Source organism: Phaseolus vulgaris, chromosome 9 (assembly GCF_051622355.1).
Source record: "Phaseolus vulgaris cultivar YP4 chromosome 9, ASM5162235v1, whole genome shotgun sequence".
NCBI lineage: Eukaryota > Viridiplantae > Streptophyta > Magnoliopsida > Fabales > Fabaceae > Phaseolus > Phaseolus vulgaris.
This window is the reverse complement of record NC_143506.1, coordinates 35,543,060-35,615,148: the sequence shown is the minus strand read 5'-3', so window position 1 is coordinate 35,615,148 and position 72,089 is coordinate 35,543,060. Positions and strand designations below refer to the sequence as shown.

General features: G+C 31.2%; 6 protein-coding genes and 1 pseudogene across 7 annotated transcripts; 1 reads left to right on the top strand and 6 right to left on the bottom strand.

Annotated features, from left to right (window-relative positions):
* The first annotated feature begins 1,930 nt into the window (after positions 1–1,930).
* LOC137821723 (putative pectinesterase/pectinesterase inhibitor 12) lies at positions 1,931–3,626 on the top strand. Its single transcript, XM_068626458.2, has 2 exons — positions 1,931–2,852; positions 2,933–3,626. The coding sequence occupies exons 1-2, from the start codon at positions 1,931–1,933 to the stop codon at positions 3,610–3,612; spliced, it is 1,602 nt and encodes a 533-aa protein (XP_068482559.1). The 3' UTR covers positions 3,613–3,626.
* Positions 3,627–7,761: 4,135 nt separating this feature from the next.
* LOC137822565 (putative pectinesterase/pectinesterase inhibitor 12) lies at positions 7,762–10,136 on the bottom strand. Its single transcript, XM_068627478.2, has 2 exons — positions 9,067–10,136; positions 7,762–8,576 (listed from the first exon to the last, which is right to left on the bottom strand). Exons 1-2 carry the CDS (start codon positions 9,995–9,997, stop codon positions 7,888–7,890), a joined length of 1,620 nt encoding a protein of 539 aa, XP_068483579.2. The 5' UTR covers positions 9,998–10,136; the 3' UTR covers positions 7,762–7,887.
* Positions 10,137–29,591: 19,455 nt separating this feature from the next.
* Positions 29,592–31,566, bottom strand: LOC137823009 (pectinesterase/pectinesterase inhibitor PPE8B). Its single transcript, XM_068628078.2, has 3 exons — positions 31,140–31,566; positions 30,513–31,013; positions 29,592–30,405 (listed from the first exon to the last, which is right to left on the bottom strand). The coding sequence occupies exons 1-3, from the start codon at positions 31,459–31,461 to the stop codon at positions 29,708–29,710; spliced, it is 1,521 nt and encodes a 506-aa protein (XP_068484179.2). The 5' UTR covers positions 31,462–31,566; the 3' UTR covers positions 29,592–29,707.
* A 4,925-nt stretch (positions 31,567–36,491) lies between these two features.
* On the bottom strand, positions 36,492–41,093 carry LOC150025295 (uncharacterized). Of its 2 annotated transcripts, XM_090294711.1 has the most exons (3): positions 40,452–41,093; positions 40,169–40,345; positions 36,492–40,042 (listed from the first exon to the last, which is right to left on the bottom strand). In XM_090294711.1, exon 3 carries the CDS (start codon positions 38,612–38,614, stop codon positions 36,797–36,799), a length of 1,818 nt encoding a protein of 605 aa, XP_090150837.1. In that variant the 5' UTR covers positions 38,615–40,042; positions 40,169–40,345; positions 40,452–41,093; the 3' UTR covers positions 36,492–36,796. The 2 variants fall into 2 exon arrangements, with proteins under 2 accessions (XP_090150837.1, XP_090150836.1); XM_090294710.1 differs by having other exon boundaries at positions 36,492–40,345.
* On the bottom strand, positions 39,026–39,511 carry LOC137822424 (acetolactate synthase, chloroplastic). The gene has a single exon (XM_068627311.2). The coding sequence runs from the start codon at positions 39,509–39,511 to the stop codon at positions 39,026–39,028; it is 486 nt and encodes a 161-aa protein (XP_068483412.2).
* Positions 41,094–52,988: 11,895 nt separating the features above from the next.
* On the bottom strand, positions 52,989–59,413 carry LOC137822423 (acetolactate synthase 3, chloroplastic-like; annotated as a pseudogene).
* A 3,399-nt stretch (positions 59,414–62,812) lies between these two features.
* LOC137821384 (pectinesterase/pectinesterase inhibitor PPE8B) lies at positions 62,813–67,317 on the bottom strand. The gene is made up of 3 exons (XM_068625949.2): positions 66,574–67,317; positions 65,573–66,103; positions 62,813–63,871 (listed from the first exon to the last, which is right to left on the bottom strand). Exons 1-3 carry the CDS (start codon positions 66,917–66,919, stop codon positions 63,174–63,176), a joined length of 1,575 nt encoding a protein of 524 aa, XP_068482050.1. The 5' UTR covers positions 66,920–67,317; the 3' UTR covers positions 62,813–63,173.
* Between the last annotated feature and the right edge of the window lie 4,772 nt (positions 67,318–72,089).

The following is a 72,089-nucleotide window of genomic DNA, read 5'->3' as shown; positions in this document are numbered from 1 at the left end:
TTAATATTATTATAAATATTATTAATATTATTATAAATATTATTAATATTATTATAAATATTATTATAAATATTATTAATATTATATTTATGTTATTAATATTATATTCATATTATTAATACTGTTAATATTTTTAATATTGTTAATATTGTTAATATTTTTAATATTTTTAATATTTTTAATATTTTTAATATTTTTAATATTTTTAATATTTTTAATATTTTTAATATTTTTAATATTATTAATAATAGTAATATAATAAAAATCATAATAATACTAAAGAATTTGTTTGGTGTAGTGGTTAAATTTTTTCTGGTTATTTTAATTCCTGCTTCATGGTACCAAAAATTATATACGGATATAATAAGTATATACGGAAAAATTCATATGCAATACCTGTTTACATACGAATTTTAATCCGTATGTAAAAATCCGTATATAATGTTAATTTTACATCTCACTTTTCTTTTATACACAATAACAATAAATAATTTTCATTAAATTCTTAAGAATAAATTAAGTCTAATAGTATATATATGGACTAATTTTCATTAAATGCATACCCAATCAAATATGTCAACTGATTTTTATACAAAAAATAATATAATAATTTTTATCCATTAGAGTTCAATTTTTCTTTCTTTTTGTAGATGCAACCCAATGCTGGATTAAGATCTTCCTTCAATCAAAGCCTACACAAGACACATTTAGAACTTTACTAATATAAATTGTAGTTAATTATTCTCCACTTTCTTGGAATTGAAGTGTTATCCGTATATGGAAATTAAATTCAGTGGTAGTAGTAAGGAGTGTAATTAAGAAATATAGACTAGAGTTGAGTGATGAGCAAGGAAATCAATTAAGAAATATAAATTTGTCTAAAAATTTAAATATTTATCGAATGAACTATAATTCATTTTACTTTTTACTTAAAAATTTAAGATACCACCTTGCCTTCATCACTTGCTTAAACAAAAATTTTCCAACACCTCATGAGTAAGCTAGTCTAAGAGGAAGAGTTTAATTGCTCTCTTCACTCATTCTACACAAAAATTTTCCAACACCTCATGAGTAAGCTAGTCTAAGAGGAAGAGTTTAATTGCTCTCTTCACTCATTCTACACAACCTTTTTTTTGAAGCAGAGAAATGCTATTTTTTTTATCAGCAAATATATATATATATATATATATATATATTTTATGGGTGAATCAACCCTTATACAATAAATACATAATTCAACGTCTAACAGTATCCTCCAAACCAAACAGGCAAAAGCACAATCCACTCTAAGAACCTAAAAAACATCAAATAACCAAACATATACATTCCAAAGGTTCCAAACACTAACTGGAAAAGGAAACCAAAGCAGTGAGAGATTTTGCAGAAATCTAAGATCAAACATTTGCTTGCATCAGGGTACAATCTTAAGACGCGTCAGTCACACCCCTACTGAAAATAATAGAATTTCTGTGATTCCATATTTCCCCCACAACCCCACAAGAGAAATGATACTTTGACAACCATCAAAGTTTATACAATTTTTGATATAATAAATTTAGATATAAATATATATAATAGAAAATAAATTTATAATTAAATAATATAAAAAAATATTAAAAATAGGGTTGTAAACATATTATTACCTTTTAAGTGCATCAGGAGTCTATGTTAAAAGCATAACATTTTGTTTATAAGACACAAGTCTACATTTAGATATTTTTCGTAAAAGTGACTCATAATTAGATGAAATTGTTTTATTTCACTCATTTTTAAATGTGATGTAAACTTTGGAAAATTATTTAATATTAAAAGGGAGAGTGTGTAGAGAAAAGATTATTCTCCATATTTTAATAACCAGTATTTAAGGAGGTAAAATACTGAACATCTTCACCACTGCTTTCTTTCCATTACTTATACCCTTATTTTATTCATGGCTGATTCATCTCATAAACTCTTCTTCCTTCTGTCTGCAATCTTCTTCTCACATACTTGTGTCCAATCATCCAATGCTTCCGTAACAAATCAAGTTGATGTCTCTTTCATAAGATCTTTGTGCACAACGACCCCATTCCCAGACGATTGTTTAAGGTCATTGAATGTATCCATCTCAATAGGAACATCTCCAAATCCAAAGATAAACAACTGCCTCATTCACTCCCTCCAAACAGCAAGATCTGAAACCATAAAGCTCATAAATCTCTTCAACAATGTTGGACACCCAAGCATCATAGAGAAGCAAAGAGGAGCAGTTCGAGACTGCCAAGAACTCCATCAATCCTCATTGGCTTCTTTGGAAGGATCCATATCAGGGATCCGTTCCTACAACCTGGACATAACTGATGTAGCAATCTACCTCAGTGCAGCCCTCACCAACAAGAACACATGTCTAGAAGGCCTAGATTCTGCTACTGGCACCATGAAGCCAGTTCTGGTGAAATCTGTGGTCAACACTTACAAGCATGTCAGTAACTCTCTCGCAATTCTCTCTAACCCAGAGATGGGGACTCCTGAAAACAACCCTTTGAAGGGTGACCCAAAGTGGCTACCAAGCAGTGACCAAAGTTTCTTTCATTACTTATATGGGCTAGAATATGACCCAGATGAAGTGCTAGTAGTGGCTTCAGATGGAACAGGGTATTTTAGCAGCATCACTGAAGCCATCAACTTTGCTCCAAATAACAGCATGGGTAGGATAGTGATCTATGTGAAAGAAGGGACTTATGAGGAAAACGTGGAAATCCCAAGCTATAAGACCAACATTGTGATGATTGGCGATGGAAGCGATGTCACTGTCATAACTGGTAACAGAAGCGTAGGTGATGGCTACACCACTTTCGGATCTGCAACTCTTGGTGAAAACTTGGTACCCCTTCCTGATTTTTGTGAATTAATTATCTCTCATGCACTTACATAATGTTCTCTGTGTGTTCAGCGGTCTCTGGTAAAGGTTTTCTTGCACGTGATATTGCAATTGAGAACAGTGCAGGGCCAGAGAAGTACCAAGCAGTGGCTTTGAGGGTAAGTGCAGACTTAACTGCTTTTTACAGGTGTGCAATTTATGGTTACCAAGACACTTTATATGTTCACTCCTCTAGACAATTCTATAGAGAGTGTGACATTCATGGGACCATAGATTTCATATTTGGAAATGCAGTAGTTGTTCTACAAGAATGTAACATTATATCCAGAAAACCATTGCATGGCCAAGCCACTGTGATCACTGCACAGTCCAGAGATGACCCACTTGAGCCAACTGGCATCGTAATCCAACGATGCAACATCAAAGCTTCCTTCGATAACTGCAGTGTTAAGAGCTACCTTGGGAGGCCATGGAAGCCCTTTTCTCGCACAGTTTACCTTGACTCCTTCATTGATGACTTCATTGACCCAAAGGGTTGGACAGAGTGGAATAATGATAAGAAAGGATTGGACACCTTGTATTACGGAGAGTACGAGAATTATGGACCTGGTTCCAGCACAGACAATCGTGTAAAATGGTCTGGGTACCATGTAATGGACGATGATGATGCCTACAATTTCACACTTTCAAACTTCATTCATGATGTTTACTGGCTTGTGTCTACTTATTTTCCTTTTGATTTATGGATCTGATCACAAAATAGCTTTAGTTTGGTGATTGTTATGCTACTTGAAATTCTCACTCTCCTCTGGCTTAAGGTAGGTTCATATCAGACCTAATTATTCTTAAAATACCGTTGAATATATATGAAACACTTATCTTATAATGTTCCATGTTGAGTAACCAATTTCTTTTCTGAAACAGTCGTGTATTCATAATCAATATTACAATCACTACTTATTAGATTTTGTAACCGTATAACAACAATATTTTATAAAAGTATTACTGTAACATAATTTAAAAAAATATAATGATATTCTAAATAAGTCCACATAAATGCTCTGCACGGGTGAGTTTTATAATATAGTTTTTCTTGTATATAAATTTATAAGACTTTTCCAAAATCAATTAAAATAAGACTATCTTTATGTATAAGTATTTCTTTCTCAAAAACTTAGCAATATTACATAAGATTTGTCTAATTATGATATCGAACTTAGTATATGCTATTGTTTTTTTTTTTATCAGCAACCAATAGTATATGCTATTGTATTCTTAAATAAATTAAATGTCTATTCTATGATTATTTATGAGAGTAAGCATTTCAAATTTGCCATAATATAATTGATTATTACTTGAAATAATCGATTATTTGCCAGATTCATTTTAATTTACTCAAAATTGTCTCAAAAATTGATTAGTATTTAACATTTACCTTACATCTAACATTTATATCAAACTAAAAGTACAATGATAAACAAATGCAATTATATATATCACACCATGACAGTTAACATAAACATTTAAATTAAATTTTAATAACCATTATTTATAACCTTAAGTATTTTAAATACTTATATTTATTTTATATTAACCCTATTTAAAAATAATTACAAATTATAATCATTATTAATTGAGTTTTATATCATGTTTTAATATTACTTATAAATTCAAAAACGTTTTATAATATTAAAGATAATTCTAATATTTTTAAACTTCATATATTTTGTAATTATTAAAAATACATCAAATATCATTTTTAATAATATTTATATATTATTATATTATATTGATAAATTTTACTATTTAAAAAAAATTAATTAAACATATTTAATTTTCAAAATTTATATTTATTTTACTATATTAAATTTATTAAACAATAAAATAATTAAAAATATTTAATAGAAGTCGGCTCAGTAATGTTGTAAATAAATTGGAGGTGAGTTGATTGGAGAAGTTTAGTAACAATTTTGTTTTTAAATTTTGATTATGTTTATCCTAAATTCTTTATTTTTAATGGAGATTATATTTAATATTATTGGCAGTTTTAACCTCGTTAAGTACTTTATTTGCGGTTTATTTTTTTTCTGAAACATCCCATGTCGTTAATAATTACCGGCGGTTTTTACTAATCCCTGGAATGACAATTATTTCTTGGTGGTTTTGAAACCCCCTTTATTCTCGATGGTTTCGAAACCCCCGTTATTCCCGACAATTTAAAAAATCTCTGTTATTCTCGACGGTTTAAAAAAACCTCATTATTCGCGACGATTTCAAAACCTCTATTACTCCTAACAATTTTGAAACTCATTACTTCCTGTGATTTCTAAACCTTGTTACTTTTAGTTTAATTGCCCCATTAATTTTATTTGTTATTTTTTTAATTGGTTGTACTTTATACATAGAAACCTAGTTTAGGAAACAAAATCAATGAAATTATTTAAATTACACACTCATATAATAATATAATATATATTATAAATATTTTAAATCGTTTTTTTAAACAGTAACTATTTTTCTATTATATAGGATCGGTTACCTCATTAATCATCATCATTCGCGGAAAGTGAGAGTTACATGTTTTAATTAAATAGATAACTTATTTTAGTGAATTTAAAGCATATATAATTTTATCTCATGAGTGGATAGAAAGATTCTTAGGAATGTAAAAATTGTGGTGTAGAGGGATAGAAAATAGTTTGGAAGATTCTAAAGCGTTACAAAGAAAAGAAATTAAACAAGAAATCTCTTTTACAACTTTGACCTCACTGCAACATGTGAAAACCTAACAATTTCATACAACGCAGGGAGGAAAGGAACTCCACAAAATATATGCACAAGTTGTGATTTTGTAAAAAGTAGGCTCGACGATCCACCATAGTAACATATATAAATAATTAATAAAGACAATTTACAAGCCACATCATGCTCAAATGTCAAAACCGAGCATATTAAACTGAGTTGCAAAAGCTTCATCCCGTGCTCGGGCTCAACAACTATTACAAGAAAAATTGGAATTACATACAGTCAAAATCCGTATGTAAGACCCAAAATCCGTATATAAAACAGGTTTACATACAGATTTTCCGTATGTAATGTAAAAAGTTTATTTTTTAATTTTTTCATATAATTTGAAATAAATAATAGTGGATATGTTAAGTAGTGGGTAAGTCAAGAATATTGGAAGGTTAATACTTGGATTATGTAACATTCAATTAATGTTTGTTGCAGTATTAATCCTAATGTTTTTGTTTTTTGTGATAATTTTTTAAGAGAAAAAGAAAAAAAAATCATTCAATTTCTAAAACAAAAATACAAAATGAATGCGGGCTGACCCGCAAACCTGCGGGCTAGCCCTTATGCGGGGCGGGACAAAAAATCTAACTCGCATTCACTTTACAAGGCAGTCCAACCCAGTCCGCATTTTGCGGGCCAAGTGCGGGATGGACCTTTGCGGGACGGGCTGACCCGCTTTGCCATCCTAGTACTGGATCATATGATATAGTTTTTGTTAATTGTTACGGGTGTGGTTAGTAGTTGCAGGTAGTGTGCTTAGTAGTTGTTAGGATCTGATTAGTAGCTACTTGGTGTACTTACAATTAATAATATTATTTAAATTTAATATAAATTAATAGTAATTATATTTTATAAAATTATGAATATTCAACTTATTTAGTTGAATTTCACAATTAAAAATGTTTACTTGATAATTTTCCACCAAAAAAAGTGTTTACAGTTATGAAAAGTTCAAATTTTATTTTTAATGCAAACACACTTTTTTTTCTTCTGATAAATTCCTATTTTCTGACCAATTGACATAATTTGGATTTTGTTAAAGTGAATTCTAACACAATTTCAAAAATAATGTTTGATTATAAACAATTAAAATTCACAAATAAATAAATTATATTTTTTTTAAAATTATGTTTATATAAATATAATTTTGTGTATTATTTTTATGAAAGTTTTCAAAAATATTAATTCAATAGTATTAAAAATAATTTTGAAAATTTTAATTAACTCGAATATATACAAAAAAAAAAAAAATCTCTCATATTTTATTATTTATAAATTTTTATTTATAATAGTAAATTTGAAAATTTATATTTAAAACTTTTTAAGAAAATAAAAATTTCATTATAACATATCTCAATCCAAACACACTCACTCTCTTCACGCTTTCCTCTTAAATCCTCGTATATCCACTCTATACCCACACATCTCCTTCCCAATCCAAAAACCCTCAATCACTTCACGCTTTCCTCTTAAATCCTCGTATATCCACTCTATCCCCACACATCTCCTTCCCAATCCAAAAACCCTCAATCACCCTCAATCAGTATAATCAATATGAGACTCTTATATAAAGTGACCGGATAACTATGTGCTCAAAATCTTCAATGGTGTTAGTAATTATTTACAACACTGGCCTTAGCATTATCTTAAAATGTTAGACAAAATTGTTTTTCTCCCATATTTTTTAGCATTCATGAAAACATAATTAGTAGATAATGGGTCCTTTTCTTCCCATATTTTCAAAAGTTTGTTCAGTTTTTTTTTCTAAATGTGTTTACTAATTTCCAATTTGTAAAATAAACGCGTAATATTTTAAAAAATGATTAGTGCTTAATGAATAAATGTTGTCAGTTCCTCACAATCATCTCTCATTATTTTGTTATTTCTTTTGCATAAGCTTTGTCACATTCAATGTAATGGTATCCTGGTTAGAATAATTACATAATTATATTGGAACAAGACAAAAAAATTTGTAAAGAATGAAAATCATAAATAACCTTCTTACAATTATTCTCGAAATAACTTTTCCTTTTATCTCTGTATAATTTATTGTGTTAGACAAATAGTAAGGCTAAAGAAGAGTAGTTACATATAATGAGATTTGAACAAGATGAGTGAGAAGTTAAAGTATATAAGAATTTGACCAGTTTCCAACTCATCTTCTTCTAATGTGAGTTGTAAACTTTATACTTGAATTCATAGTTTAACAAATTAACACTATTTTAATTTGTTCAAATCCCATTATCATAAGGTACCGAAGTAGTATCAAGCCAACCATCTCCATTGATGAACTCCGAAACTGTGAAACGATATGCATCACCATAATCCATCAAATGGTAGCCCAACCATTGTACACGATTATCTATGCTGGAACCAGGTCCATAGTTGTCATATTCTCCATAATACAATGTGTCTAATGGTTGTTCAGTAGACCACTTTGTCCAACCCTTTGGATCAATGAAGTTATCAATGTAAGACTCGAGGTAAACAGTGCGAGAATAGACCCTCCATGGCCTCCCAAGGTAGCTCTTGAAACTACTGGAGTTGGAATACAGATCAAGGGTAGCTATGATGGAGCAGTTTTGGATTGAGATGCCAGTGTCCTCATCAGGGCTATCTCTGGATTGTGCAGTGATAACAGTGAATTGGCCAGGCAAAGGCTTTCTGGATATAATGTTGCAATCTTGTAGAATCGCTGCTGCATTTCCAAATATGAAATCTATGGTCCCAAAAATGTCACACTCTCTGTAGAATTGTCTAAAGGAGTGAACATATAAAGTGTCTTGGTAACCATAAATTGCACACCTGTAAAAAGCAGTTAAGTCTGCATTTACCCTCAAAGCCACTGCTTGGTGCTTTTCTGGCCCTGCACTGTTCTCAACTGCAATATCACGTGCAAGAAAACCATCACCAGATACCGCTGAAAAGCACACAGAACATTGTCATGTAATTGCCAGTTTGGTCGCATTAAACAAGGAAAAAACATTGTATGAATTTAATATTATATGGTTTCCACCAATCTCAAATACCCCTCAATTATTTGTCACATTTTTGTTTTATCTAATCTTGTAATAATTTCTCCTAAATTAACTTTCAAAGACAGATTCATTAATTTTTTTTTTTGTTCTGTTACTTCTCTGCTCCGTGCCAAGTGGTAACCAGTGCATGAGAAATAAGTAATGGAAAATGATAGTGTGACAACTCTTTTGAGTTATAGGTTTATAGGTTTAGAAATAAATATATATAGTAAATGGTAAATTTATAATGGTAAATTTATAATTAAATGATATAAAAAAATATTAAAATAATAGTATTTAGAGTTGTAATGTGGTTGTATGAAAAAATGTAGTTGTCCATAATTACTCATAAGTAATTGCAGAAAAAATCAGAAAGGGGCAGAAAGGCTTCACCTAGAGTTGCAGATCTGAAAGTGGTCCAGCCATCACCAACGCTTCTGTTACCAGTTATGACAGTGACATCGCTTCCATCGCCAAGCATCACAATGTTGGTCTTATAGCTTGGAATTTCCACGTTTTCCTCATAAATCCCTTCTTTCACATAGATCACTATCCTACCCATGCTGTTATTTGGAGCAAAGTTGATTGCTTCAGTGATGGAGCTAAAGTTCCCAGTTCCATCTGCTGCCACAACTAGAACTTCATTTGGGTCATATTCTCCCCTATCTGAGTCTTGAAAGAGACCTTGCTTTCGGGTTGATAACTTTGGAGCATTCATCAAAGGCTGGTTATTCTTTTGACCCTTGGGAGTTCCCGTCCCAGGCTTCGGTAGCACAGAAAGAGAGTTACTGACATGCTTGTAAGTGTTGATCACAGATTTCACCAGAGCTGGCTTCATGGTGCCAGAAGCAGAATCTAGGCCTTCCAGGCATGTGTTCTTGTTGGTGAGAGCTGCACTGAGGTAGGCTCTTGCATCAACTATGTTCATGGAGTTGGAGGAACGGATCCCTGATAGTGATCTTTTCAAAGAAGCCAATGTGGATTGGTGGAGTTCCCGGCAGTCCTGAACTGCTCCTCTTTGCTTCTCTATGATGGTTGAGTGTCCAACATTGTGGAAGATATTGGAGAGCTTTGTGGTTTCAGATATTGCTACTTGGAGGGACTGAAGGAGGTAGCTGATAATATTTGGACTGATGTTTATTGAGATGGATAGCTTCAATGAATCGAAACAAACTTGTGGATATGGGGTGGCTGTGCAGAAAGATCTCAAGGAAGAGAGATTAGAATGAAGTGTTGTGGAAGCATTGTTGGAGTTGACAGCAGAAGTGTGAGAGTAGAAGATTGCAAAGAGAAGAAAGAGAAGTTTATGAGATGAACAAGCCATGAAAATAAGGAAAAAAGTGATGGAAAGATGAAGGTGTTGAAAATTTTGAGTGAGTTAAATAAGAGACTTGGTGATGGAAAATAGTGATGGGGGAAACTCATTAGACTCAAAAGTAACACAGGCTTTGAAGTAATGCATTATTGGAAGTATGCCTGCCACTATATTTATTATCAACTTGGGGCAGTGGGAAAACTTTTTTGTCTTTATTGGAAAACTTCTTTTTATTAGAATTTAGTGAAATGAACATTAAATAAAAAAAGTTAGAAACAATAGTTTTGGGTGAGTAGAGTATAGGAAGTTGTTGTTGGAAGATAATGCAAAAGCAAATGTTGTTTGTATGGAAGAGGGTATTTTGAGTCTGAGACAAGAAGACATTGACTGCATGTTAGAGGTGGAAGTGAAAATAATGCAAGGCATGGTGTGCCATAGCTTCTGAGAATAATATTCTCAATCCATTGACTTCTTTGTCATACCATAGAAAAGTCTAGCAAGTTAATAGCATTTTTTAGAAGCTGTATTTTTTTCACTAACTAGTCTAAACATATATAAGACATTATAGATATAGATCAGAAAAAAATTGAATTAGTTTTGTGATTACATTTAAAATTATTTGACTTATAAAACTTATTTTGAATTTCTTTAATTTTAGAAAATAATCTGAAAACATTTTAGATTTTTGGAGACCAAATTATTATAATGTTTTAGTTGGGGTGACGGTGAGTGATGGAATAATATGGCAACCCGTGAAGGTGCTTCGAAGACTGAATCACAAGCTATATGAGTTTGTACTGAGAACAGATAGCTACGTTGAACGTGATGCTCATCATTTCCTTCTATTCTAATGAAAATCCTTAATACTTTTTTAATTTTTTCTCTTCTCACTATTTTTAATATTTTAAATATGGTTTTTCTTTCTTCTAGATCATAATATTAAATCTTGTTACATGGATTATATGGATTATATTTAAAGTCATAAATTTGATCTTTGAGTTTTACAATTCTTCCTGTCGAATTATGAATACAAAATTAATTAAAATATAAATTTTATAAAACTACATGAAAGTCTAAAACATTACATGGAACTTTCAAACCTATGTAAAATAAAATAAAACCGATATATCTCTTATTGGAATGAAAATAAGCTAAACAGATAAATCTTTATTACTATTCATATAATAGTTAATTAATGGTTTGAATAAACAACCTTCAGACAACTTTGACTTTATCTCGTGAAATCATAAGTTAGAATGCTCACGTGTGGAGATTCTTTCTGCTATAAACAAATAATTACTTTCTTCATTTTTATAATTTATGTATTTATTTTATTTAATATTATTCTGCTATTATGCTATTGATAAAAAGTAAACAAAATTATTTAATAAAATAAAATAAAAAAAATAGGAAAATATATAATTAAGCCTATTTATTTATGTTTATAACAAAAGAAAAAAAGAGTATGTATTTAGCCCTAAGCACATTATTGTGTCTTTCAGTTCACACTTCACGTGAAAAACTAGTGAAAAAGTGATGGAACCCACCCAAAAAGAAAAGGAGGAGTTTTCCATTATCCCTTCTCATTATCAGAATTTGGGAACTGATTATTTTGTTAAAAGATGCAAACTGCAACTACTTTTCTTACTTATTCATATTATTGTAGAAGTTGAACCATTTAATCAAATAATTGAACTTGTAATATGATCTTGCTCTGCTACTTTTTGTAAAAATTATTTAGTGTATTTCTTTTTGTTCTATATTTTTTTTTCAAATTATATATATATATATGTGTGATTTTTTTTATATATTTTATTTTATTGTGAATTTTATCTCACAAGATATTAATTTATTATATATATATATATAGAATAGCTATTGGAGCAACTTTTTTTGTGTTTAGAGAATTAGTGGAAGAGAAAAAAAGAGAGTAGCACTAAAAATGAAAAGGATCAAAGAAAAAGATTTTTGTTAAAATAATTTAATTTTTAAAAATAAGCTAGATGTTACGCACAATAATTGAAATTTTCTACTTTTTTGAAAAGTAAGTTAATTTATGAGTTTAAATAAAATTATTTAAAAATACTGATTTTCATTATAATCCATTATTAAAATAATCTAATTTTCAATCGTTTCAAACACGTCCGTACATATATATATAAGTCACTACATAATTTATTTAAGTCTCCAGGTAATATCTCCAAAATAAAATTTATATTTGCGATGTTACTAAATTAAATGATATACCTTGTTTCAATAACTTTTTATGTATTTATTATAAAATAAAATTAACAATAAAACAAAAAATTTGGTCTAAAAACATATTGTGAGACTCTTTTATGTCAGAATGTTTATCTTTAATAAATAATATATTGAGGAAAATAGAAAATAAAGGGATTCACATATGCTACTTTTATGAATAAAACTCACAAAAATTAGAAAAAAAATATAAAATAAAATACTCATATACACTTAAAATAAGTTTAAAAGTTTTTAATAACATAAAAATATAACTAAACTTCAAAATAAAACTATTAAAAACTAAAATAAATAATTTTGTATCTCTATATCACATCTAATATAGATCACCACATTGAATAAAAATAATAGAAACTAAAGTTTCATCATTCACAATATTCATCAAAATTATGTTCAATCTAGTTAAAAAAAACAAATACTAAAAGAGCGAAAAATATATTTCACATATATTATAGACATGTATAAGAATTAAGAATGTAGAAGTAGAACTAACCAAGTTCAATGCAAGAAAATCATTAAAAATGATTAAATAATAATAAAATTTAGAGACTAAAAATATTTAATCAATATATTAACTAAAATAGATACTAATTTAGAAACTAAAAAATTATTCATATCTAAAGTGGTTTCTATTATTAGTAAAAATTTATAAAATGGTTTCTAAATTTGTATTTAAATTAGCTATCTAAGTTTTAGAGACTAATATTTTAGATTCTAAAAGACTAATAGAGACTAATTTAGTATATAAAGTAGTAAGTAGTTAAAACTTTGATAGGTAATGATTAGATACAATTTACAAACTACTTTATAAATTTTTATTAATAATAGAAACTACTTTAGATACCAATAGTTTTTTTAGTTTATAAGATGGTCTCTAATTTAATCAAATAGTAACTAATTATTTTGGTCTCTAAAATTAATTTCTATTTAATGATTTTCTTCTAGTGATAACTCAATCTCAAACTTACTCAATTGACTCAAATTCATTAGTTGTTAAGGAAAAGATGAGTTGAACTAGTATAACTAGTATAAGATAAAAGTCTTAAATATAGTAAATTTTGATTTTGGATACTTAAGTTTTGATGATATCAATCAAAACTATTAGTTTTGATGATATCAAACAAAATAGTTTTGATGGGTCTAACCTACTCATCAAATATGCAATAAGCTTAAACAAAATGCTCAAAGTAATGGTTAATCATGACCAAGAACTTTGTCTAGATATATAAGTCATGATTAAGTACAAAAAGTAAGAACATATAAAGTTATATTGGACGACATCACCTAATAAGAAGATGAATACTACAAGAACTAATGAAACTTTCCAAAAGTATTAGACGTTACTACAAGAGTGGCAAGATAACATCAGACAATGATGTTATCTACTTGAACAATTATTTATAATAGAATAATTCAAATGATGTTATAACGTCCAAATTGTTATAACTAACTCACAACAACTATCTCAGGCAAATGTTGACATAAGAACTAATCATAATTGTGTGAAAGCTCTTTTTTATTTTTTCAGTGACATAAAATCAATCATAAAGATAAAAAAAAATGTGTTTCAATCACTTCAAACTATAACATGCCAGATAATGTCACAAGAATCCTTTAACAAAAGCTTTGACAAACAACAATTTCAAAAGCATGTATCTTCAATAGTCATTTTTGTTAGAGTTAAGCAGTGTCTAAGATCAAGAGGGGAGGGGTGAATTGAGCTTATCAAATTTTCGCAAACAATCTAATTTACTATGTAACAGAGGTGAAAAGAACAGATTGATATTAAAAGGAACAAATTATTTTTACAGATGAATCTGGCACAATTAAAACAAGATCAGCACAGTTTAGATCAACGAGCAGCAATACCAAAACCAAATTGATTAACCTACACTGTTTATAAAGTTGCAGTTTAAGGTACAAAATTAATCAATTTTTACTTAACATAAGCCATCTAGAGTAATAAACCAAATGTCACAGTTTAGTTAAAGGAACCAATTTACCCTTCTTATCTTATTACAGATTCACACAGCAGTTTGATTTATGATTGAAGGGTTGATTAACAAGTTATAACAGCAGATCTTAACCAGGTCCAGAATTAACAGATTTAGTTTGAATATAACATATTCCTTTCTTGACAGATTATGTGAAATTACAGAATTAAGTGCAGAGATGAGAGAAGAACCACACAAGAATTTTTATACTGGTTCACTCATCAAGAGCTACGTCCAGTTCACCTCACTCTGAGGTGTAATCCACTAAAAACTGATACAATCAATTACAAACACACAGTAGTTCTTGAACCCTTCAAGAACCTCAACTATCAAGGCTGAAAAACACTATTTCAGCATACCTTGCACTCCAAGAAACCCTATCTAGAGTGACTAACGCTCAAAACCAATACAAGAATGAATAAGGAAAAGATTACACCTGAAACAAAGTTGCAAGAACATAAACCAATTGTTCTATTTGCTCCAAGACAGTACCAACACCTTCATCCATCACAAGGTTCTTCAAGAACAAGCTCACATGTATTTCACTTTTGAAAAACCTTTGCAAAACCTTTTCAATTCACTTTCTCACCCACAGAATGTTGTATCTCTGTTAAAACTGTGATTGTTCAGCATACCTTTACGTGAGAAGGGCATTTTCTTTTATAGAGAACAGTTTCTAACCACTTTAAAAAAACAGTTATAGAGCAGTTAGCAAAACAATAGATTGATTCTGAAAAACAACAGGTTAAAAGATGATAAAGTTGTCAGCTCAGCTTAACTGAAATAACAGACTGAGTTGTACCTTTGGTGCCCTAACAGAATTTCGAAAAGCCTTTAACAGAGAAGAAATAAACCGATTGCTTCTCCATAAAATAGATTTATTTTTGTAATGAATCAAACCATTTAAGAAAACTTTCAAAAGCTTTTCCAAAATCGTTTAACCACATCATGAGTTTGACCTTACTACCTTGATTTGGTATCTAGGATGGGTCATGCAGCAAAAGGCAACCTTGAATTACACACAACCCTAAAGAATGAGATCATATAAGACATATAGCAACCTACAAAGCAACCTAGCTAACATCTACATCAAACACACTAAGACTAGGTAGAGATGAGCTATCCATCTTCAACAATTTTTGACATCTATATACCATTATGAATTAGATCAACCCTCACAATCCACTCTTAAACTAAAATAAAATCTAATAAAAGTTAGTCACAATGGTATATTTGACCATGGTTACTCCTTATCACACTCATAGACGAGAGGTTCCCTATTAGATAATCCCTCGGACCAAGGTAGAAGCCATATAAACCTTCTTGTATAGACTCACATCCACCAATAGAGACAATATATTTAGAGCATCCCATAAAATAAAAATAACAACAACCTAAGTTTTTTCATCCATAATCCTTTTCCTGGTCATCGATAATGTTGTTAAACCCAAATAAAAAAACCCAAACAACACAAACAAAAAGTGGGAAATATGCCTCACATGTATAAACACCTATAAGAATGTTAGGGATAGAAACAAACATGCACAAATGTCACTAATGTTCTAATCTTTAAATGCATGTTGCACCATCACATTAACTTTCTTCACACTTTCTTCTCAAATCTTCACACGTCCACTCTCCCACATCCTTAACTTTCCACTCTCAATTAGGGTGAGTTTGAGTTAGGAAGGGTATGTGTGGGGATTTGAGGGAGTGAATGTGTGAGGATTTGAAAGGAAAGTGTGAAAAAAGTGGGTGTGTTTGAATTATAGTATGTTAGAGTGGATGCACTACAAGAAAATATGGAATTACATACAGCCAAAATTCGTATGTAAGACCATAAATTCGTATGTGAATCATAGTTACGTACAAATTACATATGGGCAAAAATTCGTATGTAAAACTGTCGTAGATAAGTGCTACATATGGATTATGGATCCTATGTAATATCCGTATGTAACAATTTTTATTTTCTAAAATTAAATTTGTAATGCACTAGAAAGTTACATACGAAAAAATGCAAAATATTTTATTTTTAATTTTTCCATTATTATTTTTATCTTTTTTTATTATATTCGATTATTATTTATGTCTAATTTTATTATTATTAATCACAATTATTATATATGTTATCATAATGTGTGATGAAAGTTTATTGAAAGTTGTGAGTGATGTGATGCTTGTGAGGAAATTTTGATGTAAGACCTTACATACGGATTACATACAGACAAAAATCCGTATGAAAATTGTCGTAGGTAAGTGCTACATACGAATTATGGATCTTATGTAATATTCGTATGTAATTACATACGGATATATCCATATGTAACAATTTTTATTTTTAAAATTAAATTTGTAATGCACTAGAAAGTTACATACGGATTTTTTCGTATGTAATGCAAAATATTTTATTTTTAATTTTTTCATTATTATTTTAATTTTTTTATTATATCATATTATTATTTATGCCTATTTTATTATTATTAATCACAATTATTATATATGTTATCATAATGTCGGAGGAAAGTTTAATGAAATTTGTGAGTGATGTGATTCTTATGAGGAAATTTTGATTTTTTTAAAAGTGTAAAATGTAAGTTTACAAATTTATCCATGTCTTTAAAAATATTTGAATAATGAAATATGAAATATTTTGTGAAAAATTAAATTAATTAAAATTTTGTAATAGTTTCCAATATCATCGAATAATTATTTTTTTAAAAAAAAACACGATTTTCATAAAAATAATAAATTTGTGAGTGATTGAAGAGTGTGATTGAAATTTTAATTAATAAAAGATCAAGCTTACAATTTTTTTTATATTTAAAAAATTAATTAATTAATTTATATATTTATTTTGATATAATTAATTAATATTATGATTTAATAACTTTATTTAATTTATATGTATTATCATTATTTTAAAAATTTATTTTAATAATAATATCATTAAATATTTGTGTTAGTTGAATTTATGTAATAATTAATATCTATATTTTGATAATTTTAATATTATTTTATTTGTATTATATTATGTTATATATATTAAATATACAATAAAAAACAATAATCTGTCACTTTCATGCAAAGACAAAAATGAGGCAGGCTAAAATGGGATAAACACACCTGCTTACGACTTTCCGCAAGGTTTTTCGCAATTTAAGAGGAAGTATGGAAAACACTTTTCCCGTTGATCCTCCCTTCCTCTTCTGCGCACATCAGTGAATCCAAACAAGAGATATCATTGCACTTCCATCCACGTAAACAATACTTCCCTTGAAGCAAACAGACCTTTTTTTTTATTGGTAAGAAAAATTAAATTAATATGAATCACTTTAGGGGTGACTCAACCCTTATGCATAATCATAATATAACAGGTCATCAAAACCCTTTCTAACCTACCTAATCCTTATAAACTTAAAACAACAAACACCTCAGCCAAATAAATAAACCTTGCAAAAAGATCCTAACAACTAAGAACTTCAAGATTTTTCCTTAAGTTAAAAACCTATTGAATGTAAAGATATTCGTAGCTTCATCTTTAGTTGTTCATTAACTAAAGTTAAATCTCCATTTATACACTTCTCTTAGGAAAAATAACATAATATGAAGTGGTTTTTCTTACCATAAAACACATAATTATGAGATATTGAGATCACTGCTTGATTATCAACAAAAAATTCTTTGTGTTTTGCGCTCCAACCACAAATCTTCTAGAATATATAATTCTTAACCATATAGTTTGATTTAAAACAACTATCACTAAAAAAAAATCATCAAATAGAAACCAATTTTTAGAGACTAAAATAATTAGTTGCAATAGTAACTAAATTAGAAACCATTTTAGAAACTAAAAAAAAAATAGTTTCTAAATTAGTTTCTATTATTGTTAAATAGTTTCTAAATTGGTATCTAATTAGCAATCAAGGTTTTAACCACCAATTATTTAGTTTCTAAATTTGGTAGCAAAAACTTTGGTTGCTAATTAGATACCAATTTAGAATCTATTTAACAATAATAGAAACTAATTTAGAAACCAAAATTTTTTTAGTTTCTAAGATGTTCTCTATTTTAGTTACTATTACAACTAATTATTTTGGTATCCAAAAATTGGTTTCCATTTCATGATTTTCTTGTAGTGTATTGCAGCAATGATGTTTGCTTATGTTATGAATTGAGTTGCATCATCTTACTTCTTAAAACACTAAGAAAAAACACTTAAATTCCTATCACTGTAACACGTACACCAAAATGCATGTGTAAGTTTGATTAAGAACAAATTATGCGTGATATTAATTTCATGATATGGTGATGGCGGAGAATAAAGGCATCAAATTTTTCATATACCTTCTCTTCTTGGCACAATAATCCAATAGGCATGCGTTTTCTTTCTGTAAAATATGTTCTATTTGTGCCCGTGACACCCAATCTATATCATAACTTAAGCATTATTTTGGTGCTGATGTTATGTCTGTCTGTACCTACGTCCTTTGTAAAAATCAATTTATTCTCTGCGGAAGGTATGTAATCTTATGGCTGAAAATGTTTTTTCTTTTCTGCTATAATGAATTACTTTTTTGGCTTTGATGTGGACATAAAATAGAAAAAGCTTTTAGATAATGAAACAAAACTCTTTCCAGCGTTTTGGTGGAGATCTTTGTCAAAGTATAGTTTAGGGTGTATTAGTCTTTGCATGATCCCCTTCTACGATATATAATGTTTTGTTTAGATAAACCCTAAACATTCATTACAGATATTTAATATCAACCTAAAGCTAAGGCTAAAAATAGACACTAGTTAATAAATAGAGTCAAATTTATGTCCAATTTGTGTGTGATTCTAAAACTTATTAATACTGATTTATTAGTGTCGATATTTAAAGATGAATTTGTGTGCGATTCTGAAACTTATTAATACTGATTTATTAGTGTCGATATAATTTATTATTAGTTTTTAAATTATTTTTTTAATTAAAGTAATTTAAGATTGATTAAATCAACGTTAATGTTAATTTAGTATCGACTTACATCAGTTTGATTAATGTTAATGACAATAATTTTTTTTTAAAAAAAATTATTGTATAACGCCTTTATATTCAAGAAAATAAAATATAAACAAAAAATTAAAAAAAAAATTGTAGTGGATGAAGGAGATGAATGTTTATGAAGTATATTGTGGATGAAGGATATATGTATGGATGAAGAATATAAATGTATGTGAATGAGTTGTGTGTGGATGAAGGATATATGCATGGATGAAGAATATAAATGTGGATGAATGAAATGTGTGTGGATGAAAGGAATCAATGTGGATGAAAGAGATGAGTGTGAGACAATTTATGAGTGTAATAAAAAAGATGTGTGAGAATATTTATATAGAAAGTAAGAGAGAGAAAAAAAATTGTGAATGAAGAGATTTATCTTCTTTAAAATTTGCCTTTAGATTCAAAATAATTTAGACTCCCTATTCTTGTTACAAAAGCGCATAGATTCATAATATATAAAATTTAGAAATGACTAAATCGACACTAATTTTTATATATATTAAAAATAAATAAAATTAGTATCTTTTAACCTTATTTATTTTAGTTAGTGTCCATTTAGCTAATGCTAGTCTTCCATTAATATAAATAATTTTACTCATTAGAGAAAGTTACAAATAATTAACTTTTTTTACCAATGTTAAAAAAATTAGTATTATAGTAGAGTTAGCTAAACTGACTCTAATAATGTTTAACAATAAACAACTTTATTAGTGTCAGCTAAATCAATGTTATAATCTGACACTAACATAAATATTTGTTTATTAAATTTGTTTTTTTTTAATATTTTACGTTATATTAAAGTTTATATAGTCGATTCTATTAGTATTCAAGATTAAATTAACTCTATTAATATCGATTAAATCAACTAATTCTACTAAATCAATGCTAATATGACAACAACACAAATATTATTTATTTATTTTTATAATTTTTAGGTTTTCTTGAAAAAGTAATCGTTGTATTATATCAGACCAACATTACCATTTGATCGATATTACTATTTAATAATTAATTTGATATTTTATTATTGTAGAGATTTTAAGAGAAAGTAGAAGTGAAAACTACTTCGTGAAAAATAGTATATTGTGTTTAAGAAAATGCTTTTCAACTTGCGGAATTTATCCAAATCGGTCACAGGCGTGAGTATTACGAAGGATAACAGATAATAAGGTAAATCTTGTTGAAGCTGTGATCCTGAGGCACTGAAGGTCTTGCAAATTCAGATATTGTCTCTGCATGCGTGAACAAAGAAGTTGATATTAGGTAATAATTTGACTAGTACTTTTCTTTCACGTGCTTTTGCGTAGACAAAGAAACATGTCACCTGAATAGTGGGAGAAAGAAGAGAATGTGATATTAGGACTTCTACAAAATGAGACTTTTATAACCTTTTTTTATGATGATTATATAAAAATTATAGTTTAAAAAAGATATTGCGACTCTTTTCTAATTAAAATAATAATAATAACACTTCCTACGTAAGAACTATGACAATCATCAAATGAAGATGAACGATTATTAATAGGAAGTCTCATTATATCTCTTTTAATTTTGCTGCAAAATGTGTCACTTCACCGGTGGTTACCATGTATCTTATTCATACTCAAAAATAACTTATTCACATTTTTTTTGAACTTAGGTAGTACATTTTGTTAATCTAATTAGTTATCTAGATATTAATATATGGTTAAATATAATCTCATAGAGTATCTTTTACTAGTGATTATTTTTCTTACTTTCTACTCAATTATCTGTCGAGTTGCTTGGTTAATTTGGAATCTTTGTTATGATTGGTTAGGAGTAAGATCTGTCGATTTTATGGATCCTATGTCTCATTTTAAACATTTCAAGATTCTGGATGCAGCCACTTCAGTTAATCTTATTATGGGCAACGTGTGGATTGCGTTGATTAGTGAAATTTGGAGGCATAGGAACAACTGTTTATTTAAAGGTGGAGTGGTTGACCACATTGAGGTGTTCTCTTTGGCACAAATTAAGGCTTGGTCCTGGATCTCTTCAAAGGTACCGTCAGCTAATTTCTCATTCTCTGATTGGTGTCTTGAACCTTTGGTTTGTATGCATTCAATTTAGTTTTGATATGAGGATTGATCCTTGTTATTCTTTGTTATTTTGATAGAGATGGGTTTGACTGTAGAAGGTTTTGTTGGCTGATTTGTAGTTAGAAAGGTAATTTCTGAACATCATTTTACTGTATAAGGTTGGATCACCCCTGAAGTGATACCTTTTAATTTCATTGCTTTTTGCTGATAAAAAAAAACTCAATTATCTTATATCCCTAATTGACTTGAGTGTTAGAGAATTTCTTCCAGTTGGATTACTGTTCGATTTTCAATCATAAAACTCGGCAACTCTTCTAGAAGAAGTCAATTTATTCACACAATTTAGACATCCACCTCAGACGACTCCAACTCATCCTTGATAAGAAGAGTTGTAAGATAAGTTTTACAAATATTTGAAATACAATATTTATGATTATTTAAGTTATGAGAATATGAATAATAAACTATATATCAATACAAAATAAATGAGAAAAAAATAACGTCAATATTTATACGGATTCACTCGCAAGAGTTACATCTAGTTGTCTAATCACTCTAATTAAATCAATCCATTATATTTTCAAATTTTATATAAATTCCTCAAGAAAATAAGAAAATTAACTCCAATAAATATTTTTCTAGCTTGTAGAACTTATCTCAATATTTAGAAATTATTAAGAACTTTTTCAAAATTAATTTGATTTGATTAAAAGATTGATTAAAATAACTCTTATATAAAGTTATCAATTTTAATAGATTAAAATATGTTTTAATCCATTAAAATAGAAGTTAATGTCCAACTCCAAATATTTAATCCATTAAAATGAGTTTTTAACAAATTAAAATCAATTTTAAATTATTTTAATATATTAAAATGTCATTTTAATCAATTAAATTTTTTAATCAATTAAAACAATGAGACCATCAAATTATGAATTATTTAATAATTTTAATCGATTAATTCATAATTTTAATAATTTAAAATATCCTTACAAATCCAACAAATCTAAAAATATTTTAATATATCAAAATATATTTTTTAATCCATTAAAACATAACTTATCATTTCAAACAAACTAAAACACTTCTAATTACCTGGTTAACTAAAACAAAATCAAGGATAATTACCTAGTTAACTAAAACAAAACACTTCTAAATGAATTACCTAGTTAACTAAAACAAAATCAATGATAAAGAAACCACTTACAACACATTTAAATCATTAGTTACAACCTAAACAAAAGATAAAGCAGAATATCAACATTGTCACCACTTGCATTATCATCAACATGACATGTTGTGTTAGAAACATTACATATTTAAAATTCAAAATTTCTATATCAACAATTGATATATATATATATATATATATATATTTACATGTTACGGTTAATATATTTGATTAATCTTTAGAACTTTTATTTATAGTTTTATGTGTAGATATTTAGTTATCTTAAAAATTTAATTATGTTCGTAATTTTATTATTTAAAAAATTTAGATATATAATTTAGGTTATTAAACAAGTGCAAGCGAGTTGATAATAAAATTGCTATGAAAATCGATGAATTAGGAATAATGTTGTTGACTTTTGAAAGATAGAATATCATAGTGAAGCATTTATCATGGAATATCAAGTTTCACAAGTATTTCATGTTTAAGACTCATCATCCAAAAAATAGCTTTTTGTTTTTCATGAAAAAAAAATTGTTCATAAAAAGAGTTTAATTTAGATATTTGTGACATTTATTCATTTACAAAATGATTAGTGATGATGATGTGGATGATGTGCACACCACTTGGATAAACCATGATAGGGAATATATAAATAACCATTTTTTTCTTAATTTCATAATCTATGTATTGTTTTGTTTAATGTTGTTATAACATTTGCTATTTTTATTTATAAATAGGAATATGACTAATGATCAGACTCCATCTACTTCTGACACGATCTCCACAAAATTTGTAGAGGAGTTATAAGATTGAGATTTTTGACACTCACATGCGTAGGTGGATGAGAAGACACCACTTAACATTGACATTAATACTATAGTAGCCTTTGACCAAATGTTGAATCTTTTAGGACACTACAAAAAATATGTTTATTAGAATGAGCCAAAAACGGACGCTAACCATAAAAAACGGATGCAACAATGTAACAATTGTGGGCTTAGCGTTAATGGAAATTTCGAAGCTAATGTGCTCAATGTAAAAATATTGGCGGGTGAGAGCGACTCATTGGTGTCTTTTTTGCGTAGGTCAAGCCTATAAGGAGGTGATGCAATTTTTAAACTAGCGTGGGTTTGACCTACGTGTTGTCCACACAAAATGATATTTATTTAAAGGAGCGTGGGCTTAGCCTTCGAGGTGTCCACACATTTTTAAAGAAGCATGGGCTAAGCCCACTTGAATGCCACACACTTTTAAAGAAGCGTGAGTGCCACACAATTTTTAAACTAGCGAGTGCTAAGCCTTCATGTTGACCACAAATTAGTGTGGGCTTAGCCTTCAAAAGATATTTATATTTATTAAAGTTTGTCACACAAAGAAGCGTGGGCTAAACCTACACTTTCATAAGCTCAAATAGCATGGATACTCAATCTTTTATATGTCCTTTATTTGTGTTTACAGTGTACTAATATCACAGACTGCATCAATCATTTTTCACACACACTCTCTCAAATCATTATCTTAATATACACATAACTTTTTATCTATATAATCTTACTATATTTTCTAAATTTTATATAGTTTGTGCTTACACATAGTACTTGCCATATGAGATTTCGCACAATCTAGGAGAATCACAAATTGACTAAAAAAGATGTTGAAATAAGGGTGTAAATACTGCATATTGATTGTACGGTCAATATAGAATGATTGGATAATAAATCTATATTTGTTTGTAAGAAATCCTAAAGTTAGGGAATTGGAATTAGGAATTTATTTTGTAAATTTGCTATAAATTTAAAATCTTTATTTGTGGAGATTTATTTCCTTTATTTGAGGACAGTTAATGCATATTTTTTTCATTAGGTATTAGAGTTCTAGCTCTTGTCTCTGTTTTGATCACTTATGACCTTCAAGAGGGTGCAACCTTAATTGATGCACTTATTGTAACAGTCTTTATTGTTGTTTTCTCTTCTTTGTAAAATCACCTATTACACAGTCAGTTGTTGATTTGCATCTCCATAATGTCTAATCCCAAAATCAACAGAGGTAGGATTCAATATTAAAAAGGCCGAAAAACCTACTGGGAACACTTTGAGAAACTCTAAAAAATATTTCCCTCACTTCAAGAAGATCCCAAATGGCCTCATTCATAGAATATTTGGGTTCATAACTTTTGTATATATCCAGAGTCCAAATAGAGACAAACTTCATCTAAAAAAGGTTGCTAGATTTCTTGGCTATTATTGCATGGTTCTACAACACTTTATGCAGCTACAAAAAAACATTTAAACACCAAAAAACTTCCCCTAACAAACAGCAGACCATGCACCCTTCATACCATTACACTGCATCAATGTTAGACCTACAGAATTGTTCAAAATATTCACATAAAAGTCCTTGCAATCGAACCAAAAAAGATCATCTTCTAGGCACACTTAAACCTTGAACGTGTGTCAAGACCTTCTAAAGGAAGGCATGTAAACCACCCATATGCGTTATAATAAGCCAATACTACACCAGGAGCTACACTAGATGCGGTAAAGCAAAACCAATAAATACCAAAAACATAAACCCCTAAGAATTGTTATAGTTGTAACTGATATGAGCAAGAATTTAGATACCACCTGTACTGGACCCAAAAAAGAGACATAGCACCTACTGGTTATCTACTTAACACCACCAATCAGCAAAAAAGTAATCAACTTGATGGTAAGCCAACTGGTCCACCACGCAAATGAACCTGATTTTCAGTTTTCCTTTGTATTATACCACCCGTAGCATGAATATAGGCTTCAGTCATATGTTATTCTTCAATCTTCTATGCCTCTTAACCAACCCCAATTCTGCACCAATCTAACCACCCAGCAAAAACCAGCACCTCCACCAATCTAACCTTTAACATAGGCCTTCAACAAGTTCCACCTATACCAACCCCTACAAGGTTCATAACTCCATAGTCCAAGTTCACAGCTCCAGCCAATGTTCTGTTCAACATTTTGGTCCATCCATAACCGTCCTACTCATTACCCATCGTAAGCAGCACCTGCACCAAGCTAGTTGTTGCCTTGGTAAACACTGCAGTATCCTTCCATCAACCATTTCAAGCCTTTTGATATCCCTCTGCCTGTATGGGAAAACGCCAAGGCTTCTTGGTTATTCAATAACTCATTCATAGAACCCTTTGTTTTTCCATATGCTCCAACTAAAGCCTCCAAGAATAAACTTACATTTAATATAATTAATGTTGGGACAAAATTAGAAATTGAAACTAATATGGCAACATATAAAAAACTTCACATATCCATCAAGTTGGCATCACAATCCTCTCATCAGAAAAACCAGCTTCATAAATACTACCCCTCCAATACCACCAGCCCCTACCTTGTCTTCTAAGCCCCTACAACTAAGCCCCTGCAGAATCACACTTTCTCAACCACAACATTCACTTTCTCCTTCAGTTGCCTAAGAAATAACAATTCTGCAGCAGCCGAAAGATTAGGAAGCCTTCTATTTAATTGTTGCAACGTGTCTAATTCACCAAAGCTCCATACTAGTTTCAAAGCCTTGCCACTGGTTTTGCTCCACCCAAAGAGTGGACCTCACAATGCACACCAAACCTCTTCCTATACAAAATCCTCCGTAGCCTCCAGAACCCAAAATTCTTGGTCCAAGGATTAAGCTGTTTCTACCATGGTGAATTACAAACCTAGGGTAAAACAAAATTACACAATATACACAAGAAGAATTAAATTAGGCAAAACCTAAAGTTGAGTCTGAAAAAGGAAGGAAATGTGAAACTCACGGTCACAGTTCCACGGTTTCACGATCGCACATTCCCACGGTCGCGTTCTCACGTTCGCACGCTATTGAGTACGAAGGTTCTCACACACTGCTCAAGCTCGCACCACGCACTGCTCAACGGCTATGCTGAAGCTTCGAAAAGTTTAAAAGTATTGTGGAGTACGAACGTTTTCCACACACCTTTTTTTCTCCACGCACCCTGAGCAGTTTTAAAATAAATAAAAATTAATTATTTGCGTAGGCTCAACCTTCACAATTTTATTATTATTTAAATTTAATTTTAAAATGGATAGCGTGGGCTTAACCTTCAAATTTTTATTATTATTTATATTTTAAGGAGTGACGGTTTGACCAACGCAACCCATTTTTTTTTAAGTTTACGTGAGTATAACCCACACTTTCTCTCGTTTTATATGATTTTTTTAATAGCGAAAGTTTGGTTGATGCTATTTAGTGTCCACATACGATCCTCACTATTGATGCCTTAACTAAAAAAAAAAAAGATTTCAATCTTTTACACGTTCTTGAGATCATATGTTAGTCAGTAAGAGAAGAAAATTATATGGTAGGATATTGGTAAAATTTTATAATTTTTTTAAAATATTAAATAGTTAAATTCAAAGAACTAGTTGATATTTTGTTTTTTTTTTTAGAATGAAGATGCACTATGATAATATGGGAATATTGAGATCAATTGGTTTTTCTTCAATGACAACAAAATTTCTTTAGTTTAAATTAAAACTTACCCTAACTTATGGATTCAGTGCAAGAAGATGTGAAAGTATTTGCATCAAATGGATCGACGAAGAAACTTAACAAAATACTCATTTCTTAAATATTTATTTTAGGTTTTATTAATAATCACGTAATTACTCTATACCTTGCATTTTCACTACAAAAAAAAATCAATATTATCTACGGACTTTTACCTACGAATCTGAATCCGTAGGTAAATTCAACATTATCTACGGATATTACCCACAAACAACATTATCTCCGGATATTACACACAAATTCTGAATCCGTAGGTAAATTCAGCATTACCTACCAACTATTATCCACGGATCTTATTACCTACCACCTTTTACTTACGGATATCTATTACCTTCTAACTATTACCCACGAATCTCTATTACCTACGAACTATCACTCACGGATATTTATTACCTACCAATTATTATCATAATAATTATATACATAATATTAAAAATATTATTATAATATGAATAATTATAAAACCATAATTAATATTCATAAATAATAATAATAATATTTAATAATAATAATATTTAATAATAATAATAATATTTAATAATATTAATAATATTAATAATATTTAATAATATTAATAATATTTCATAATATTAATAATATTATTAATATTGATGATCATACTAATAAGTATAATAATAATCATAACACACTACAAGAAAATCATCAAATAGAAACCAATTTTTAGAGACCAAAATAATTAGTTACAATAGTAACTAAATTAAAGATCATTTTAGAAACTAAAAAAAAAATGGTTTCTAAATTAGTTTCTATTATTGTTAAATAGTTTCTAAATTGGTATCTAATTAGCAACCAAAGTTTTAACTACCAATAATTTAGTTTCTAAATTTGGTAGCAAAAATCTTGATTGCTAATTAGATACCAATTTAGAAACTATTTAACAATAATAGAAACTAGTTTAGAAACCAATTTTTTTTAGTTTTTAAAATGGTCTCTATTTTAGTTACTATTGCAACTAATTATTTTGGTATCTAAAATTTGGTTTCTATTTCATAATTTTCTTGTAGTGACATGACAATAAAACTTGACTGGTGTAATGGTTAAAGCTTCTTTGGACATTCTTCAAGGGACTTAGCTTTGAGTTTCACCTGTTGCTGGAGTTTAGTTCTAACTTTAATTATAATAATTGAAAATAAATAAATAAAAGATTCAAATAATAATTAAAATTTAAAAAATAAAGTATTTTGAATTACTTACTCCTAGATTTTAGCTGTTACCTTACCTACGGAATTCTTGTAGTGTTTCTTGGATTGATTTGCCTTTGAATCTATAGCCACTTGTTCTTTCTTGTTTCCCTCCAAATTATATCTTCCATGCCCTTGTCATGATTATACTCATGACAAACTATGATGTCAACTTTACTTGGAAAATAGGAAAAAAAACTCGAGTAAGCCGAAGGGACAAAGTACTTAAAGAAACTGACTTTTGTTTCAAATTTCATTAATGTTCATATAGTAAAAATAAGTGAGGTTGATCCATAATAAACAAATTTATATTGGTTGTTATGTTATTAAGTAGAAAAAAATAATTATAAATTATAATTTTTATATGATGATAAATACTTGATCAAATAATTTTTATCGGTGTTATTAATTTTCAATAATGCAAATTAAAATACTTGCTCTTTTCTTTGCTAGAATTGATAACAAGAGGAAGAAGGGATATATAGCTTAAAGATTGCGTGGGACTTCAAGGGAGTGCACTAATTGGGTAATAGGACCAAAACTTACTTCATTTGTGTTGCCAACAAGTGACAGATTAAAGCAGATATGGATGCAACTTCAATGGTTTATCAATTATAACTGACCAAGACCCTTCACCCACCAATGGGGGCATTAGAGCCTGGTTCCAACAAGTCCTTGTCCATGGCAACTAAGCAACAAAACTTATCAATTGTCATAGCTGCACTGGTTATTTAGTTTGAAGCTTGTGATCATTCTTTGATCTTGACCTTTGCCTTTGTTTTTTTTCTCTTAAATTGCTTGACCTCTTAACAACACAAAATGACATATATGCTGTGTTTTTTTATCAATTAGTTTCACTCTTACTCCTACCTTTTGTCACTACCAATTATAAAGTGGCAATTAATTAATACCCTTCCATTTTATTACCTGTGCTTCTTACTTTCTCTTTTAAGTTGTATATTAGCTTAACATTGAAACATGATGACTAATGTGACAAAAAAAGGAAAGTATATGGAAGTACACCTCTTTGATGATGAGACAAAAACAAAAGCACAATATAATTCTCAAGTTAAATTTTTTTATCAGAAAAAATAATAAAAAATTGAGCATTTCACATATGTTTCAATCCTATTAAATAAGGTTCTAATTGAATTTCTAACACTAACTTACCTTCATAGTTAGTTTTGGTTTCTAAAAAAATATTACTTTATCAAATCTTCCTGTATTCTCTTCTAAAAAATGTGTATAAAAAAGTCATTCGTAGATAATATTTAGGAATTAGGCACCAACAGATAAAGTAAGACAAAGCTATAATTTCTGCAGTTATTTTATAATAATTATTGTTCATATCTTTAATCTACATAATCACTTTAGCAAGTTATGAACACAGGCAAAGTGTAGGAGTAGTGTTTCAGACTCCAAATCCAGGAGTGTATGTTACACCAGTTGAAGGTATCCAAAGATCCCCCAAAAGGAGATTGGCAACAGTGAAGTTATAAACCTGGCTAGAATCATTTATGACATGGTACCCTGGCCACTTCACTCTCTTATCAACCCTAGCTCCTGGTCCATAATTCTTGTACTCTCCAAAGTACAAAGTGTCCAAATACAATGATCCATTCCACTCGAGCCACCCTTCTGGCCTTAACACCTCACTCATGTAAGACTGCATGAAAACTGCTCTAGAATATTTCTTCCACGGCCTCCCAAGGTACGTTGAGGTGCTGTTAACTGAGGGCAGAAGGTCATAGTCTGCTGAAATGTTGGAGAATTGGATGGAGAAGCCAGATGACTGAGAAGGGCACGTTTCTCCTTGAGCTGTGATTGTGTTCTTCTGTCCTTGTAAGCCCTTTTTTACCAGTATTGTGCAGTTCTGGAACACTGCACTGGCATGTCCAAATATGAAATCCACAGTGCCACTTATTTTGCATTCTCTGTAAAATTGGCGCAAGGAGTGAGCATAGAGGGTGTCTTGGTAGCCAAAAATCCCACATCGGTGGAACACAGAGAGATCAGAATCTGATCTCAGTGCAACAGCTTGGTTTCTTTCGGGTCCTGCAGTGTTCTTGAAGGAAATGTCTGTTGCTATGAATCCTCTCCCATTCACAGCTTCACCATAAAAGAAGGTAAAAGAATTAGAATCAAACCCGAAATTTCAGCAAGTGAAGCAGACAAATTACTTTTTAGTTGTTAGTATTATCATGAAGTTTCCTTACCAAAGGTAGCTGTTCTGAATGTGGTTAAATTTTCAGTACGGCTGAGGTTACCGGAGATAACAGTAGCATCCATACCCTCTCCAATCATCACAAGGTTCCACTTGTTCTTTTTAATCTCAACTTTCTCAGTGTACAAACCCTTCTTTATGTGTATCACAAAGTGTCTCATGCTATACTCAGGAGCTGCATTCACAGCATCCATCACCCTAGTAAAATCACCACTCCCATCAGCAGCAACTACAGCATCCGCAGGCATCGTTTTTCTCTGCAGCAGTGGTTCAACCCATGAAGGAACTTTGTCCCTTCTGAAATAATCCCAAACAATCTGGTTCACCAGCTTTTGGAGATACCACGTCACTTCCTTAATTTCATTGGATATCAAATCCTTCACACTTTCACTTGTACCATCAAAACCTTCCATGCACGTGTCTGTGTTCGCAAGTACAGCACTTAGCCATGTGCTCAAATCAGAGCTCAGATTCCCAGTACTGTTATGCTTCCCTGCCATGCCACAAATATTATGTACATACGTATACCTTTTATTCTAAGTAACATAAATGAGATTATATATGAGAGACTCATGGAGAATTTGTTTGGTTTTATAGAACCTTGAGATAAAGATGATACCTTGGGGACTTTCAACTGCGGAAATGGACCAGCTGAGTTCATCAGCTGACAAGTCCAACAACTCCAGACATGCGAAAATGGCATCAGAAAGAGGAAACACACTCTTCACATTGTTGAACTCGGATTTGAGAGTGGAGGTAACGTTTTGCAAAACATCACCTACTTTTCTCACGGAGCCTAAGAATTCGGAAGGAGAAACTTTCAGGTTATGGAGTATCGCCAAATCACAGGGAGCAAAGAAGAAGAAGATGAAGATGAATGTAGCAGATGGAATAGGAGCTGGCTGTTTTGTCCAGAAAACAGCCATTGAAATGAATTGCATAAGACTTTTTAGTAGTTTATTCAAGTGTAACCTTGTGTTTTGGAGGCAGAATTTATAGACAGTGAAACACTGTAATATCTATAATCTCCAAAATTTATGAAACATGGTATGAAAATTTATATCATCACTGTTTAAGTTGATAATTATAATTTATATATTAAAAATCAGACTGTTATTCAAATATAACATTTTCAACATATTATTACCTACCATTTAACTCATGCCATGTTGAAGTGAAAGAAATATCTAATTTATTTAAAATATTTTATCTTTTTTTATAATCATCAATGAAAAGGATAACATCTACTTGAAGAACTTCATAATAAAGTTAACTAAAATCATCTCCGGCTGCCTCTCAGCTTTCTTATTTTTTCCACTTCTAAAAAACATCATTAATAATTCAACATGTCGAACACAATGACACTCGTTGAGAAACTGTTTATACTCTACATAATAATTTAGTGATAAAGAAAGAAATATAAAAAAGAATTTCTGTGCTTTCTAAGGTTGCAAAATTTTGCAAAGAATGAAGAATAATTGAACCGTAAAAAGAGTGTTATATGGAAAGTTATGTATTTAGGGAACTGATTCAGTAGGTACAGAAAGGAGGGCATATTTAGAATGTAATGAAGAGATTTTGCAACTATTGCAGAAAATCCAAATTGCATGGACACTGGCTAAAGCATTACAGATAGCAGCTGGTTTTCTGAATGAAGTGTAGCACCAATATAGCATTTATATAGAGGGGAATTTTAATTACTAGAGGGTAATAAAAGGAAGGGTAATATAAGATCAAAATCACAAGAATTCAATGTAATTTTAAATAATTATTAATAAATATATTTTTACTAATTGCATAAGTATGTGTGAAATTTAACTGTAAAAGAAAGAAGAAAAATTAGTATTCAAATAGTCTATAATTGCAAAAGTTTGGTTTTGGAATTTGGTCTTTGTGATTTTATTTAGTTTTTGTAAATATATTTCGTCCTTGTAAAATGTATTAGATAATTTAATTTTAATTTTTTGCAAAATATATTTAAAGAATTATAAAAACAAAATAATAATGATCATTATTTATTTTTCCAAAGCTAAAAGTTAAATGAAGTTTTACGAGAACAAAATATAACTATATTTTTAAGAACAAAAATATTTGAACATTTTTTAAATAATGTTTTTTTATTATTTATCTTATTTCAGTTATGCACTAGTCGAGATTCTATCTTATAGTTTATATTTGTTACAGTAATATGATATAGGTCATATAATCCATTAAAACATAATTCTTATTATATCGGAGGTTATTTTTTAAAAATATAATTTGACTTGTAGGATAAAATCTAAAAGCTTATATATTGATATACTCTATTACACCGAAATATAATTGAATCCAAACTTTCTTTTTTTATTCACTTACTATTTTATGGTTGAACGTTAATTACAGGTGAATTTTCTTTGTTGCTGTGCTCATTTCTATTTGTTTTCATTTTCTTGGTATCTTGGATCACAAAACTCTTTTGACTTTATTATCAGAAAAAGAATTCATAGAAATAGCAAATTTTTTTTTAAGGTAATTACTTATTACCAACCGTCCAAATTCATAGATAATCACGACAAATTTTCCAAAATTTTATTTGTGGGTAATATAATTTTAAGTTTTCTCACTCATACTCATTTGTAGGTAAATATCATTATTATTATTAGAAAAAGTTTTATTTAACATTACTTTTTTTTTCACAATCACTTGAAAAATATTTTATTATTATAATAAAAATAAAATAATAATTAATGAAATTTTAAGTTGAATGAAAGAGAAAAAATTGGAGTATCAAAAGTATCATTACTCATCTATATGGTTTTGTTGAAGAGAAGAGAGAGAGGAACATGCGAAAGAGAGTTGATGTGGGGTTGAGGCGAAGAGGGTGTGGATGAGGGGAGTGAGAACAGTGAAATGCGCGTGCAAAAAGTAAAGGTGAAGGAGAGAAGAGAGGCATGCGGACAGTGAAATAGGGGTGCGAAAAAAAAAGTTAGTGAGAGGAGAAAGCGGTGCGGACAGTGAAATGCGGGTGGAAAAGTAAAGATGAATAAGAAAAGTGAGGAGTGCGGACAGTGAAATGGCGCTGCGAAAAGTAAAAAGATATTTTTTGGTATCATTGTTTTAAATTTTTTTGTCTTGAGAGATAAAAATTTTCAGCGGAGTTAGATCGAGAAATATATTTAGTGATATATAATTATATTTTTATATTTATTATATTTTTTTACAACAAAAAGAAATAAGTAAAAAACTAAAACTAAAAGTAAACAATTTTTTTTAAAGTTCTTGAAACATAAAATTTTACTTTTCACGGATTTTTTTTTATCATCCTTCATTTTTATTTAAAATAATTATTTAACTTTCATTTAAAAAATATCAATTGGAAGGTCACCCATAAATCCTAAATGGATTCAAATCCCAATTTTCATAATGAAAACCTAAACTATGAGAAAATTAAATGTCTTAGACCTTGATTTTTCACAACATTTTGACTTTGACAGTAATACGATAACGCGATGGTGAATGGAGTTTTGGACAAAGGTGCTTTCAATTGAAGATTTGAGCACACTAAAGTACAAGCAGGGTGGGGTGGAGTGTGAAAAAGTAGTGGAGAGTGAAGTAGAAGAAGACGTACGTAGTATAAATGAACAATGGAGTGTGAATAAGGAGATATTGTGATATTGTAATTTATGAAGTTCGGACACTCCTCTTAAAAGGCGTGTCTGTGTTGGACACACGTATTGAACACCGACACTCGTAGAACATATATAATCGGATTCAATAATTTTCATATTAGGGTAATTTGCTTACATTAAGCAACCATTAAGTTTCTAAGTGTTCAATTTTCTCAATCATAAAAACTACACATTGGCACTTATCAAAATTCTAATTTTTATTTAAAAATATGATTAAAGGAACTTAGTTATGTGTTTTAATGAATTTTGAGATATATTTGGATTGTTTAGAAAGTTTAAAATATATTGTGATTTAAATGGTGTATTGATGTCTTAAATGAAGTGTGCAAGGATGCAAAAGTGTGATAAAAACATAGTATTTTCAGAAAAGGAAATACCGTGTTGAAACTGTTATTAGGGTGTATTGATCTGTCAGGTCCCGATCCAATGAGACGATCTTGATTTTAGTGATATAATGGAATCACATAGACGAAGTTATTCAATTGGTGAGAGTCGATGAAGGTTCATATGACTTTGTTTGCGGTTTGAAATATAAACAGGTATTTCAGGTCATATGAATTTACCTTGTCATACGAGATGATGAGATATTAAGATGTTTATGCACATGGTTGTGTGGATTCATAGCGAGTAGTATGACAGGTGAATGTCTCAGGATTCTAATTTCAATACACGAGTCTTCCAGAAGTAGAGTCAAGTGTCTATGTGTTGTGAGTCAGTAGAAGTCTGACATGAGAAAGATGAATTGTGAATTTTGATAGACACTTGATGGTTGTGTGAAATGCATGAGAATTGTTGCCTTTATGTGGATGTTTAAAGTTATATTTATATTATAAGTTTTAAAAATAGCTAGCTTACCATTTGTTTTATTTTGTTGTTGTTTTCTTTAATCTGTGATGATCATGTATTTACACGAGAGCAGATGATGTTACCGGTGATATAACTCCTCGGTGAGAGGAGCTGGATGATAAAAATATTTTATTTTATTTTGAATATTTGTTTTAATTTTATGTAAATATTTAAAGTCTTATGAAGAGAGATATGTTTTGAAACGTTATATGAAATAGTTGTAAACATATTTGTATTATGTTTATATATTTATTTTAATATTTCATACAGATTATGGTTACTAGAAAATATAGCGATGTTACAAGAAAGATTGTTGTTGTTTTCATTTTAATATTACATGCATCATATAATATATATATATATATATTTATATATATATTTATATATATATTAGGATGGAGTATTAAATAAAAAATTGCATATCCTTATTATAATAGAAATACACGATCCTTAAGTTTACCAAATGAAAAAAAAATTTGTTATATGAAAAATCGTCAACTTTTGCCAATTGATCATTCTTGAATAAATAATGCAAAAGGCTTCGATGGTACTAAAGAAAATCGTCTAACTCCTAGACAATTATCCGAAGATGATATATGATATAGTACAATAATATTTACAATTTGGCCAAATTAGTTTTCTTTTGTGTTTCTTAAAAATATTAATTCAAAATATTCTTATTTTTCTATTATATATAAATATATTTTTTTAATTTTAAATATTTTTTCTTAATTAAAAATATTTTTTAATCAAATAATTATTTTAAATTTAAGTTACACAATTAGATAATATAATTTATTTTAATAAATTAAATTAATTCAACAAACATGATATGTCTCGGCAATTAATTTTATCCTTTAAATATTGAGTTAAAGGTTCAAGTATGAGTATTACCATTTTTATCTTGTTTACTTAAATTTATTTTAAAATTAAACATTAATAGTAGATTATATATTTTTTAATATGAATCTAAACTAATTCTAGTAAAAGAAAAACATCATTTTTTTTCATTATATATATATGCTGTTTTTTTATCAATTAGTTTCACTCTTATTTTCCTACCATTTGACAAATCATTATTCCATTTTACATGTGCCTCTTACTTGTTCTAGAATTTTGGAGATTTTTGGTGTGCAGGAGTTGGCCAATCCAGAAGATGCAGGTCGAAAGTCTTATAGCACAGTTGGTGCAGCTTTTATGCATTTTATGCAGTAAACAGCTTTTATTTTGATTGCTTATGATTTGTTGCTAACATATGACACTAAAGTGGTCTCTGAATCATGTATAAGGGTTGGGATATTTTATTCTTTGATAAAAAAAAAACATAACATGTGCCTCTTACTTTCTCTTTTTCAGTTGTATGCTAACTTTAACATTGAAAGATGATAACTAATACGACAAAAAAAAAAAAAATATGGAAGTACAACGTTTTGAATTACAACCTTTTGGTGATTGTTGGTGTTGAGGGAATAAAACAGAGCAAGATATTTGTGAACAGAAAATATATATTTTATTTCACTGTTATTTTTCAAATAAGAATACAATCTCTCTAAATAGTCTTACAATAGACTTCTCAAATTCTACCTTCTCTCTCATAAAACCTATACTATAATTTACATTTAAATCATAGTATAAATGACTTTCAACACTAGAATTAAAGATAATAATTATTGTCTATTCAGATGCTAAAATAAAACTGATGACGGCTGAAGGCTTTGAGTTTAATGCTAACAAATTCCCCCTTAAACTCAAACCTTTCATATTATTCATTCAGATTGTTGCTTTTCTGATTGTCATCGCTCACACTGCCTCCAATATTTTCCTTCACTGCATCAATCCGTGCAGAATTTTGAATTGAATTACTTTTAATTTTCCAAACAAAATCTTCTCCACTTTCACCCTTTGAATTAAAAGGATTTAAGAAAGACTTTGACTTCAATGAGCTTCGAAGATAATGATTATACCATATTTCTCTTTCAGATGATGTCTCAACACCATTCCATTTATGGTCTTCTCCTAAGTCAAAACCATTATTTTCAAGTAAAACACATGAACCAAAAGGGGCTTTTAATTTGAATTGTAATTCATTCACCTTTTCTTTTTGTGTCAAAAGCAACAAATGGAGTTCTTCAACTTGATTGACTCTACTTTCCTTGTCTTTCTCCATATCAACATATTTTTCTTCCAATTTTGTAAATCTTTTTTCCAAGTTATCAAATTTTGCTTCAACACTCTCCAATAATTTTCCCATACTGAGAATATTATTCTTCAAGTCAGGTACATAAATTTCTGTGACATTTTCTTTGGATTTAAAGGCAATGTGCTCCTCCTCCATTGGATTGAGAGCCAAACTTTTTCCCTTCATTTCAACTTTAAACAAATCTCTGCCATCAACATCTTTGATTAAACAATGTTTATTTTCAAACATCGCCTTATAGCCTTTTTCCAACAATTGACCAACACTCAAAAGGTTTTGATCAATCTCTGGCACAAAAAGAACATCTGTAATGATTTTTATACTTTTATAGCTTGTGATAGCTATTGTGCCTTTTCCTTTTACTGCCAGGTGTTCACCATTTCCAATCCTCACCCTTTTAACATCAGTAGTTCTCAATTCCTTGAAGAGTTCCTTGTCATGTGTCATGTGGTTGGTGCAGCCACTGTCAATTAACCAAGATGCACTTGAAATATTGCTGCAAAAACCAGTTGCAACGAAAAGCACATCCTCCTCCTCATTTGCAATTTGAGCATCTACATCTTGTTGTTCACTTTGGTTTCTACAAATAATTGCTTCATGCCCAAGTTGATTGCACTTGTTGCACTTAGCATCAGGTCTTCTCCAACACTTAAACGGTGGATGACCTAACTTGTTGCAATGCTTACAAGGAGGATAATTTCTACCTTTGTTTCTCCAGCCACCTTCATGTTTGACTAGTAAGGCTCCTTCTATTGCTCCATCTTGTCTCATGGCTCTCCTTTGTTCTTGTGCTTGTAAAGCATTTAAGAGCTCTGCAAGAGAAATCTTTGATAGGTCCTTTGTGTTCTCCAGGGTTGTTATGGTGGCTTCAAACCTCTCTGGAACTGTTACAAACAGTTTTTCCACAATTCTTGAATCTTTAAACACAGATCCCAGCAACCTCACTTTGTTGGCAATGGTTAGAAGTCTGTCTGAGTACTCTTTTATGGATTCCGACTCCTTCATTTTCTGCAATTCAAACTCTCTGATTAGATTCAGGGCTTGCATTCCCCGAATCCTTTCATCACCTTCATATTCTGCCTTGAGGTAATCCCAGATTTCTTTTGCTGACTTCAAGGACATTATCCTTGTGAATACCATAGGAGATACAGCTGCAAATAGGCATGCTTTTGCCTTTGATCTCTTCATCTTTTTATCTTTCTGTGATTTTATTTGTGCCACCGTAGGGTTTTCTGGAAGGGACTGAATTTCATAGTCCTCTTCTACAGCTTCCCATAAATCCAATGCTTCTAGATAGGTCTCCATACGAACAGCCCACATTTGATAACTGTCTCCATCAAAGACAGGTGGTGCCATTGCTGAAAAATTTGATCCTCCTTCCATTGGTGCACTTTACTAACCTCACAGATCCCTCAAGAAAATAGCTCCGATACCAATTGTTGGTGTTGAGGGAATAAAACAGAGCAAGATATTTGTGAACAGAAAATATATATTTTATTTCACTGTTATTTTTCAAATAAGAATACAATCTCTCTAAATAGTCTTACAATAGACTTCTCAAATTCTACCTTCTCTCTCATAAAACCTATACTATAATTTACATTTAAATCATAGTATAAATGACTTTCAACACTAGAATTAAAGATAATAATTATTGTCTATTCAGATGCTAAAATAAAACTGATGACGGCTAAAGACTTTGAGTTTAATGCTAACAGTGATGAGATCAAAACAAAATGACCAAATTCTAAAGTGAATGATAAACTCTTAAATTATTTACGACATTCTCCACTCTTACAGGGCCAATTCCTGAACATTCATTATGAAACTCCCATCCCCATCAATGTCAACCACCACAGCACCAGGGTTGGCAACAGCAGCACCCATAGCAGCAGGCAATCCAAAACCCATGGCTCCAAAACCCCCTGACGTCAACCACTGTCTAGGCCTCTTGTACTTGTAGAATTGCGCAGCCCACATCTGATGCTGCCCTACCCCAGCGGTTATAATAGCATCCCCATTTGTCAACTCATCAAGAACCTCAATTGCGTACTGAGGAGAAATCTCATCATCAAACGTCTTATAACTCAAAGGAAACTTTTCTTTCTGCACATTAATCTCTTCTCTCCAAGCTCCAAGATCAAGCTTACCCTTCACCTCCATGTCCTCCAAAATCCTATTAATCCCCTGCAATGCCAACTTCAAATCTCCACAAACCGATACGTGTGGCTGCTTAATCTTCCCAAGCTCAGCGGAATCAATATCAATGTAAACAATCATCTTAGCATTGCAGGGAATTAATAGGATTTTGGAGGATATGGGGTGAAGGTTAAGCTTGATCTTGGAGCTTGGAGAAAAGAGATTAATGTGCAGAAAGAAAAGTTTCCTTTGAGCTATAAGACGTTTGATGATGGGATTTCTCCTCAGTACGCAATTGAGGTTCTTGATGAATGGAGAAATGGGGATGCTATTATTACTACTGGGGTAGGGCAGCATCAGATGTGGGCTGCGCAATTCTACAAGTACAAGAGGCCTAGACAGTGGTTGACGTCAAGGGGTTTTGGAGCCATGGGTTTTGGATTGCCTGCGGCTATGGGTGCTGCTGTTGCCAACCCTGGTGCTGTGGTGGTTGACAATTTGGTTCACCAGCTTTTGGAGCAACCATGTCGATTCCTTAATTTCATTGATATCAAATCCTTCACACTCTCACTTGTACCTTCTAAACCTTCCATGCACGTGTCTGTGTTCGCAAGTACAGCACTTAGCCATGTGCTCAAATCAGAGCTCAGATTCCCAGTCCTGTTATGCTTCCTTGCCATGCCACAAATATTATGTACATACGTATACCCTTTATTCTAAGTAACATAAATGATATTATATATGAGAGAATCATGGAGAATTTGTTTGGTTTTATAGAACCTTGAGATAAAATGATACCTTGGGGACTTTCAACTGCAGAAATGGACCAGCTGAGTTCATCAGCTGACAAGTCCAACAACTCGAGACATGCGAAAATGGCATCAGAAAGAGGAAACACACTCTTCACATTGTTGAGCTCGGATTTGAGAGTGGAGGTAACGTAAAACTAAATCCATCCTCACACATCTCTTTGGACTAGAAAACCTCAACCAAGTTCAAGAGCAAAAGTGTGTCAACCCATGTCAAATATTATTTATAATTTAGATGGTTCTTTCACTCTAAAACACACAAATATACTTACACAGATATATAGATGCAGCATATGATGGTTGTGGTTCCCTTTTTGAATGGAAGGCTTTAGTGGTATTGATGCATTAAATGGAAGCTTTGGTAGTCCCCACCCACCCAAACCGAAAGAAAAAGCTAAGCTGCTGAGGTGGGGGATGTTGCTGAGAAGTGGCAACTTCACGTCATGTACACGATACCGGGGCTAACTAGGAGAGGTTAGAGGATGGCAGTGAGTTGTAGTCGTGCTGATGAAGGGATACTATGGACAAGGGACCAAAATTTTGAGTAAAACAGAGGTTCTGCAGGGCAGGACAATACGCTTCAGCATATCTTTGAGGATACGAAGCGACAAAACTGGTGTTTGTTTTTTTTTTTTGCAGGGAATGAGGGGAAGCAAAGGATCTTATTATAAGGAGGTGTAATTTGCTAGTTTTTATCGGGGGTGGAGGGCTGGATGGGGGCATAAGTAGTAGGTGATGTCAGGAAAATCAAAGTGTTCCCTGTGGTGAGTATATGCAGACTTAAGGAAGCAGAATGGTAGGAAGAAATGACGAAGGTTCTAGTATAAGAGTTTTTGGAAGGAAGCAGTGCGGTTTTACTTGGTATACAGAGAAGTAAATGATATTCTGGAAGCAGCATAAGCATCATTTAAGAGAATAATAGATACTGGATATTCGTTTCTCTCTGTTCTTTTTCTGCTTTTCAAAAGATGTATCTGTGCTGGCTTCTTTTTTGTGAAGGCACGTGGTATTTCTCTAGGTTCCTATAGCATTATTCTACAGCGGTGAGTGGTCACTTTTCTTTCCTCTATAATAGGCTAAGAAGAATGAGTTTTAGGAGGTGATGGAAGTGGGGCCGCTGGGAGCTTACAAGAAAGAAAAGGGGTTTTTAAATTATGATGGTGTTTTTTTATTTAGAAACAAATTGCCATATTTGTATTGTGCTGCATGTTTCTTGTAATTGGGTTGCATGGAAGGTGGGGTTTGTACTTAAGCCAAAGCCATTGAGAACGGAAGCAAAATAGTGTGTTGTGTATGTATATTTGTGGTCCCCAAACCCAATGGTTGGCACCTCATGTGCTTGCTATCAACGACATTGCCACTTTCCTAATGTGGACCTCATCTTTGCCCTACAATTCTTCCTTCTCTCTATCTCTTTCTTCTTACAAAACCTAAACCTAAAGACCTATCTTCCTACGAGGAAACTATGACAATTATCAAATGAAGATGAACGATTATTAATAGGAACTCTCATTGTATCTCTTAATTTTGCTGCAAAATGTGTCACTCCTCCTCCAACTGTGTCATCATTTCGGTTCTATTCTTTCTGGGCTTGAAGTTGCTCTTCCCTTTTCATTCCCATTCTCTCTCTGCCATCGCCACCATTTTGTCCATGTCACTATGCACTACTCACGTGAAAAAAGGCACCTTTTCTTCTCTTCTTCAAATTATGTTTTTATTTTTTTTTATTTTGTTATTTACATTTATATATATTTAATTTTTTAAGGTTAGTATTACAACGTTCAGTTAGATTTTAGAATTGTAGTTCTTTAGTTATTTAGTTATCTGCATACTGTTGTTAGAAATATGGACTAAGTTGAAGGAAGAAGGTTAATTAAACAATCAAAATATTTCATAAAAGATTATTAAACTTTATTAAATCAAATTAATCAAGATTGTTGTAGTACCTAGTACCGAAAGGTATGGAACATTTATTGACCATGAAATCATAGATATTAATTATCTCAACGGTAGTTACTATATATCTCGTTCATACTGAAAAATAACTAATTCACATGAAAAAATTCATGTAGTACATTTTGCTAACTTCAGATATTTTATATGCTTAAATATAATCTTAGGGAGTATCTTTTACTAGTGATTATTATTTATTTATTTTTATTCAATTATTTTATAATTCTTACTAACTTGAGCATCAGAGAGTTTTTACATATGGATCACCATTCGATTTTGAATCATAAAACTTGACAACTCTTCTCGAAGAAGTCAATTTATTCACTTAGTTCTGACATTCACATTAGACGACTCCAACTCATCCTTGATAAGAAGAGTTGTAAGATAAGTTTTACAAATATTTGAAATACAATATTTATGATTATTTTACTTATGGAAATATAAATAGTAAACAATATATCAATACAAAATACATGATAAGAAAATAACGTCAATATTTATACTTGTTCACTCCCAAGAGTTACATCTAATTGTCTAATTACTCTAATTAAATAAATCAATTCATTATATTTTCAATTTTTACATAAATTCCTCAAGATCTTCTACTACCACTTGTGAAACCCTATTACAATCAACACCACTTTCAATGTTTAGAAATTATTAAGAAATTTTTACAAATTAATTTGATTTGATTAAAGATTGATTAAGATAACTCTTATATAAAGTTATCAATTTTAATATATTAAAAATATGTTTTAATCCATTAAAATAGAAGTTGATGCCTTACTCCAAATTTTTAATCCATTAAAATGAGTTTTTAACAAATTAAAATTAATTTTAAATTGTTTTAATATATTAAAATGTCATTTTAATTAATTAATTTTTTTGAATCAATTAAAACAATGAGATCATCAAATTGTGAATTATTTAAGTATTTTTAATCAATTAATGCGTATTTTTAATCAATTAAAATGTCCTTACAAATTCAACAAATCTAAAAATATTTTAATATATCACAACACATTTTTTAATCCATTAAAATATAACTTATCATTTCAAACAAACTCAAACACTTCTAAATGAATTACCTAGTTAACTAAAACAAAATCAAAGATAAAGAAACCACTCACAACACATTTAAAAACAGAAGCAATATCATAACAACATTAACCAAGACAGAAAAGATCAACAGGTAAAATGAAAAAATAAATATTAACAAGAAAGAGCCATCATCTAATATGCACAAGAACATAGTGAAATAAAATCATTTGAAAGATAAAGCTCATAGTAACTTTTAGTAAGGTAGTATGTGCTTCAGACTAACCTCTCTTAACTTTATTATAAATTCTAAAACAAACACTGATGCCAAGACCAATTTTTCAATCCACTAAGAGTAATAGTAATAAAATACCACCAGGTTGACAAGACTTAAAATAATCACATACAAATTCAACTTATCCCTAATTATTCCCAACCTAGAATTCACATTCAACTTCACAGGTAGTGGAATTGGGAAAGATTTGGACAATGCAAGCAACAATAATAAAGAAAATAATGCATCCTTACATGGAGAAACTTATCAACAGAGGTGGAGTAAAAATGTAGATATGAAAATTCTGCAACGCCTGTGATAAATCATCAGTTTCTCATGTGTTTCATTTCAAGAAAAAAAGAAGAATGATGCGAGAACTAAATGAGAAAAGTGGTATTACTTCGCATTACTTTCTTCCAAAATTAAGCTTAAGCCAAATTACTTGACAATTGTTTTTTATAATAAAATATTCTATTATAATAATAAAAATAAAAATATAAAAAATATATTATAAGAAAATAATAATTAATGAAATTGTAAGTTGAATGAAAGAGAAAAATATTGGAATATCAAAGTATCATTACTCATCTTATGTTCTTGTAGAAGAGAAGAGAGAGAGGAACATGTGAAAGAGAGAGTTAATGTGGGGTTGAGGGTCCTGAGAAGCGAAGAGGGTGTGGATTGGGGGAGTGAGGAGAGTGAAATGCGCGTACAAAAAGTAAAGATGAAGGAGAGAAGAGAGGGATGCGGACAAATGGGGGTGCGAAAAATAAAGTTAGTGAGAGGAGAGGGAAGTGCGGAAAGTGAAATGCGGGTGGAAAAGTAAAGAGAATAAGAAAAGAGAAGGGCGCAGACAGTGAAATGGCGCTACGAAAAGTAAAAACGTTTTTTTTGTTATCTTTGTTTTTTAAATTTTTTGTCTTGAGAGATAAAAAGTTTCAGCTCATGGATAGATCGAGAAACATATTTAGTGACATGTAATTATATTTTTTTACAACAAAAAGAAATAAGTAAGAAAACTAAAAGTAAAAGTAAACATAATTTTTTTTTAAATATCTTGAAACATAAAATTTTATTATTCACGGATTTCTGTTTTTCTCATCTTTCATTATTATTTAAAAAAAATAATTAACTTTCTTTTTTAATATAAATTTTATTTTATTCTTGGATGTTGACAATCTAAACTAGTCATAATCAACTACTTTCTCGACCATCCTCAAAATGCTACTCACATGTTATTAATCGCCATATAAATCAACCAAAATATTTCAAAATCAAATTCAAAAAATAAAAATCAGAAACAAAATTAATGAAAGATCAGCCCTAAATCCTAAATGAATTCAAATCTCAATTTTCATAATGAAAATCTAACCATGAGAAAAATGTACGAAGGAAGATATCTTAAACCTTGATTGAAGTTTTTGGCAAAGGTGCTTTGAGTTGAAGATTTGGGCACGTAAAGTAGGAGTGGGGAGGGGGTGTGAAATAATAGTGGGGAGTGAGGTAGAAGAAGGCATATATGATATGATAAATGAACAATGAAGTGTGAATGGGCCGGTATTGTGATGATATTGTAGTAGATGTCTTTAAGTAGTCAATTACAACATTTTCAAATATTTTTATAAGGAAAGATTGGAAAAATCTAACTATGAATATCTCATAAATGGAAAACTACTGTATTTTCAAGAAAACCAAATAAATACAAGTAAAAAATTATTTTATATTAAAAAAATAATTAATATAATAATAAATAGTTGTATTTTTTAATTATTTAATAAATTAAAAATTAAATTATAATTATATATTATTTTTTTAATAATAAAAATATATAATTTGATATAATGAAAAAAGGTAGAAGTGACACTTTATTCTTATTTTATTTAGAAATAGGTGTTGGTTATATATTAAATTAAATATGATTATATTTATATTTTATTATTTATTTATTTTAATATATTACCTATACATAATAAAAGTAATAATTATAATTAAATAATTGTATATTATGATGTTAATGACAATGTTTATTGTAGATTTTTTAAAATAAAATTGATAAACTTAATGTCGAAGAGAATAATTGTATTTTTTTTCTTATAATCAGATATCTAAATACTATATCTTTATTTGTAACTATGGGAAAAAATTAGAATTAATTCTTCCCTTTGGTGTAGTTACAAAATTGGTACATGCGGAAGCAATAAACAAAGAATAGAAAATAAAGCAAAATAAAATAATGACACAAAGAATTTTTAACCTGAGGAAACATTCTCAAATTGAGAAATAAAAACCCACGAAATCTAGTCCAGAAAATGTCTCTACTATTGATTACAATATTTGTTTCTCTTACTATGTGAGGATACCACTTAATCTCACTCAAGAATGATTGAATACAAAGTCTCTCTAGTATCTAACTAGGATTTATAATCTCACATTGGTGAATATCTATTCTCTCATTTCTCTCTATGTTGCTCTTTTCCCTTGCTTGCCTTTCTCTTCCTCACAAGTTATCTCTATATAGAGAATGAGAGGAAGACTTCTTCACAAGGAGATAACGGATAATTAATGCTTATAACATTTTCAAGATACCTTGAAAATACTATCTTCAACTTTAAAAGTTAGATTTCATAGTCTTCAAGAGAGAATAATTCCAATACTTTGGAATGACCATCATTGAGTATACTCAATGGATCAATTACTAGTATTCATTCGTCATGGTCTCCCACTAAATTAAGGATGGATTCTCAACAATTTGAGATATTGAAAGATGTTACTCGCTTTCAAGATATGTATATCTACAACTCGGATATCCATATATACATGATAACTAATTTGGTTATAAGTGACTAAATGATCGGTACTCAATAACAAACTTATCTTTGAATATTTAACCTAGATCCAAAAATTTATAAATACATATTGATTCTTTATAAACTACTCACTTAATCTTCTCATTTGATACTCATATAGTCACACTCTTACATTTTTATGGTTCCTACTGACTTTGAAGAATCTTCTCTAGATAAATTTCCAGTCAAGTCAAGTATTTCTCAACAGTTCGGTGACTATTATCCAGACGATCCAATTCAACTTTTCCAAAGCTCCACTTGTTTCACCTTAACTAATTAACGCTTCTTCTCGATAAAAAATATCCATTAATTTTATTTCAGTTGATTTTATTGATGATTTTTTTTATATAAGTGTTTAAACTAACTACATTTTGTTATTCTCTATACTTATGCATTTATGTATAATAATAAACTTTATACTTAATTAAATATGTTTTATAATTATATATGATCATATTATCTTGTTAATAATATTTTAAGAAATATAATCAGACAGTTATATACTATAATGTCAATAACAAAATTTATAACATTTTTTAAATAAATTTTAAATTTTAAATATATTAAAGATAAGGATAAACTTTATTTTTAGAAAGATGCATGCATCCTCAAATAAAATTATTGTTTAATGTTTATTTTCATAAAGAATTAGGTTCATCAAGAATTTCAATAATTTGTTGACTTAAAATAAGTCATAGCCACTATAGTAGCGCTACTAGAATTTTATTGTCAGGTTAATTTTTTCTATGATTGTTATTAATAAAAAACTATTTAATGTTTTTTTATGATAATAACTTTTCTAACAATTTTGTTTATATTTGTAATACATTTTGTTTTCAGAAAAAAAAAAGTTCCATACCAAGCTAAAATTGCCATGATTGAAAATAATTTACATTTATTTTATTAAAAGATATACTCCAGATTGGTGGTGAAGATATGTTTCTGAAGTTTATATATGCATTAAAAAAAACGTTATAAACAATTATAAACATTTATTTTTTAAAAAAATTATAAAAAATTAACAATATGTATTAATATTGTACAATAAAATCGAAATATTTATAATATATTACCAGAATCATATGTAAAGCTTCGCATTGCTACTATATTAAATAATATAAATTTTAAAAATGAATAGTAAATAATTTTATAATAGTAATAAGAGTTGAGGAGTTAAATAGTTATCTTTGAATTGCGAAATTATACCATTATTAATAATATAACTATTTTCATTAAATAAAAAATAAAGTTATATAATTAAAAATGAAAAAGAAAAGTTAAAAAAATCACATCCCTCATGTATTATGTATTTTTTTTCTCATTTACCAGCATTTGGACACTGTTTGGAGGAATCAGTCTTCCAACTCATTACCATCCAAACCAATGCATGCAAGTTAGTAAAATAAAGCCAACATGTAAACTACAATTAGACTACTATATTTTTTGGTATAAAATGACAGATAAAGTTCTCATAAGTTATTCATTTTTTTTTCGTTAAATTTGTTTTATATTTCATAGACTTATCAAAACAAGGTCATAGAGATTTTTTTTATCCCATAAAAAATAATAGTATTCTTATCCTCTAAATATGAAATTGTAAAATTTTAATTATTCTATGATTATATGAATTTTTATTATGTGTTTTCATTTTAACTTTAACACATTTAATTGTATAATTTCTCAAAAATTTAATATAATAATTTTCTTTAATAGGCATGTGTATCAGTGAGAGTCGTACGACCGAAACCATGTCTCGATCCCCATCAATGGGTCGACCGACACCATAAATCCAATTACACTCAAACAGAATTAATCAAGTTAATCAATGGTTAAGAGCTAGGTAATGTATTTCTAAACATGACCAAAGCCCTCTAATAGATATGTGTACCGGTGAGAGTTGTACAACTGAAACCATGTCTCGGTCCCCATCAATGGGCCGACCGACATCATAAATCCAATTAGCTCAAGCAGAATTAATCACAAGTTAATCAATGGTTAAGAGCTATGTAATGTATTTATAAACATGACCCAAACTCTCTAATCTAGCCCAATAAGGAAGGCCCACTAAGGTAATATAAATAGCACACATTCCAAGAACCAGGTACGTCATCACACAGTGCTTTGATTACTGAGTTCATATACTAAATCTGACTTGAGTGTCGGAGTGCCTTTTGCAGGTACCATCCGAGTTTGAGTTACAAGAAGACCGAGAGGTGAAACGAGTAGAGAGGAGGAAGGAGTTTGCTTGGAGAGTAAGTGAAGTGTTGTCTGACCAATCGACCAAGGAGGGAGAGGAACTCTTCCAATATTTCTCTGGGCCCCAACCCCCATTTGAGAAAAGTATGAGATTAGATAAAAGTTTGATGCAAATAATTGATAGAACATAATCTTTATGTGAGGAAGGAGTTATTGACTTTATTGAATTTGCGATTTTGAGAAAGGAAAATTAATACATACATTGACCATGAAAAAAGTACAACAATAATCTCTTTTAGTCTAAAAGAATAATTTGTGAGCACTTGATTACAATTGGGATAAAAAGAGACTATGTTATCTAGGATCGACATATGGCATCTTCATGGAGAAGTAGCGAAGGAAGAAGATGATGACAAGCAAAATTATAATGATGGGACTCCTACGATGTTACATGATATTGAGAGTGCTATTAATATTGAAGACAAATAAAGTAAGGAAACAAAGTATACAATAAGTCCAAAGTACAATACAATGAATGAAATACATGGAAGTTTTATAAACTACTAGAGAATGTTGAAGAAGCATTATAAACTTGTCCAAGTTATTATTTATCGTTCAATTATTGAATATCAAAGGTCTTTTATTTGAGTATAAAAGCGATCCATATGATACTTACTTTATTAACAAAAACATTTTTACAAGGAAATAAAGTTCTTGAATCATGCTTTAAGGCTAAAAAATTATTCATGAACTTGATCATGATTACACAAGAATAAACGCTTGTGCGAATGACTGTATTCTTTATCGAGGTGACTATTTGAAATCAACTTCTTGTCCAACCTGCAAATTTTTCCAATATAAAGAACCACATAAAAAGTTACCTCAGAAAGTTTTGCATTATTTTCCTTTAAGGTTACAACAATTGTATGTGACATATATTATGACTAAAGAAATAAGGTGGCACAAAGATAAGTTTTTTAATGAAGATGGAAAATGAGACATTCAATTGATTCTATTGCTTGGAAGAATTTTGACTCACAATATCCATCTTTTGCGACTACTTCACGTAATATTATATTTGGTCTAGTAAGTGAGGGTTTAAATCCATTTGAAAATGTGAGTAATTGATATATTGTGTGACCAATTGTTTTATTTCCTTACAATTTTCCACCTTAGATGTGAATGAAAGATCCTTATTTTATAATAACAATACTTATTTTAGGTACTAGAGCTCCTAGAGATGACATTAATGTATATTTATACCTTTGATTGATGAATTGAAAGAATTATGGGAGAACTGTAAGGACCGAAAAAAATAGTCTTAGAGTAGAAGTTGTACAATTAAAATGGCACCTCAATATTTTATTATTAAAGTTAAAAGAGTATATAAATATAAATTCAGTTATTTAGGTTTCATTTTAAAAGAACTATCATCTCTCTAAAAACTTCTTTTTCATTTTCTTTGCCTTCTCTCTAAGATTCTGATCTCCTCGCTCATCAGTTTGACGATCGGAGTCCGCCATCAGGCTCCTGGTAGTGATGAATACTACAAGACTGCCCGATCAAAATCTTTAATAGAGTAAGTTCATTTTTGTTCTTCTCATTGAGTCAAATTTTGAACTTGCTAGGTTGTCTCTGCATAGGCTTTGCATGTGACTCTTTTAGCTTCGGGGTTAATCTCTGTTAGCTCAGAGTCTTAGTTATATAGTTAGATTTTTTATCAGGACTCTATGGTGCAGGTTAGGCTACCCTTGAGCTTTTGGTAGGTTTGGAGCTTTTAGTGAGCATATGTTCAAGTTCAGATAAGGAAAACTAGTTTAAATTTTCAATAGAACCTTAGGCTAGAAGATCTGGATGTGAGGGTGACATGGTCACCAATTCCAAATTTGGTTTGCATGATTGATTGTTTATGAGTAATGTGGTATTATTTGAAATAAAATGTGAAAAATGTTGTTTTTGATACAGATGATTTATGGTAGAGGTTTTTGTTTGAATATGAAAGTTTAGTTGATTTGTATAGTTGATATAGTGCAAGTTACTCTTGAAGTGAATGAGTTGTTGAAATTGTTTTTGTTTGACTCTGAATGGTGAAATTAGGCAGAATTATGTAGATAATTCTCGCTCAAGCGAGAATAGAATGAAAAGATGAGAAGCTCTCGGGTTCATTCTCGCTCGAGCGAGAAAGAATCTCGCTCAAGCGAGACCTAAGATGAAATTCTGGATGCTCTCTGGTTCGATCTCGCTCGAGCGAGACCATTCTCGCTCAAGCAAGCAAATTTTCGCTCAAGCTAGATTCTCTATATATAAAAAAAAAACCTTAAAATTTTATTTTTGCTTTTGAAAGCCTATTTTATTATTGCATATTGTTTTTAAGTGAAAATTCTAAATTTTATTTCAAAATATGATTAAAGGAACTTAGTTATGCGTTTTAGTGAATTTTGAGATGTGTTTGAATTGTTTAGAAAGTTTAAAATATGTTGTGATTGAATGAGGTATTGATGTGTTAAATGAAGTGTGCAATGATGTGAAAGTGTGATCAAAACATAGTATTTTTCAGGAAAGGAAATACCGTGTTGAGAGTGTTATTAGGGTGTATTGATCTATCAGGTCCCGATCCAATGAGATGATCCTGACTCTACTAATATAATGGAATCACATAGATGAAGTTATTGAGTTAGTGAGACTCGATGGAGGTTTATATGACTTTGTTTGCGGTTTGAAATATAAACAGGTCTTTCAAGTCATATGAATTTACCTTGTCATACGAGATGATGAGATTATGAAATATTGAGATGTTTATGCACATGGCTGTGTGAATTCACAGGGAGCAGTATGACAGGTGAATGTCTCAGGATTCTAATTTCAATACATGATACTTCCAGAAGTAGAGTCAAGTGTCTATGTGTTGTGAGTCAGTAGAAGTCTAACATGAGAAAGATGAATTGTGAATTTTGATAGACACTTGATGGTTGTGTGAAATGCATGAGAATTGTTGCCTTTATGTGGATGTTTAAAGTTATATTTATAGTATAAGTTTAAAAAATAGCTAGCTTACTCTTTGCTTTGTTTTGTGGTTGTTTTCTTTAATATGTGATAATCATGTATTTACACGGGAGCAGATGATTTTACAAGTGATATAACTCCTCGGTGAGGAGCTGGATGATGAAAATATTTTATTTTATTTTGAATATTTGTTTTAATTTTATGTAAATATTTAAACTCTTATGAAAAGAGATATGTTTTGAAACGTTATATGAAAGAGTTGTAAACATATTTGTATTATGTTTATATATTTATTTTAATATTTCATACAGATTATGGTTATTAGATGTGGAAAAATATAGGATGTTACAAGAACGGTGTAGAGACATATGATGCGTCAATGAAAGAAACCTTTCAATTACATGCATCTATTTGTGTGGACTATTAATGATTTTTCCATATATAGAATATATATAAGGATGGGGTATTAAATAAAAAATTGCATATCCTTATTATAATTGAAATACACGGTCCTTAAGTTTACCAAATGGAAAAAAAATTGTTATATGAAAAATCGTCAATTTTTGCTAATTGATCATTCTTGAAGAAATAATGCAAAAATCTTCGATGGTACTAAAGAAAATCGTCTAACTCCTAGACAATTATCTGAAGATGATATAGCACAACAATATCTAAAAATTGACCAAATTAGTGTTCTTATGTATTTCTTAAAAATATTAATTCAAACTATTCTTATTTTTCTATTATATTTAAATATTTTTTTTTTTAATTTTAAATATTTTTTTCTTAATTAAAAATATAATTAAAATACTTTTTAATCAAATAATTATTTTAAATTTAAGTTACACAATTAGATAATATAATTTATTTTAATAAATTAAATTAATTCAACTGATATGTCTTGGTAATTAATTTTATCCTTTAAATATTGAGTTAAAGGTTCAAGTATAAGTATTACCATTCTTATCTTGTTTACTTAAATTTAAACATTAATAGTAGATTATATATTTTTTAATGTGAATCTAAACTAATTCTAGTAAAAGAAAAAACATCATTTTTTTAATATTATATATATATATATATATATATTACATATGTTTTCGTAGTATATATAATATTCATGCACTCATATAATTAGTAATTAAATTATTATTTATTTTTAATATTTTAATTTTATATTTTAGATGTATTAGCACTCATACACTCCTTTCACAACTACTTATATTTGTGACAAAGCATATTATCTTTAGTCTCATTACTACAACAAAACCCAGAGGTACAGTACATAGACCTAGGGACAGTCACCACTGCATATTATGACAAGTTAAATAGAACTAGGGATAGTCACCACTGCATATGACAAGTTAAATAAAAGGAAAAAAAAATACTCTTACTACCAAAAACAACAACTAGAAATTATGATGCTGCCAACCCTGCAACTAGGAAGACACTGATATATATTTTACAAAAGAAGCACCAGGAACACTTGGTGTTGCCAATCAGTACCTTGTTCTACCATCACCCTCAGTAATCACATCCTCAAAGGATCCATTAGTGGGAATCATGGGCAACACGTGTTCCGGATATGGAACTATGACATCAAGAAGATAAGGACCAGGGGTCTCCAACATTTTCTGAATTGCCGCTCTGAGCTCTTCCTTCTTCATCACACGCACAGCGGGTATCCCACAAGCATCTGCAAACTTTAGCATGTTTGGGAATATCTCATTCTCCCTAGAGGGATCTCCCAGATAGCTGTGACCTCTGTTGCCCTTGTAGAACCGATCCTCCCACTGAACCGCCATACCCAAGTGCTGATTATTCAACAACAATATCTTAACAGGGAGATTCTCCACTCTTACAGTGGCCAACTCCTGAACATTCATTAGGAAACTCCCATCCCCATCAATGTCAACCACCACAGCACCAGGGTTGGCAACAGCAGCACCCATAGCCGCAGGCAATCCAAAACCCATGGCTCCAAAACCCCCTGACGTCAACCACTGTCTAGGGCTCTTGTACTTGTAGAATTGTGCAGCCCACATCTGATGCTGCCCTACCCCAGTGGTTATAATAGCATCCCCATTTGTCAACTCATCAAGAACCTCAATTGCGTACTGAGGAGAAATCTCATCATCAAACGTTTTATAGCTCAAAGGAAACTTTTCTTTCTGCACATTAATTTCTTCTCTCCAAGCTCCAAGATCAAGCTTACCCTTCACCCCCATATCCTCCAAAATCCTATTAATCCCCTGCAATGCCAACTTCAAATCTCCACAAACCGATACGTGTGGCTGCTTAATCTTCCCAAGCTCATCGGAATCAATATCAATGTGAACAATCTTAGCCCTACTAGCAAAAGCCTCGATCTTCCCCGTGACACGGTCGTCAAACCTTACCCCAAATGCAAGCAACAAATCACTCTTATCAAGAGCATAGTTGGCATAAACAGTACCATGCATTATTACAGTAAATGAAGATGAATATTCCTTGTCTGATGTGATGCTTTAATGTAGCGTACGTAATCGCACGTAATCGTAATGAAGAAATAGAGGTTTTGATGAACCCTAATTGTAGAGAGAAAAATAAATAAATATAAAAGAAACTTTTATTCACTTGTATATTAGAGAGCAAAATACATGGTGTATATATAAGAAAAAGATTAAGACCTAGCTGAAACAGAAAAAGGAAAGTTGGGTCAAACAAACAAAGCCCAATAATTTAAAATAGAAAATTAAATATATTAACACGCCCTCAAGCTGGGGAGTAGATATTTGTCAGGCCCAGCTTGGATTTGAGAGTAGAGAATTGTGCGGAAGCAAGGGGCTTGGTGAATATGTCAGCAACTTGCATTGCAGAAGTAATGGGTAGTAGTTTGAGGAGACAAGAGTTAAGTTTTTCACGAACTAGGTGGCAATCAATTTCGATAGGCTTGGTTCGTTCATGAAAAACTTGATTGGAAGCTATTTGAAGGGCAGATTTGTTGTCACAGTACAGGGTTGCAGGCTGGGAGAGAGGAAGATGTAAATCCTGAAGGAGGTAAGACAACCATTGTAACTCACATGTGGTGGTGGCAAGGGCTCTATACTCGGCTTCAGAGGAGCTGTGGGAGATAGTTGACTGCTTCTTTGATTTCCATGATATTAGGGAGTCTCCTAAGTAGATGGAATATCCAGTGACAGATTTGCGTGTGGTAGGACATGTTGCCCAGTCAGAGTCACTAAAACCACAAAGGTGAAGTGAACTAGTGTGAGAAAAATATAGTCCTTCACCAGGGGTGCCCTTGAGGTAACGCAAAAGACGTGAGACAGCTTGCTGATGATGAGTTGTGGGTGCAGATATGAATTGGCTTAAATTGTGGACAGCGAAGGCGATGTCTGGTCGCGTGTTGGTTAAGTAAATTAGACGTCCAAGAAGTCTTCTGTATTGAGAAGTGGCATCAGCATCGAGAGGGGAGCCTTGGTCGGGAGAGAGACGGGAGGTGTGAGTCATAGGAGTGGCCACAGGTGCAGAGTCAAGCATGCCAGTTTCTTGAAGGAGATAAGAGTATACTTGCGTTAACTTAAATGAAGACTAGTACTGTTGCGAGCAATTTCCAGTCCCAAAAAGTAAGTGAGATTACCTAAATTTTTTATCTTGAAGTGATGGTGAAGGGATGCAGTAATTGTATTGATTTCCTCCGTGTCATCACCAGTTAAGAGCAAGTCATCAACATAAACAAGAATAACAGTGAGTTTATCATTATTATATTTAAGAGAAAAAGAGAGTGATCAGCAACAAAAATAGAGTAATTAGTTGATAAAAGAAAAGTAGAAAGTTTGGCATACCATTGGCGACCAGCTTGACGAAGGCCATACAAAGACCGTTGAAGCTTGCAAACATGCTGGGGAGAAGGAAGAGAGAGGCCAGGTGGGGGGGTCATGTATATCTCTTCATGGAGATCACCATGAAGAAATGCATTATTGACATCAAGTTGTTTTAAAATCCAATTTTTGGTAGTGGCAATAGCAAGCAGAAGGCGGAGGGTAGTGAGTTTAGCAACAGGTGCAAAAGTGTCTAAGAAATCAAGTCCTTCAAGTTGGGTAAACCCTTTGGCAACAACTCTAGCTTTGTGGCGCTCAACAGTGCCATCAGAATGGTATTTGATTTTATATACCCATTTACAACCAATAATTTTCTTTTCTGGAGGGAGAGGGGTAAGTTGCCAAGTATTGTTAGCAGCAAGAGCTTGAAGCTCATCTTGCATGGCAGATTGCCAAGAAGCATGTTTGGAGGCTTCGTTATATGTCCGAGGTTCAGGATGAGAATTGATAGAGGAAATAACATTTCTAAAATTGGAAGATAAGGAATTGTAAGACAAGTAATTATGAATAGGATATCTACTACTTACAGTGTTGGTTGCAGTGTGGAAATCTGCAAGATAGGCAGGTTGTCGGTGAAGACGAGCTGATCTTCTTGGAAATTGGGGTGAGATGCTTTCTGGAGATGCAGGCGGTGATAATTCTGATGGAGGTGCAATGTTGGATGCAGGAGCAGAGGCACTATTTGTTGGAAGATCATAGGATAATGAGGCTGATGGAGGAACAATATTGGGTGCAGGAGTAGAAGCACATGGCTCGACAGGAGGTGCAGTATCAGAAAAAAAATCAAAAGCAGAATTATATGCATTAGAAATAGGGAGAGATAAAGTGTTAGGGTCCTTAGGCAAGCCACTGTCCAATTTATATGGAAAGTGGTTTTCATGAAAGATTACATGTCTTGATATCTCTATGCTATGAAACTTTAAATTTAAGATAATATAACCTTTTGTATTTTGCGGGAAGCCAAGAAAAATACCTTTGATAGATCTATCATCTAATTTTTTCCTATGTGCAGTAATGGTACTAGCATAACAAAGACAACCAAACACTTTTAGAAAGGAAATGTCATATGGTTTTCCAAACAACTTTTCATGAGGAGTGATGTTATCAAGTAATGGAGTAGGAATAGCATTTATTAAGAAAACAACATGATTTACAGCAAATTCCCAAAAAATAGGAGGAAGATTTGCTTGAAAAAGTAAAGCCCGGGTTACATTTAGTATGTGCTGATGTTTACGTTCTACAATGCCATTTTGTTGTGGTGTTTCAACACAAGATTTTTTATGTATAATTCCCTTTGAAGCATAAAAATTTGACATAGCAAACTCAACACCATTGTCAGTACGAATCGTTTTGATATTAGTTTTGAAATGATTTTGAACGAAAACAGTGAAGTTAATGATGTGCTGACGCACTTCAGATTTGTTATGCAACAGAATAACCCAAGTATAACGCGAGTAATCATCAACAATAGTCAAGAAATAACGAAAACCTTGCATAGAAATTATGGAACATGGTCCCCAAATATCAAAGTGTACAAGATCAAAAATAGCAGAGGTAACAGTATTACTTAAAGTGAAAGGAAGTTTTCTCTGTTTTGCACGACTACAAGTGTCACATACATGATGAGTATCAACAGTAATAAAAGAGTATTGTTTGCTTAAGACATGTAATCTTTCATGTGAAGGGTGTCCTAGTCTATAATGCCATAGTGTTTTGTCTGTGATATTACAATTAATAAAAGGAGCAAAACAATGCGGTTTAGATTGACTAGAAGCAGGCAAGGTAGTGACAAGATACAAGCCAGCAGTGGCTTTAACTGTACCAATCCTCTCTTGAGTGAGATTGTCTTGTATAATGCAGTGGGTTGAAGTGAAAGTTAAAGTGCATTTAAGTTGGTGTGTGAGTTTAGAAACAGATATTAAGTTTAATTGAAAATGAGGCACGTATAACACATCAGACAAATAAAACTGATCAGAAAAACGTACTGAACCAGAATATGTGGCATAAACAGTTTGGCCATTTGGAAGACTAATTAAGACAGGTTTAATTTTAGTATAAGTAGTAAATACGTTCAAATTGTGACAAACATGATCAGTGGCACCAGAATCAATAATCCAAGATTCTTTTATAGAAGATAGTGAAGAGAGAAACTTACCTGTTGAAGAATGCTCAGTATTGGGGATTTCATCCGTAGAGATGCTGCCGACTTGATTAATTTGAGTGTGAGAGGCAGGATCCTCAAGGTTTTGCTGACGCAAAATGTTGGTAAGGAATTGACACTGTTGTGATGTAAGTTGAATCCCCTTTACATCCTGTTCTTTAGGAAAAAGCTCAGAAAAAGTGTCAGTAGTAATCATATTATTGGCTTGGGATGTCCAATTGGTGAATTTGTAGCCAGGAGGGAACCCATGCTTTTTATAACAGGTGTCAACAGTGTGGCCAAGACGATTACAAAAAGTGCAGACTTTTCTAGTAAAAGAAAACTTTGAGGTTTTAACATTACCAGGAAAACCCACTTTGTGAAAACAAACAGCCTCAGTATGACCATATTTACCACAAAAATTGCATGTAATAGTGTGACTACTATTAAGACTATGAAGACTAGGGTTTTCATTAAACATTGCCTAAAAGATTTTTAAAACCAATCAAGATTTTGAAAGAGAACAGAAAAAAAAAAGAATAACCAAGAACAACAAAGAGGGAAATAAAAATCAGAGAGAAGCGCAGTAGAACTCTTCATTCGAAGAGCTCTGATACCATATTACAGTAAATGAAGATGAATATTTGTGATGCTTTAATATAGCGTAGCACGTAATCGTAATGAAGAAAGAGAGGTTTTGATGAACCCTAATTGTAGAGAGAAAAATAAATATAAAAAAAACTTTTATTCACTTGTATACTAGAGAGTAAAATACATGGTGTATATATAAGAAAAAGATTAAAACCTAGCTGAAACAGAAAAAGAAAAGTTGGATCAAACAAACAAAGCCCAATAATTTAAAATAGAAAATTAAATATATTAAGATGCATCCCCAACATATTTAAAGGGAATGCTCGTGGCCAATAGGAAAAGTTTCGAGGCCCATCAAAGTGCTGGCAACGGGAATCCCAGTGAGTTCTACAAACTGCTTTAACTCGGCGCTGGAGTTCAAAGAGCCACCTCCCACGTACAAAACAGGTTTCTTGGCCTCCAATATGAGTCTGGCAATCAGTCCCAATTGGGCCTCGCTGGAGAGCTTGGGCAGCCTGGCGGTGTACCCGGGGAGCATAACCGGAAGGTCCCAACTAGGAACTGCAAGTTGCTCCTGAACGTCTTTGGGGACGTCGATCAGGACTGGGCCAGGCCGGCCCGAAGTGGCAAGGAAGAAGGCCTCGCTCACGACCCGAGGAATGTCGTCGACGTCGAGGATGAGGTAGTTGTGTTTGGTGATGGTACTGGTAACTTCCACGATGGGGATTTCTTGGAAGGCGTTGGTACCGAGCATTCTCCGCGGGACCTGCCCAGTGATGGTCACCACCGGCACGCTGTCCATCATCGCGTCCGCTAGGCTACTCACTAGATTTGTGGCGCCGGGGCCGGAGGAGGAGATGCACACGCCGGGGAACCCCGTCGACCACGCGTAGCCCTCAGCCGCGAACACGCCGCCCTGCTCGTGGCGTGGGAGCACGTTGCGAATGGCTAGGGTACGCGTGAGTGCCTGGTGGATCTCCATCGACGCGCCGCCGGGGTACGCGAAGACGGTGGTGACGCCGTGCCGCTCCAGCGCCTCCACGAGGATGTCGGCGCCCTTGCGCATCTTGCCTGGCGCGAACCGCGAGAGGAAGGGGTCAGCGGCCGAGGGCGACACGACCAAGGCAGATGGTGTAGCTGCCGGAGGCCTGGGGTGGCAGAATGAGATTGCGAGTGGGTGAGCGTGAGAGGGCTTGGTGAGGGTTGGGTAAGGGAGAAGGATGGTGGATCTGACAGTGCATTTAAGGAATGCCGAGTAGGAAGAAGAAGCAGAAAATGGGGTTCTGGAAGAAGCAGAAAATGGGATTCTCGAAGAAGCAGTGGCTGCCATTGTGAACTGACAGTTCTATGAACACACCATCTGCATGGAAATGATTATATAGAGAGGAAGAAGAATTAAGAATCAATTTCAAATTCTTCACCTTTTCACTTTTATTTTTCTATCTAGTATTTTTCTTTTTCTATTTAGTATTTTTTTTATTTTTTTAACATTTTTTTAGTTTTTATTTCTCTATCTAGCACCATTTCAAAAATAAATAAAAATATCAAACTTTTTATAATTTTAATTTTGAATGCATTAAAAAATAAATATTTATAATGTTTAAAATAATTAGAAATATAATTAATGAATAAAAAAATGAATTTTTACAAAATAAAAATAAAAAAGTAATAAATTAAAAATGTTTAGTTTAATTTTTTTTAAATGAAGAAAATAAAAAATTAAACCCTACAACAACATAAAAGTTGAATCTATAAACACAAATTAGTATTTATTTTTATTATTATTGATGATGTAATCATGTTAATTTCAAGTAAAAATACAACACATAATTACAAAAAAAACCAAAGTCAATTAGTATTAATTAATAGTGGACACAAATAATATTGAAATGTCTACCCTAAATGCAAAATCCTAAAAAAAAACTAATGCAAATGTTACACTTAATGCTTAAAAATGAGAAGAAAAAATGAAAAAATAAATAAGTATAGAAAATAAAAACAACAACAATAAAATAAAAACAAAAATAAAAAATAAATAAAGAATGACAGAAAAAAAAATATAAGGCGATACTAAATAAGTATATGTTGATCATGTAAAGAAAAATAAATAAAAGATTATCATTTATTTAATATTTTCTTCAATGTTACATTAAATAGTTTGTTAGAAATGAAATATAATTAATGACGAGAAGTGCACAATCCAGTAATGTTGGGACCTGTGTTTTTTGTGTGTCCTGATATTTGACAATATGAATATTTTTTGTTTGATCATTTTGTTCTTTTATATCCATATCAGTCCTTATTCGACTTGACTTAGGCCTCACCTTTGAGATTCTTTTCATGTGGGGACTTGGACAGAGTATTTGACCAGTGTATGCATGTCAATACTCTTCATTTATGAGTTCCATCAAATAGTCTTTCGTAAGATGAAAGACCTATTGTAATGTTGTTGTTTTTATTTTCTATATTTATTTATTTATTTCATTTTTTTCTTATTTTTAAGCATTAAGTGTAGCAATTGCATTAGTTTTTTTTAGGATTTTGCATTTAGGGTAAACACTTCAATATTATTTGTGTCACTATTAATTAATACTAATTGACTTTGATTTTTTTATAATTATGTCATGTATTTTTTACTTGAAATTAACATGATTACATCATCAATAATAATAAAAATAAATACTAATTTATGTTTATAGATTCAACTTTTATGTTGTTGTAAAGTTTAATTTTTTTTATTTTCTTCATTCTTAAAAAAAATAATTTTAAACTAAACATTTTTAATTTATTACTTTTTTATTTTGTAGAAACTCATTTCTTTATTCATTAATTATATTTATAACTATTTTAAACATTAAAAATATTTATTTTTTAATGCATTTAATATTAAAATTATCAAATTTTTTAATTTATTATTTTTTAATTTATTTTTGAAATGGTGCTAGATAGGGAAATAAAAAATAAAAGGGTGCTAGACAGGGAAATAAAAACAAAAGGGTGCTAAATAGGGAAATAAAAATAAAAGGGTGCTAGATGGGGAAATAAAAGAGTAAATGGTGCTAGATAGGTAATTGAGCCAAAATTGACACCACATTATAATAATATAGAAAAATCTTTTATTAACACCCTTTGTCACTAACATAGACTTGACACTGCTTGCGTGATATTAATTGACGCTGCAAACATGACATTTGGTGAGGATGTGACATTGGCATCTATATTATAATATATGACCCGTAGCACACGCAAAATTGGCTACCCGTGTGTCTATAAGTGGTTACTTATGTGACACACGCAAAACTGGTTACCCGTGTGCGTAAGTGGTTACTTAGGTGACGTTTATGATTACCCACTCTTCATGAAAAAAAAATTCAATTTTTTTAATAAGAATCATATATTACATCGGTTAGATGACTTAACCGATGTAATAACCCTACCATAACTACCTAGCCACAGGTTCCTCCACATATACTGGCACACGCAAAACTGATTACCCGTGTGTCTGTAAGTGGTTACATATGTGACGTTTATGGCACTCTTCATGAAAAAAAATCAATTTTATTTTAATAAAAACCATATATTACATCGGTTAGATGGCTTAACCGATGTAGGTTTCTCCACATATACTGGCACACACAAAACTGGTTACCCCGTGTGTCTGTAAGTGGTTACCTATGTGACGTTTATGGTCACCCACTCTTCATGAAAAAAAATCAATTTTTTTCAATAAAAACCATATATTACATCGGTTAGATGGCTTAGCCGATGTAGGTTTCTCCACATATACTGGCACACACAAAACTGGTTACCTGTGTGTCTGTAAGTGGTTACCTATGTGACATTTATGACCCACTCACTCTTTATGAAACAAAAATTCAATTTTTTTTAATATGGGCCATATATTACATCGGTTTGATGACTTAACCGATGTAATATGGGTAATTCTGAGTAAAAAAAAATAATATTACACCGGTTGTTTCTAAGAACCAATGTAATATATTCTTTTTTACCCTATTTTGAAGCTCGCGCTGCTCATTCGCGTGCAATCTTACTCTGTCACGTCATTGCCATGTTTGCAACGTCGAATGTGTGTTACTGTCGAGGATGTCAATATATCAGGACTCAAAAATATAATAATATTTAAAATTAAAAAATAAATTAAATATGATTAAAATATTGTTTTATTGATTTGTAAAATGTATGTTTTTTTTATTGTTTGTGGTGTTAATATATATCCCGATCCTTTGTCTTAACCTTTTATAAGAGAAATTCTAGACATACGAGGACTAAACTTTTATTATGTATGATTAGTTTCCATTGGTAAGAAAGTAACCTTAACATAATCTTCTTGAAAATGAACTCAAAGTCAATGAGGTATTGATTCATTTATTAAATGGGTGTATAAATCACTTATGTGCATCTAACCTACTTGTTATTTTCACCAATTGTGAAATCATGTGTTCGTTACTATGTCACATTTTGCATGGTAGCTCCTAATAAGATGAAATGAGATACTAAATACAATGACTAAGTGTTTGAAGCCATACATCAACGACTTATGAACATGATTATAAATTATCTGTTACGACATAATATCAGAGCGTATGTTAATAACATTCAGTACAATCTCTTAGTAGATCCCCATAGTACCGACCATAAAAAACTATTTGACACCACAAGGGATAAAGGCTTCCCTTAATGCCTCAAGAAAAAAGAGCTTTTCACCTAATGAGAAAAGTGCGAAAATGACTTCATGTAACAATTCTTGTAATATCTTTGTTTACAAACATTTTAACAGTACTCTTTTTCTCTGGGTATCAAGAACTACCTACCAAACATTTTCCTACTACGAAACAATACACAAGGCACTTCTTTAAGCTTATTCAAGTTGTATCGTGCAGCACAACATTGAGGAACACCCAATTCCGAGACCAAACAGAAAAATATTAAATAGCCAAAGTACAAATTAATGAAATTGAACACCTACCCACCACCATTTTTTACATTTCATCTGGTTCTTTGCTCTGAAAAAAACACTTTGAATAAGCAAAGTACAACAAGGACATGAAAGATTTGGCAGTGTTTCAATTTCATTCTTCCAATCCAGATGTGAAGGTTACACCAGTTGAAGGTAGCCAAAGATTCCCCTCAATAAATTGTGATACTGTGAAATTACTAGCCTGGCTAGAATTATTCATCACATGGTACCCTGGCCATTTCACTCGGTTAGCAACACCAGCACCAGGCCCATAATTCAAGTACTCTGCATAGTATAATGTGTCCAAGGCAAAGTCCCCATTCCACTCCAACCACCCTTCTGGGCTCAACACATCACTGATGTAAGACTGCATGAAAACTGTTCTGGAATATGGTTTCCAGGGTCTGCCAAGGTATGTGTGGGTGGAGTTAACCGAGTTCACAAGGTCAGAATCAGCAGAAATGTTGCAAAACTGGATTGAGAAACCAGTTGGTTCATCAGGGGTTTTCCTTCCTTGAGCTGTGATGGTGTTCTTTTGATTTGGCAACCCTTTTTTGACCTCTATGTGGCAGTTTTGGAAAATGGCAGTGGCATCACCAAATATGAAATCCACAGTGCCACTGATTCTGCATTCTCTGTAGAATTGGCGCATGGTGTGAGTATAAAGGCTGTCTTGGTAACCAAAAATCCCACATCGGTAGAATACAGAGAGGTCAGAGTCTGATCTCAGTGCCACCGCTTGGTGCTTTTCTGGTCCTGCTGTGTTCTGGAAGGTAATGTCTCGTGCTATGAATCCTCTGCCACTCACAGCTACTCATGCAAACCAACCACATAAATAAATAAATAACTAAAAATATAAAAAATAAAAGTGTTTTTTGGTCTCATGAACGTAATTAATGCAGCACATGCACATTTATTTTCATCATTAATACTTGCATTCATGGATTAATAATATGTTAGTACGTGGTTAGCGTTTAAATAGTAGGGCCAACTTGCCAACTTTGCATTGGATGAATCATACGTAACAACGTACTTTTTTTTTCTCACGTACAACATCTTCAACTTAACACTAACTTCATCTCTTTCTATTTTCCTCATATTTCTAATAACTACATTAATCATATGCAGTTGTTTCATCAGCTTTATCAATAAAGTACGATAACTAATTCCGTCGAAATTATCTTTCATAATTTTTTTAATTAAACTATTCTTCTGTGTTCAAAATACTTAATTCTTTTTTTTTATCATAGCACACACTACGATTACTTTTTCTAATTTTATTTTATTTTATTTTCTGTGGTTCTTTCTTTTTCTTTCACCTCTTAAGTGGGGATGCATGTATCATGTTTGTAGGTATGGTAAACATCTCATGTGTGTGCTCCTACACACACTTGTAATATGGTAGGATATACCTAACCTCGGGAATGGAAAAAACTTCTTTCATAATCACAGAATTTATTTATTTTTATCGGCAACAACTACACAATAAATACTTCACAACATATTATAATAATATTTTTAATTAAAAAATAAATTAACTATAATTAAAATATTATTATATTAATTTGTTAAGTTAATGTTATCTATTGTGATGCTCCTCCAAATAGGTAATAGCAGTCAACTTTAGGTCTCCTTCAGTATTACAAAAACATGCACAAAATAATTCATACTAAGTCAATGTTCTTGCTGAGATTAGCATGTCATTATCTTATAAATTAAATATTTCACCACAAATTATTCATTTAAATAAATCAAAGCATTTGTAGGATTTAATTTTATATTACTGTCTTATACAGACAATATTATTGCTAATTTTGTTACTTAACATTTTTTTTAAATGTTTTTTACATCAAATTTCTTTCAATATAACATCTAAATTTATTTTCGTCATACTACTACTACTATTATTATTATTATTATAATAATAATAATAATAATAATAATAATATTTTTACATGATGATAAAATTAGTAATGATTATATATGATTAAAACCCTCATTCAATAAAAACTGAAAAAAAATCCTAATATAGGCTTCTCTGGAAGTAAGAATTGACTTATTCAATATTATTTATATGAAAAATTTAAATTTCCTAACATATATATATAAGTAAAAAAAAAATCAAATTTTAAAAGAATATTTTTTTATTAATGTCATATTCAAAATCATTAAGAATGTATCACTTGTTATATCTAATTGTAACAGTACGATTCTCTCCAATATGACAAAAGAAAATACCAAAAATTGGGCCCTCAGAATTAAACGAAGGAGAAAAAAATATGGACAGAAGAATTTCTCCAAAAATATTTTTAGATTGAAAATACGAAAAAAAAAATTATATATTAAAATTAATTCGTAAATAAATTAAAAAATAGTAAAAAAAAAATTGTCGTATACATAACTTATTTTAACTTACGAAACTTTCTTTTTCTAAAAATATTTATGGAACTTGTTACATCCTACTTTATACTACTTTATATGTAAGTAAAGTATATGGAGGAGTGTTCTTACCAAAAGTTGCTGACCGGAACGTGGTCCAACCGTCGATGAAGCTCCTGTTACCGGTGATAACAGTGGCACTTATGCCTTCTCCGATCATCATGAGGTTCCACTTCTTCTTCTTGATCTCAACGTTCTCATGGTAAACCCCTCTCTTCACGAATATCACGTAGCGTTTCATGCTGTAATTAGGCGCAGCCATGACTGCATCCATGAGCTTGGTGAAGTTCCCGGTACCATCGGTGGAAACCACCGCATCCACGACCACCCCATTTGCCTGGAGCAGCTTGCTGTCCTCTGGTTTAACCCACGACGGAAACTGCCCTTGTGTGGAAGGGAAAGGGAAGTGGTTCGAAACGGGGTTCACCTGTGTAAGAAGTTGTTGCAGCAATGACATCACTTGGCCTAGCCCTGAGGACACTAAACCCTTAACAATGCCGTTGGTGCCGTCGAATCCGTCCATGCATGTGTCTTGGTTCGCAAGTGCAGCACTTACCCATGTCCTCAAATCTGAACTTAGGTTTCCTGTGCTGTTATGCTTCCCTGCAACATAAGGTATACAAGTTTCAGAAAATAAAAAGTTGTCTTTAATTTTGCAATACCAATATATTGCTTCTAAGATGGCTGAAATTAGTAATTTGATACTTGTGCTCACCATTTGGGTTTTAACCTTTAGTTATAACTTGGTCAAGTCATTCCAATTGAAAATGGACACAATTGAAAAAGTACACAGCTTTAGCAGTCAAAAACTGTGATAATTGACATACTCGACCAAATTTTAAAACCGAAAAGAAAAACGGAGAACTAGACTGAAAATAAAAATAAGATAAAAGCCCAAAATTGCTTATTCTACCTTTCAAAATGCATTTCTGTGTAAGAAAGAATTAAAGAATAATGGAACTGGAAATCTTAGTATATGCGTTTTCATCTTTCAGCAGAGATTTCGAAAGATAAATGTGAAGAAAAAACATGGTAGAGATACAGTGACAAAGTTTTGAAGAGGAAGATGATACCTTGGGGCGTCTGGGTAGCAGAGACAGACCAATCAAGTTCATCAGAGGAGAGGTCAAGCAAATCTAGACAATCAGAGACGGCGTTAGAAAGAAGCGAGTCTCCGAAGCCGGAACCAAACTCAGAGAGGATAGAGGTCACATCTTGCAACACATCAACCACAGTTTTCACTGTCCCCGCGAATTCAGAAGGCGAAACCTTCAGAGACTCGAATCCCACGGGGTTGATGCTGCTGCTGCTGCCGCCATGCGAGGCAGTGAACACAGTAGGAAAAAACAAAAGGAAGAAGAAGATGAGTGTTTGTGTGGCCACTGTTGGAGATAAGTATTTGGTTGAAGAAAGCGCCATTGGGAGAAGAACCGTGTTGTGTTGTAACAAGCTCAGGAGAGTTGCATATTATAAAGAGAGGAAAAGTGGAATAAATAGTGCAGAATGTAATGGTTAGATGGGCAGGTGAGGGAATTTAAGGCAAACTGGTGTGTTGCAGCAGAGTTTGGAAAAATAGTATAAAAAAAATTATTTTGTTTCACATTAATGTGAATGTAGGTATCTAAAATTCAAAGCTTTTTTTTAAAAATCCTTGTGAGTCAACCTTTGCTTCGGAACAGTAAGGTGGTCTACAAGGAAGGGGTGTTTAAGTTGTTGCAGTGTCGGCGGTGACTATCCACTCATAAACTTCATAGATACTCTCACTTTCTTGTTATATTGGATAAAATTTATGTTCCAGCTTTTAAGGTTGCTATTCTGAAGTAAACACTTGGTGGAACAAACTTCCATTAACCTTAATAATGTTGTCACAACAGACTTTAATCTAATTACTGTCTATTCTGTAGATTTTATTTTGAAGTAGTTATAGAGTTACTTTAGTTTTAGATACGTAGATTGTTGTTAATAGTTTCTTGTGGGCATGTCACTCTCGATGATCGAACAAGAAATCTATAAGGGCATTTGTGGCCAGTGCCTACAGTGAATTGTACAGCTTCTGCCGAATCAATTTTGACATCTGTGTGAACTTCCTTCCCTGAAAGATCTGCAACGATCACGATCTTCTTCCTCTGACGTGACCCACCAAAGAAATGTTAACCCTGTCCCATTTCCATTTTTGGACGCAAGAACAAGTTTGAAGCAAAAAAAAAATAACACCAGAGACCCATGCGTGGCTGTCTTCTTTAAATTACTGTACGGGAGAGTCTAATTTAGAGCGCAGGACAATAACTAAATTTTCAGGATCCTGATTTGTTTAAACTCTAAAAATAATATTGCACCTAAGGTAAGAACAATTTGGATTAGCACTTTATTTTTTTAATTCTATTTTATTTGCCTTGTTCTTTTAAAGATTACTCATGACTTTAGGGTTTTTAATTTTCTTTTATGTGATTTTGAAGTTCTAAAGCTTGAACTCAGTATAACTATATGATTCAATGATATGAACATTATGTTTGAAGTCTACTAAGTAATTCAAACTAAAAGAAATATCAAACTTATACCGTAAATAAAAACTTGTTTGAACAACTAGATTGGTAAAAAGTAACTAGAAGGAAACAACATCATTCATTGATAAAGAAATTATCGAAAAAATTATGAACAACATAAAAAAAAAAACTAACCAAATAACAAGGGAATTACAATTCAAACTATTTTTACTATTTATACCTATATTTTTACATGAAATAAAATGTAAGCGGATTTCTAATTTCTAAAAACAAATCACAAAAAATAAACTCTACTATATAAGAGTTTTATTTATTATTTAATTTTTTTTTTCTCCATAGCTATACACTAGTCGTTATGTCTTCTTCATAGACGAGTCCTATAGTCAACGTACCCTTAAGGTCCTTAAGTATATGTTTTGCCACTTGTCGATGTTTCTTTTTAGGATTAATCATGTAAGTGCTCATTAGACTAACTACTTGAGCAATGTTTAATCTAATGCAAATCATGACATACATAAGACTCTCTATTGCACTATTATAAGGAATGTGAGTCATGTATTCCTTCTTGACTTCTAATAGAGTAGTACTTATTATAAATAAGTCAATGGACTATGTTAATAGAGTAGCAATTAGCTTGACACCACTCATGCAAAAACGATTTAGGACCTTCTGAATTTATTCCCATCAATCTTTTGAAGTACTCATGAGAGAAAATGAATTCATCGAACCTCTTGTACCATTGCCTTAAAGATTGATTTAAACCATAGAAGGACCTATTTATTTTGCAAACCCAATTCTCCTTCTCTAGTTCTTCAAAACTTCCAAGTTAATTAAGACATCATAATATGGTCCTCAATGTTTCCATGGAGGAAAGAGGTTGTCATATCATGTTACTCCTACTTCATATCCATGAAAGCCACAAGCAATAGTAGAAACCTGATGGAGGTGTGGTTGACTACAGGTGAGAAAATCTCAATGTAGTCCACTCCATCCTTTTGAATTTACCCTTTGGCCACTAGAAAAACCTTATATATGATGGATTCAATATAAAATACTTTAGATTGTTTAACTTCAACATTAGATTTTTAACACCGCAACATTAAACCTTCTTTTTATAGACCCACTTAGATCCTACTGGTTGAAAACTATTTGATGTGTCCATATGATCTCCTTTCCAAACTCTAATTGTGTACTTGAGAATACCTTTCAATGTGGTTGGATGATGCTTTAGATAGTTGCTTCAACGTGTAAAAGATAAACGTTGTATACCTCCACCATGTTTCCCTACTTTACCATAAAACTACTTTTTTCATACACCTGCATCACAACATCTTCAACATTATAAGTGAGCCCACTAGCATCTAGTGCCCCCATTGAAACCAAGTTTGTTTTCAATTCTAGAATATGACGAACATCATAAAATGTCCTCATTACACAGTCTTGCATGAAAATCTTTATAGACTCAATGCTCACAATTTTGCAGGGATTTTCATTGTCCATCATAGCATTATCGCTAGCCCTTTACTCATATAAAGAAATCCAACTCTGGTTTGGACACATATGGAAAGTACAATTAGAGCCTATAATTCGTTCTTTAGAGTAATTCAGGTTATCGCTTTGCAAGCATTAGATGATCTTCATAAGATATTGAACCATCTTGAGGCATAATAGCTAAAGAATCTTTGTCCCATCTCTTAAGACAATTTTTCTTTGAATGAATCAGTTCTTCCTTGTAGTGTTATATGTTTTTGAGATTGATCTTAACATTTTCTTTCTTTTTTTTCTCTACCTTTAGCAACATTAGATGTTATAAACCCAGATGACCCAAATTCGTTTATTCCTCCATTTTCCTTGGTTTGAATGTTATGATCATATAGGAAAGACTTCACATCCTTCAGTGTGATGTAATACTTACCAACACTAAAAAGATTAACAAAATTCATGATCGAAGGGGGGAAGACTGCCCCTAAGGATCACTCTTAGATCTTCATGCTTCATCTTCACATCCATACCCCTTAGATCCATTACAATTTCATTTATTTCATCATGATGCTCCTTTAAGGATGAACTCTCCTTCATGCAAATCTCAGTCAACTATTTTTTAAGAAACAATTTACTACATACAAACTTTGTCATGAATAACTTCTTTAGCTTTAACCAGAACCCATAAGTTGTGTCTTCAATTGTTACCTCGTAAAGAATTTCCTCTAAAAGAGACAAAAATGATTAGCAAATAAGCCTTATCCTTTTGAATTCTCAAAACTAACTTCTCCAAGTGTGCAATCCTACTAGATAGGAGCATCCAAACTCCTATTCTTTCAACAAAGATTTTTTTTTGTCTTGATGTGTCGTAGATTAAAGTTGTTCTTTCCTGTAAATTCCTCAATCTTAATCGTGTTGGTCATTTTCTTGAACATATTCTTCATGATAAAGAAACAAATAAAAGAGACTAATCTTGATCAAGAATCAACCACCAACAGATGCAGAAAGAATTAGAACTGAAACCTTGATAATAGTTTGTTAGGTATCCGATAAAGAAGTTCATGAAAAAACATGTAAAGAAAACTAGACGATCTAACGAGCACAGAACAAAAATGCGTAAAAAAAATATCAAAGAAATGATGTATTGAAGAAAAAGTGGTATATTTATAAATCAATTATTGATAAACACATACAAGAACATAAATACAACAATCTATAAAAAAACACCCTCAAACAAAAAAAAGTTAAGTGATCAATACAAATATGTGTATAATTTCTCTCATTTCGCAACTAAATTACAATGTGTATAAACTAATAATAACATAATTAACCATATAAGTCAAAACATAAAGTTTGTCTAGCTAAACAAAATGACAGGCTAATAACAAAGTAATCTATGAAGCATACATAGAAATATACATTGTTTTGGTATACAAGTTTGTATATCATATTTTATGTAAGGACCGAGAAAATTAGTCTTAGAGTAGAAGTGGTACAATTAAAATGACACTTGAATATTTTATTATTAAAGTGAAAAGTATATATAAATAAAAATTCAGTTATTCAAGTTTTATTTTAAAAGAACCATCATCTCTCTAAACACTCATTTTTTCTCTAAGATTTTAACCTCCTCGCTCATCAGATCAACGATCGGAGTTCACCATTGGACTTCTAAAAGTGAACTCTACAAGAATGCCATATCAAAATCTCAGATAGAGTAAGTTTATTCTGGTTCCTTTTCCTTTGAGTTAATTTTGATCTGGTTAGGTTTGCCTTTAGTTTAAGATTGCATGTGATGTTTTTATCTTCATAATTAGTCTATGTTAGCTCAGGGTCCTAGTGATATAGTTAGAATTTTTATTAGGACTTTGTGGTGCAGGTTAAGCCCTTTGAACAATTATAGGATTGAAGCTCTTAGTGAGCATTTGATAAAGTTCAGGTAAGGGAAGCTAGTTTTAAATTTCCAATAGAACCATAGACTAGAATATCTGGATGTGGGGGTGTCGTGATCACCAGTTCCAAATTTTTTTTGCAGGATGGGTTGTTTATGACCAAAGCAAGGTATTGCTTGAAATATAATGGGAATATGTTGATTTTGATATGAATGATTTATGGTAGATGTTTTTGTTTGATTCGGAAAAATGGGTTGATTTGTATAGTTGATATAGTGTAAGTTACTCTTGAAGTGAACGAGTTGTTAAAATTGTTTTTGTTTGACTCTGGATGATGGAATTAGGCAGAATTATGCAGATTTTCTGCATATCTCCCTCAGGCAAGATAATTCTCACCCAAGCGAGAATAGAATGAAAGGATGGGGTACTCTCGGGTCTTTTTTCGCTCAATCGAGAAGGAACCTCGCTCAAGCGAGACCTGAGATGAAATTTTAGATGCTCTTAGGTTCAATCTCGCTCAAGCAAGATAATTTTCGCTTGAGCGAGACCCATTCTCACCCAAGCGTGATGTCTCACCCAAGCGAGATATTTAGAGAGAAAAATAATTAATTATTATATTAACTATGTTAAATATATTTTATAAACTATTTTTTTTAATATTTAAAATAGTTTCTATTAATAATAAAAATTTATAAAGTAATTTCTAAATTG

What these genes read in the sequence shown, in the direction of transcription:
- LOC137821723 (XM_068626458.2), top strand. Translation starts at nt 1,931, where the DNA reads ATGGCTGATTCATCTCATAAACTCTTCTTCCTTCTGTCTGCAATCTTC. An exon ending in TTTCGGATCTGCAACTCTTG is followed by an intron (nt 2,853 to 2,932) that starts GTGAAAACTTGG and finishes CTGTGTGTTCAG; the next exon opens with CGGTCTCTGGTAAAGGTTTT.
- LOC137822565 (XM_068627478.2), bottom strand. Translation starts at nt 9,997, where the DNA reads ATGGCTTGTTCATCTCATAAACTTCTCTTTCTTCTCTTTGCAATCTTC. An exon ending in TTTCAGATCTGCAACTCTAG is followed by an intron (nt 8,577 to 9,066) that starts GTGAAGCCTTTC and finishes TGTGCTTTTCAG; the next exon opens with CGGTATCTGGTGATGGTTTT.
- LOC137823009 (XM_068628078.2), bottom strand. Translation starts at nt 31,461, where the DNA reads ATGCAATTCATTTCAATGGCTGTTTTCTGGACAAAACAGCCAGCTCCT. An exon ending in CGCAGTTGAAAGTCCCCAAG is followed by an intron (nt 31,014 to 31,139) that starts GTATCATCTTTA and finishes GTGGCATGGCAG; the next exon opens with GGAAGCATAACAGTACTGGG. An exon ending in ATTCAGAACAGCTACCTTTG is followed by an intron (nt 30,406 to 30,512) that starts GTAAGGAAACTT and finishes TTTATGGTGAAG; the next exon opens with CTGTGAATGGGAGAGGATTC.
- LOC150025295 (XM_090294710.1), bottom strand. Translation starts at nt 38,614, where the DNA reads ATGGAAGGAGGATCAAATTTTTCAGCAATGGCACCACCTGTCTTTGAT.
- LOC137822424 (XM_068627311.2), bottom strand. Translation starts at nt 39,511, where the DNA reads ATGATTGTTTACATTGATATTGATTCCGCTGAGCTTGGGAAGATTAAG.
- LOC137821384 (XM_068625949.2), bottom strand. Translation starts at nt 66,919, where the DNA reads ATGGCGCTTTCTTCAACCAAATACTTATCTCCAACAGTGGCCACACAA. An exon ending in TGCTACCCAGACGCCCCAAG is followed by an intron (nt 66,104 to 66,573) that starts GTATCATCTTCC and finishes CTTATGTTGCAG; the next exon opens with GGAAGCATAACAGCACAGGA. An exon ending in GTTCCGGTCAGCAACTTTTG is followed by an intron (nt 63,872 to 65,572) that starts GTAAGAACACTC and finishes TTGCATGAGTAG; the next exon opens with CTGTGAGTGGCAGAGGATTC.